This window comes from Physcomitrium patens, chromosome 3 (assembly GCF_059467195.1).
Source record: "Physcomitrium patens ecotype Gransden chromosome 3, ASM5946719v1, whole genome shotgun sequence".
NCBI lineage: Eukaryota > Viridiplantae > Streptophyta > Bryopsida > Funariales > Funariaceae > Physcomitrium > Physcomitrium patens.
In genome coordinates this window covers 17,035,910-17,107,998 of record NC_143412.1, presented here as the reverse complement: position 1 = coordinate 17,107,998, position 72,089 = coordinate 17,035,910, and the positions used below count along the sequence as shown (strand labels likewise).

Genomic DNA, 72,089 nt, shown 5'->3' with positions numbered 1-72,089 from the left:
TTTTCTTTCGATCATGGGACCTACTTCAGAATTTATTCTTATTGAAAAATAACTTCGTCGAAGGGATGCAAACCTTGCTGCTTTATTGGTCTTGTCTCGAGATTACACTTGATGCCGAGTTTTAGGATTTCGAGACTGGTTTATGGCTGTGGTTGTAGTCAAGGCATGGACTACGCGAGTCACATAGATCCACTGGTAGCAGTATGAATGATGTTATTTGCAGCAATCTGAAATTAGGTTAGTGTTTTTGTGCCTATTTTTGCTGCAAAGTGCATGATTGTTCAGTGTTACATGTGGTTCAGGTCGATTTTAGGGAATTCAAGTCCCCTTGATTTGCTTATCTTTCGGCCAGTAGTGCTATTTTTTGTATCTTTGTGCCAGGATAGGACCAAGTTGTTTTTCTCCATTTGCTCTGCGTTCTTTCTTTCTGTAATCCACGATGTAACTTGGTAGTAGGGATTTTTTTAATTCAGTGCGTGGGGGTGTTTTGGCGTTTACAGCCAAGATGTGCTCTCAAGACGATTGTCACGTTTACCACACCTTTTACTTTTGTATTTGTTGAGGGATCTGATATTGACGTAATCATTATGACTTCAGATGATGTTGATAAGTGTTCTGACTGTTATTCGTATTCTTGTTGCATGGTTGCAGTCTTTTCACGATTAGTTGGAAAGTTGTTAGGGAGACCATATAATTCTTTGTGCAACGCGACATTACGCGGAGACAGCTTTAAAGATCGTAAAAATCAGAGAAAAGACCCCTGATTGAAGCTCGCTTAACCTATGGTTTAAGTGGAATTGTTTCTAGTCTTCCGCTAATTTAAGCACTCCTTCTCTTGAAGCCTACTGCCAAAGGCCGACATGGTTCACATCACTGAAATGCGAGTTCTCCTTCCGATGACAGGTGCGTAATGTTGGTTTCAAATTTTCTTCTTTCCAGCAATTAGCTCTATTTCTGTCTTTCATTTCTCGACACCTGTCTGTACTGCCTGATAAGGTTAGATTTTCGTGCGTCTGCAAGGTTCAATATTTCCTTTTTGTATCTTAAATTCTCACTGAACTGACATGAACCTACTAAAGCTACATTTGCTGTGCTGACTCGCACTGAATTGGGATGAATTACACGGTAACCAGTGAACGAATTCAAGAGGGGTCAACGTTTTTCCAACTTCAAGACAAATGAACTGAACACCTCGGAGGGTCAAGGAGGACAGGTGTGTCCTCGCTGCATCAATCTCCAACAATTTGCTCATGTGGTTACGCAAAAGTTGAATGTGCAGCTCGTAACTTCTTGTTTTAACATTTTGGTAATTGTTTGCAGCTTCTCTCAACGTTGCCGTATGAGAACGAGATATGGGGCGAAGGAATCTATACACACAGCCTATATCGTCTTGGAGATCGATTGCCTGACTGGGTAATTCTTCGAGGCGTACACCATATTGTCGTAGGAGTTCTGATAGTTGTACTATTGGAACTTTCTTCGTATTGGGCGTAGCCGTTACAGGGTTTCAGTATTTGCTTCTATCTTTAAACATACACTTGCACGCGCGCGTAACGCAGAAGTTTCACGTGCGCCGTGTTTCAAGTTTGTGGGGTATATGTTTGTTTATTGCCCGTATAGGTGTATTGTATGTTTATCTAGCGGAATATTGAAAGGGAACCAACTGATTTCGGAGACTCCGTCGATCAATTAGCAGCATGTGAAATTGTACCAACTGCTATTGATGTTTGGAGACATGTTGTGATGGCAGGTGACAAGGTTGGTACCTTCAAATGCTTTGATCATTGATGAGAAGACATGGATGGCATTTCCTTATGTGCGAACAACCATTTCAATTCCATTCTTCAATAAGGTTAGTTCTACTGTCTCTAATGATAGTAATTTTTGAATAGCAGTTATTTCGATTGATGTATGGTGGGAAGAGTTCAAAGATTTAATGGAAAATTGGATTCTGATTTTTGTTCCAGCTGAAAATAGAAATGGTTAGCATGCATGCAAACGACAATGGCTCCACGGAGAACATTCACAATCTTACAGAAGCTGAACTTGCCATCCGCAAGGTCGATATGATCGACATTGCTTTTGATGATGTAAGTGACCCCTCTTGTCTTGTTATTTTCAAGGTCATTCGAAAATACGAATAAATTTTATTGAGGTTTTGATGTGGAAATACTGATTCATTATCTTCAACAATTGCGTTGGAAATTGAGGGCATGATTGAGTTAGCGAAACGCATGGTTGTTGTTTGTACTTCGGGTTTTGCCGCATGAAGAAGAGTAATAGTTCTGTGATCTTATTAATCTGATGCTGCCTCTTATTGGAGAGAAATTAGGGGAACTGGATGCTCAAAGAAAGGAGTCTAAAGATATAGCACATATTTCTTTGTCGATATTTCCCACAAGTTTACACATCCTTTCACAGAATGTAATTTACTGCAGAGTATTTCTCTTACTATCTATTTTTGTTTCAGAGAGTGCACGGGTTTTTGGAGAAGGCAGGATCATGCAGTTGAGGATGGATATGTGTTCTGGACTAATGGTCTGATATTAAACTTGACGCAGATTCCAAACCGAGATTACCGAGCAGAATTGGATCCTAAGCTTTATGTTTCTAAGAAAACTGGGTAAGTTTCTCTTTGTACGTAGTAAGTATGTAAACAGTATTTACAATCCCTCAAGCTGAGAGGAAGGAAGTTCAACACCAATAGAAACTCTTTCAACATGACAATTAGGTGTGTTCATAGGAGTTTCAGGGCTAATGAAGAGTTGCTTAACGGACAGTATCTACTTGATTGAAATAGGCGAGGACCTCTAAGGAAGGGATGGCTTGGTAACACGGTACCGACGATGTGTGCGTACAAATTGGTGAAAGTGGAAGCCAAGTAGGTAACAGCTCCTGCCCCCCCTTGTTTACAAGGATGTGGCCAGCAGCGAGTCCCACTTTGTAAGCTTTCGTAGACGCGCTATAGACGCGTGTATTTAGTCAATTTTTCGAAAACCTGCCACTTATAGAATTAGTTGCACATAAATTAAGTATACAAGATGCACTGCTCCTAGCTCAAACAGAGGATGTGGTTATGTGCATACGTCTACATTCAGGTTTTATTGTTGATTATCTGTGAATGTTTTTTCCTGGCCATGTTTCAAATGCCAGCTAATTATAGAACCTGACATTTGCTACATGTATCTTCTGTGCTAGCCGTCGTGAGCTTTTAGTGCAAATGTATCCTTGATCGACTTATCCAGTTTGTATGCTCTCCGCAGTTATTGGGGTGTCCAGAGCCGGGCTGAGAAACTCATGACCAATGGAATTCGTCAGGTGCACCACGAAACTCAGATTTTCTGAAAACAGTAAATGAAAGAAAGTATGAATATCTTGAAATAGGACCAGGGGATGGGAGGTTTGTAATTAAAATTCTACTGGTTTCCGTAATGATTATTCTCCTCGGAAGAGTTCTGTGAATTAACCTGACGTGTTTCGGCCAATTTCGCTCTAACTATTATAGGGGTTTAATATAACTTTTCTTGTGCTGCATACTGTCGTCAGCCATTTTCTCATGCATGCTTGCTCCTTGCATATCCAGATCGTGCTCCTCACTCATCGAAATGCATTCTGTTGGTTGGATGAATGGTTTGATCTTACCTTTGAGGAGGTATTAATTCTCGTCCTCTAAAGTACTAGTTCGAGAGATTGTCATCATATAGTGCTACAATCTCTATCAGTATTAAAATTAAATGATGCTTTTCTTTCCTGCCTTTGATGATCTTCAAACTGAAAATAGCACAGAAAAAAAAGTCACAAACTTTTGTAGTGATTATTGTCGGACTTATGTGCAGATTTGTGCCCGGGAATCTCTTGGGCGCGAGAGGTTAAAAGCTACTGTGAAACAACCTCCTGTTATTGATCCTAGGACAGGGCAGGAAGTAATTCTTGAACCTGAAGGACCTTCTCAGGATACTACTGATGATAGTGATGAGACCAGTGACATTGAAGCTGAATATTTTGAGGCTGAGGTGGGTGATGGCTAATTAATGTGTGACTTTACGCAGTATGGAAGTTTGTGTTATCTGTTTTCCCCATTAATACCAGTAAGTGTGTCTCTGAAAATACTTTTCCGATCTGATGAAACTTGTCCACTCATCTGGGACCCGATTGTTGAAGTTAGTTGATTCAATATTCTGTTGATGTCTTGAGATGTGATACAGAATCTATTTGTTTTGTTCTTTCTAAAGATTTAATTGTACCGAACAGATATCTCCATTTTCATTATATATCCACTGTAAATGTGAACCTTAAATGTTTTTTGTGTGACATCTGTTGGACTAATAGGTGTCCCAACATGGCTTAATGTAGATGGAGTTGGGTAATCTTAATGCTGGACAGCTCGTGACGAAGCGAATACCAGGTGTGCAGAATTTAATTATTTGAATACTATGTTAGTAGAAAATTTCTGAGGTGTACAGCTGTCTCTCTACTGTACGCTTGGTGGATCTACTTGAATCTCTCAGCTTTGCGTCTTTGTAATTGTTACAAATACAGTATCCGTTTGTCACCTTGTCGAAGAAGGTGTGTGCTTTCTGAGACCGCTGCTTCGCACAGCTTTGCAAACTGCTAGGCGAATTATGCACCTGTTTGTTGTCATTCAAGCTCGACATTGACACGTGAGGATGGCTAAAGCAGGGAATGACACAGTGATTACCCAACCTTCAGATGTTCCTGACAGGTACAGTGACAGATACTTTTACGTCATAATTGTCTAGGAATCCCAGTTAATGGTAATGCTGATAGGTTCTATCCTAGCTCACACCAGCATTGTGGCGGTTGATGAAAGAGACCTTATAATCTGCATAATGACTCTAGAATTGTGTGTAGATGTGCAGTATGTGCTACACGTGACATCTCGGACTCTCCTCCATCTTTATTTTGCACTACTTGCCAGGAATACTTCTGTCAGCGTTGTTTTACTGAGGTAAGTTTACATGCAGATGTGACATACAACATGATTGATGATTAGAGTGTTTTTTAGATTGCAAGTGCAACGCCTCTGCATGGATATTACTTGCGCACTTCAGTTTTTGTAGTTGGTTAGTGTCTTCGTTCGGCATCAGTTGGACAGTCATATCAGTAAATACGAGTCACGAACATTCAACAGTTGATTCATTTCCGCTATCGTTAAGTTGCAAGTCCTTCGAAAGCATGCAAAACACCTTACAGATTTTTCTCATGATTTGATGAATATTTTCAGTTTTCTCTGACATTAGTCTGCTCCACACGAGGTTCTTCTCATATGCCTCTTAGCAACGTGTGGTATTCTCGAAGATGGGGAAGGATAGTGAAGGAATACTTGGTTGTTGCCTGATCGAAGAATTTCTGCCAAATAATAGATGCAGTTTACACACATTGCTACAATTTTTTCTGAAACTTTATTTTGTTTCTTGCAGTTCCATGTCACAACGCGACTGAAGGCACATACCATACAGCACCTTTTGAATAGCTTCGTTTCGCTAGACTCCAGAAAAATTGTACCAGTGGATAAGGAGAATGCAAAGAAAGACGCAGGTCTGCCTCCGGTGCGTGTAGTACTTCAGAAGTCTACAAGTGACATGTCTCAATTCAAACGTACTCTTAACAATGGCCACAGCATTGATAGCCCCGCGAGGGAGTTGGGAGCACAGGATCACACTTGGATTAGTCGAGCAACATCCAAGTTGCGGCGCATCAAAAGCGGATTTTCTGTCCTCAATGAGATCCAGTGTACTGATGGCGTGTTACTTCAGGTCTGTGGTACTTGCCTCTTGTTACTATGCTGTATTGTAAAACTGGAGGAAGGGATCGACCATAGTTATTTTCTTTTGATTTGCAGCGATTACGTGAGACTTAAGCTGGAACTGACAGATTCAAACCATTACTCAGGATAACTCACAGCCAGATGTACCACCTATGAGGGCTGCTACTTCCAATTCAGATGCTAATCAACTTAGTTACCGCCCAAATGAATTATCTGAAGAGCTTGTGCGAACAGTTGCCTCACTTCATCAACGTGCAGCTGAGTCATGCTCACTCTCTGCGTTGGCACGCTCGACTTCGCAAGCGTTTGCCTCCTCCAAGCGAAACTTTGGTCGGCGACCTTCTCAAGTAAGCTCCGCCATCAAGTAGCTCTCTTAAGATTCATCAAAAATTTAACTGAAGAATAGGTGAATGACACTCAGTTGTATTGACTTACTTGTCTTAATTATGTATTAATGGTAAAATAATCCCTCAAGTCGACACTCTGGATGTGCACCAGTTTAAGCCTTTGGAATTGCGAACCTCAAGTGGTAATGAACGATCGGAGCTATAGCTAATGGCTTCTAAATCCTCCATGCAGGACTTGACAGATGGAGATATTATGGTTGATCATAAAGGCGAGCGTCTAGCAATTGATCCATATGATGTGAAAGAAGGCTGTACCGCTCGGGATATTGGGGTTTACGCGAACAGTTTGGATGTTACTGTGCTTCCTACGGAGTCTCAGATCAAAGCTTTCGTTGCTCTCTATCAACGGTTGCAGTAAGAGTTTCTACAGCTCTCGCTGTTAAATTTTTATGTTTTGTGACATTAGCACAGATCATAGTTAATTTTGATCATCCTCCTATCACTGAACCTCTTCTGTGGAATGAATCAGTGACCTTCTGGAACTCCTGAAGCTTGTAAAGCCAGAAAACATGCATCACAAGGAGCGCTTGTCGTTTTGGATCAACATTTATAATACACTTGTGCTTCATGTGATTTCTCACCTCTTCATTCTTCATCAATGAATTGTCGTGTTTTAGTAGTGTTGCAATACTCTCTTTTTTAGGTAATGTTGCTTATAGATAAGATTTAACGTAAGCCTTCCTATCATGTTTGATTGTTGTACAAATTATTTTCTACAGCAAAGTCTATGAGATATTCTTGCAAGTCACTGTTATCTTTCTGAGGCCGTGGCTTGCACATGGCTCCTCCTTTGTCATGTGTATAGTTCTTTTGGGTTAGTTGAGATAGTTTTCTTGACTGGAGTTTACTCGATGTGGTTTACCAGGCATTTCTGACATATGGAGCGCCAAAGAATCATTACAAGAGGGTCAGCCTTATGGATAAGGTTTGCCGCATTTCTCGTGCTTTGACATTCTTATATTTAACGTATTATCTTCAGTTTCATCTACTATGAACCTTATGATGCCGTTGAACGTTATTTTGGCAGGTGGCATATATCGTTGGTGCACATAAATACAGCCCACCTATGATTGAACACTCAATATTGCGATCTAATTCGTATCGACCTGCATTAGTAATGATCATCACCTCCGTAGTGTCAAGTCTTCTCGATTTTACTTATCGTTTAAGTCGTGGTCGCGTCTATTCAATGTTTCCGTGTAGGTAGTGCTGTTGAATGCTGTGTCTCTTTATTGGATCTATTCTCTAGCAAGTAATCTATGAATACTTATTTGTGAGAAAAGAAAGTTTTCCTGTTGCATATAGTTTGTAATGCTCGTGTTGTTATGCCAGGCTATCGTATGCAGACAAAATGATGTCTTCATTTCCTTCTCCCGTATGTTCAACGTGCAGGGCCTGAAAGATGAATCTCACACGAATCTAACACATGATTGCAATTGTGACGGTGAATGCTGCCAGGCAAGTCTGTTTCCCATTATAAGAGTTAAGAAGCCTGATGAGCACGTAGGACCATCCCTTGACCGACCAGAGCCCCTTGTCAGTTTTGCGCTTTGCTGTGGAAGCAGATCTAGTCCTGTGGTACGCGTTTCGTAACCATTTTCTCACATATTTAAAACTGAGCTCTTTACTGATATCCAGAGCGTGATATGAGGGTCGTACCGTTAGTAGCGGATGATATATAGCCCGTAGATTGTATTAGCTGCATGTTGAAAATTTAACTTTATCAATCTTATTCAACTGGATAAATTGCCCTTGTGAATATATCTCTGCAGATGCGTGTGTACACAGCCACGAACATCGATATCGAATTAGAAGAAGCGTGCCGAGACTTTTTAATGGCGGCTGTTAGTGTGCACAAGAAGAAAACTGTTGTTCTACCAAAGCTCCTTCATTTGTATGTCCAGGACTTCTCGCATGATGCTGAGTCTTTAATAGAGTGGATCGCTGCTAAACTGCCGCACGAGAAGCGATTGGCTTTTGACGAATGCAAAAAGAAGCGATCTTCGAAAGGAATCAGGCATCGTGTATCTGTGCAGCCCTACGACTGGACTTTTCGTTATCTTTATGATCCAAGTCTGTTGCGAAATTGAGCAGCTTTCATGACATTGTAGATACAGTCGCCACCCAATTCATCTGCACCTGCCTCCGCATTTTAGTAAACTTTCCCGAAATGGACACGAATTATCCATTCATTTATCAATAAGAAATGCAAGGAATTTTAGAAAGAGTAGATAGATTAGACCTGGTTAATAGGTAACTTAATGGTAGTTTGTAAATATTTGTGTGTTTCTCTCTATCGCTGGAACTGAAGGTTAAACCTCCGCTCTGCATATACTCACATATTTGGTAATTTTGGTGTAAGTACTTCTTGGTACTAGGTTTTATTTGATGTTTGATCACATTCCAAGCTAAAACTAAATGTATGTGTACGTAATGTGGTTGTATGTGTGCTGAAGTCTGTGCCTCATTAACTTTCAATTTGAATTAGGCTATTTTCTCAAGCCTTGATGTTGAAACCTATTAGTTTCTATTCTTATATCGTCAGAATCGAACGATATTAGAATAAAGAATATTCATTACATGTACTGAGTGTGCAGTATTCTAATGAGCAATGTATTATCTCCACTGTCTTCCACATTTGCTAAGATAAGCTGAGGAAACTTGAATGGCTCTCTTTCATTAATTTACGAACATCTTCTAAGTTTCATACTTACTTATTTAGCTTCAATTCAAGCAAGGAATTGTTACACTCAAAGGAATGACTAGTAATGAATTGAGCAATGCAGAAGCTCTCGACGTCAAACGTAACCTACCACAAGGCATTTCATGATTGATGAATCTCCCGGATGCAATAGTTGAAATCGATGCAATTGTGCTGCTTAGTAAAGGCAACAGAGGGAGCGTGAAGTGGGTCGAGGATTAACTGGAAGGTTGTCGAGGAGTCCGTTCAAGGAATTTGTTATCTGAGTATTTTTCTATCGAGGATTGTCGTTTTCTTGACTTCTAGAATGATTCCACACAACTGGTCCCAGTAGACCCAGCTACCATTTTGCACCGATTTTCCACCCTAAAGGGTCAAAAAAGTTTACAATCCAAAGTTGCACAAATGTACTAGTAAGACCACAACTTATTTTGGTATTGGTTCTTGTTGATAATGTTTAAAAGAGAGAAGAGTAGCTAGAAGTAATGTCCAAGTATAAGAGTGAGTATATTAATATGATTATATTGATATGATTATCTCTTATATAAAAAGAGAAGGAAAGAAGATAAATAATTTTTCTCTGCTACATTCCAAACATAGACTACAATAAATAGTGTGGAGAGTACCAACTACATTTAATGTTGTCAACACTCCTCCTTACTTGTCATAATATTTATATGCATAGAATTATGATCTATATTTTTTTGTAATCTCACAAGATCAACAACTATTGCTTCATTAAAACCTTATCTATAAAAACCTTATTGTATTTGAAGGCAAAACTATAGATGAAAGAAAAAGAGTACAACATTATTTCAAGAATTCATTAACTTGTTCAAAGAAAGCAAGTCGCTGCATGTCAATGCCATAAGTAAGCCAGCGATGGTTGTACAAAAGAAGAGCTTTCATGAAGAGATCAGCAAGATTATTTGCAGATTCAATTTTCTTAATCTTAAGTACTTGATCAGTAATCAAGTCATGGATATAGCTAAAATACCTTGGATTAATATGCTTTATCTCATTGCGTTTAATGAAACCAACTTGCATCTATGCAATACAAGCGCTATTGTCTTCATACAAGATAATTAGAGAATCATCATATAAAAGTCCACAAGTTGATTGAATGAGTTTATTAATAAATTGCAACCAAATATATTTTCAAGATACTTCATGTAAGACAATAATTTTTGCATGATTGGATGAAGTTGCAATTATAGTTTGTTTCACTGATTTCTATGATATTACAGCTCTATGTCTTAAGAATACATAACCTATTTGAGATTTAGCTATTGTAATATCAAATTTATATCTTATATCAAAATATCCAATTAATTTTGGATCTGCAGATAGTGTATAGTATAATCTCAAATCTTCAATGTCTTTTAAACATCATAACAAATATTTGATGCTACTACAATATCATAGTATTGAATGTGTATTATATCATGTAAGAACATTAATTGCAAATATAATATTTGGTCTTGTAGATATTACTAAATATAAAAGTGCTCCAATTGTTGTGATGTATGGATATTACTTTCTCAATATTTCCTCTTTTTCTTCTTCTTCACATGAACAGTATGAAATATGACCATCACAACCACATCCAACTATTGGAATCGACAATGGATAAGAATCAATCATATTAAATTTCTATAAGATTTGTTTAATATACATTAATTGATAGAAAAAAAATACTACCATCTGTGAGATGCATAATCTGAAGACTAATACAAAAAGTTATTTTTCTTAACATTTTCATCTCAAATTCACAGATAAATAGGTTAGTAGCTACAATGCATGTAGATTTAATATCTGCTAGATTAAAAACATCAATATATACAAAAATGATTATAAAATCAATTTTATTTCATTTAAACAAATAAAGAATTAGTAGATCACTTATAAACTTATTGATGATTAAATAATCTTAGAGAGGTTGATACTACATGCATCCAAATTATTTTAGATTATATAGGATCTTTTGTAATTTAATACCATGATATTGTCCTAGAGTAGGTACATTTGGAGTTCCTATTTTCAAACCAAGTGGAGCTTTCATATAAATATTTACATCAAGAGAACCAGACATATATGCAGTTACTACATCGATAAGATGTATGTCAAGGATAACATGAACTGCCATTCCAATAATATATTAGAATGTAATTGAATCCATGATTAGAGAATATGTGGATTCATAATCAATGCCAAACTATTGGATAAATCCTTAAGCAAGAAAATAAGCTTTGTAGCCAGTTACTTGATCCTTAGTAACTTTCTTGCATATTAATACCATCTTATATCCCATAAGGCAAGAAGTAAGAATGTGCACAATTCAACCAAAGACTTTCCTCTTTGTCTAGGACATGAATCTCAAAAAAAGAGAATCCTCAATATACACTTCTATCATTGAAGAGAACTAAAAAGTCTCTCAAAAGGTGATGTAATATTAACTAGAATGGCTATTGCCAAAATCAAGAAGACTAAAAAATCTTGAAACAAGATTAAGACTAGAAAGGTATTGTCAAGAGTAAAAAAAGCTTTATTCTTGCTTCCATGTATACTATCTAACTAAGAGCTATGTGGCAATGTCCTATAGGACCTCCAACATGTGTTGACTTTGATAGCTACATGTCTTATCTTACAAGGCAAGTTATCTATGTATGCGCCACATAGTTGGCTTGTTCTATCAGCTATTATATAGAGATAACTTGTTCGATAAGCTACTACACGAAGATAACTTGTTCTACAAGCTACCAATACTTAGTTAGCTTTTTGGCCAAGTTTATAACCTACAAACACATCTAAAGCCAAAATCACATCTATGAAGCTTCTAGGAAGCTTTTCTAGAAGACTTTATGAAATTATTTTATATTTATCTACTTCTACTTAATCATACAAGTAACTATTGAGGTAAATATATATGTCGGTGACACTCTTACGCAAAGAAGCATACTCTTTCTCAATGGTACTTTTTTATTTTAACTAATTAAAGCGACGCATTGCTTTTTAGATGGTTCGAGGTTCAAGATCCTTTTTCTCATAAGAAAGAGCTTTTGCAATCATGAATGTAAATAATTTATCTATTATAATAGATGGTCTATTCTAAATTTCATTTGTAGCACAATATAAAACAAATAATTTTGAATTCAATTTGATTTTATTCCTCCTAATTTTTAAGATTTTTTATTGTATGAGGTGAAGATATAATTTGTATGGACATATTATCATTAATTGATCGTCTCATAGGTTTAATAGGAACTTCTATAGAAATAATACCGAAATCACCACATATTATATATATATTTTTTGTGGTTACTTATTTGGTTTACGAGTCATTTTAATTTTTGATGTTTTAATCTAAGGTATATTAGTTAGTCATATTACAATCTAAGTAGGTTTATTTTGAGCCTCATTAATTAGAATTCTTGTAGTCCAAGGGACATCATTAAAGCCATCAGGTATTTCATCTGCAATCCGTTTTATATACAAAATTTTAGCAACTTTAGTTTTAGCCAAAGTTGTTTTAGGATCAAGATTCATTGTAAACGTTTTTGGTACTCCAAATATAAGTATTGTAATTTTTTGTTGATTAAATACTCCTTCTCAAAGAGATGGAAATATATTTTCTTTAAAATGATAATTTTGAAAACGTACACATAATAATATGATAGTTGATGGGTCAATTATATAAATAATGCTTAATGAATTAAAACTAACATATATGCCATCTTTTTAAAGAACTTCAATGGTATATCATTAAAGTTCTAGTATGAAAACTCAAATATAGCAATCAAATATTTTTAAGTGAGATATATTTGAAACATGACTTGAAATGAGCTCTTCTAATATAATAATTTCAAGAAAAGAAGGACGGAGGCATATTAATGCTACAACATATAAAATTGCATGATCCCACATAGATGCAAGTAAATTTTCTTGAAAGAGTGTCTGAATAATGAGTTGTATACACTTTATAAATGACTTTGTAAGTCCATTTTGAACATGTTCTTATGAAATATAATATATCAACTCAATCCTTGTTGTAGTATAATAGTCTTCAAAAGACTTTGATGCAAATTCTTTTGCATTGTCCATGTGCAATATTTTGATAGGATAATCAAGAAAATGTACTTAGAAACAAAATATAGATATAAGATTGGCAAACATCATATTTTGAGTTGATAATAGTGAAGCATGTGATTGTTTGCTTGATGCATCAACAAGGACCAAAAAATAATAAAATGGTCAAGATATTCAATTAATGGAACTACTCAATCTTTTAAATAATAGTGATAATTCTTGTGGAAGTTTCAAAATTGAATACTAAGCTATTATCTTGTCTTACACACACGCACGACATAATTCCATAAAATCTATATTTGCAGGTTTTAAATTATGCTCAATAAGACATGGAATTATCTTTCAAAATAATTTGGATTCTAGATGCCACAACTATCTATGCTAGAGAGAAACGCAACTCTTTGTGATAGATGATGCAAAGTTAAATATAATAAGAAGCCACATTGCAATCTAATTTAAATCATTTGTTATGAGAAAGATTTTTTTTTACATGTCTATGGTTTGTGCAAGAATCAAAATCTCTCGCTTATTCAAAATTGTGATTAAGAGGTGATAACCATTGGCACACATATCTCAATAGTTGATCAGACTTTAAGGTGCTAAAGATATAAATATCGTATGTTTACATTTGATGATGGAGCACACAAAAAATTTTACCATCATTATTCTCTTTTGAAAGCAAAATATATTTGTTCCAACTATAATGATCAAATTTTTAGTTTCTTAAGTTGAAGATTTTTCAATAAAAAATTATCTATCTCGTAAGATAATATATGTTGTTGCAAAATCAATGAGTGCATCATTTGATTCATTATTAGAGTTTTTATTTTTTATTTTTTATTTTTTATTTTATTTATATAAGCTTCTAAATCATCAACATCAATTGAATCCATGGATGAATCCATGATATGAACTTCATGAGCATCAGCTTAAAGTTTCTTATTTTTTTGGAACATTTAATCAAAGTATTATGAAATATGGAGCGCATGTGTCAAATGTCCAATTATTCCACATTTATGGTAAAAATGCATCTTTGATTTTTATTTTTCACTATAACTAATTGTAAAATATTTATTCTTTATATGTAGGCAGAAATGGTCATGATCATGATTGACTTGGTGCTTATGAGCACTTTTTTCATGTTTGTATAATTTTTTTTTAGACTTTGAAATATTAAGTGCATGAGATTTTGGAACCATACTTCCAATAAGACAAGTATTATGCAAGAGTAGCTCATTTTGTTCCTCTCCAAGAAATAAATAAGACGTGAGAACATGCTGACTCTAAAATTTCATGATCCTATATTATTGTACAAGCACAATAGATGTCAGAGGAAATATAAAGAGAGTTTTCTAAATCATTTCATCTTTAGAAATGCTTTATTCACATAATCATAGTTGTAAAATAATATGATAGATTTCACCATAAAAAATATTTAAATTTTAAAAATCTAAGACAAATAAATTTATCTAATCATGATATGCACGTGGAAGAAAAATAATCTTTTGATGAAAACTTTTGATGAGAGTTGTTCTCTAAATAAATTTACTTTTGTCATTTTTATCCACAATAGATAATTATTTCTATAAAAAACCAATAGTAGAAATAGAAGAACTTGAAATCTTAGAATTCAGTGATATTAGTTGAAAACATAGTAAAGATACTTAAACATATTGAAGCTTTCATTATAAATAAATTTGTAAATAAAATTACAAGATCAAGTAGAAAAAATTGAATAAAATGATAAAGTTGAAACTTCAAATAAAAAATATTAAAAATTTGATGAGTTTTTTTTTTTTTTTTTTCTACAAAAATAAGGATTTACAATAGATTGTAGCAGGGCACAGGAACATAGCAGTAAAGTATAGCAGTTAATAACAAGATGCGACAAACAGTAATAATGTACAATAGTTTGAAAGTAATATGTGATAATACATTAATAATACAATAGCATAGTAGTAGTAGCAAGAACTCAATAGGAATTTACCACAATAGTAATAATACAACATAATACAATAACAACAATAACAATACAATAATATAGTAAGAAGACAATACATCAGTAGTAACAATAAAAACTCAACGTAGCAACAACTCAACAAAATAGTAGTAGCAACATAATACACTGGTAGAAGCAATAGCGACAATTCAACATATTAGCAACAAGATCGGAAAAAAATTAAAGATAAACAAAAGATAAAGTGCACACAAGTTTTTAAGAACCAAGACTAGTGCACAAGAGCAATTGTGTTGATAATATGTTAAAAATATTTTAGAAAGAGAGAGAGAAGAATAATTAGAAGTAATGTGCACTTACAAGAATGAATATATTAATATGATTATCTTTCATATTCAAAGAAAATTAGAGAAGATAAATAATTTTTCTTCACTACATTCCAAACATTATAGTTACAGTATTTATTATAGATTATGGTAAATAACATAGAAAAATCAAGCTATATTTAATGCTTTCAATAGTTCTATAGCTTATCCTTGTCATAAATGTCATTTAAAATCTTATTATTAATTTTTCTGTTGAAAAATTAATATTTAATAGGACTAAATCAACACAATGGTATGACAAGATCTATTCTAGTAAAAGCACAAGTCTTACAATTGTTCAAGATCAGGACTATCGAGAAAGTCTATGAAAATTTGAAGGTCTTCAGCTTTATACTTTTTATAGCGAAGTATGAACCAAGGATTTTTTGATGCTAAAGTGAAGTCCAAGGCATTATAACAACACAATAGTTGGAAAGGCCATCTTTTTCATCTTACATGGAGGTGTCAAATAAATTGAGAAATATTTTAATTTCCACATATTTCGAATGCCTAAGTGGTGCATGAGTCACATGCCTTGTGCATTTCAAAGAACAGAGTAATTTAGATAGGATAGGAAGTGACTTGAGAGATAAAAAACATCCTCTCAATTAATTCTTGATGAGCGACACTAAATTGGTGATTTGATATCATGCAAAGGAATAAACTCGAGATGACAACATATCCCTTCTAAAAGATAAAATGTGGTACTATATGCGTTATGGCAATTAATGATCATAATACAACACAAAACAATATTACATCGTAAGATTGTATTAAGTGTTAAGACTTTGGCCTAATATAGTTTGATACTTGTATAGGTTCAAAAATTTATGGGGCTTATTAAGTTCTTGTTTATAATATTTTTATGTGAATAATATTGCCTTTATGGAATTTTTAAGTAATTAAAGGTACTATGCGATGAAGTAATGTTATGTGTGGTATTAGAGGTTGCAAGACCAAAATTAACAAGAAGTATGTAGAATAGTTTTTTGATCATACTTAAGTGACCGAAATTAAAAGAGATAGAAAAGAAAGCCAGGAAGGCTTTGACTCAATGGGTGGAAGATGAAAGGATCCTCAAAGCTATTTTGTAAATTACGTAAGAAGATAAAGAATCTAAACCAAAACAAAAGTTAGTTAAAAAAAAATCTGTGCTCAAAGAAAGAGATCCAAATTTCTTATAAGAAAGGGGGGAAGAAACTCAATGAGACTTAGAGGTGCTTGCAAATACACTTGTAGACAAAAAAGAAACTTTGAACACTTGCAAGAAGAAAAAAAGAAAACCAACCATGAATAGAAGAATCTTAGGTCACAATGACAAAGTACTTTCAAGATATCTAATGATTCAATAGATTTATATTTGAAAAAAGAAGATATTGTTTCTTTCTATGAAGTAGAGAAGATGATAACAAAGATGATAGAAGGGAAGAATTGAGGATAGAGGTGAACCAATTTTTGATAGTCTCTTTCATACACAAGAACATGAAGAAGGAAGCTTTGTTAAAAAGTTAAATGAACAAATCAAGTTCTTATCATGCTAAGATAGATCAACCGTTGTCGTGTTATAACATGACTATATGATGAAAGATGATAATATAGATCTTATTATAGAAGAACCAAATTTAAAAAAAAAGTAGAAAAATATGAATAAAAGATAGGAAGGTAGTAAAACCTTTCATAGTAATGCTATCTTTTTTAAAAAAAATAGCTTCTACTTACTTTGTAGGACCAAAAATAAGGCAAAATAAGATAGATTGAAAAAATAAATGATTTAAATATTTTTAGAAAAAAGTTAAGAGTAAATTATAATAAAAATTATCCAAAAAAATTAGATATTGGTATCCAAGGAGGGCTGGTTATCAACTTGGATTGAAATCAAACCCTAAGGCACAAAGCCAAATACCTACGGCAACTCGGGGACTCATTGGCAGATCGGAAAGTGGAATTTGATAGAAGATTGGATAAGATTTGTACAGTCATTAGGTTTGGGTGGTGTGGATCTGTATTGACTTTATAAGAGCTTTGCAAAGTCAAGGTTTGTTTTAGATGACTTGAGTTTTGTGAAATAAAATAGGATTTATATTTTGGATGATTTGAGGAATTTTGTGATGGATCTATGGGTGAAATTTTGTAGGTTAATGGTTATAGTTGTGTTCAATATATGTTGTGAATTTGAGCCCGATCTAATTATTGAATTGAGGATTATTAAGGTTTCAATGAGTCAAGGTTTCAATGAGTCAAGGTTTCAAAAAGTAGAATTTTAGGTCTAGTAAGGATTTTTAAGTTTTCTTACAATCTACTAGTTGGATTGAAGTAAAATTTATGTGAAAGGATAATAAACTTGTTTTTCTATGTATATGAAAATTTTAAAATCAATCGAATGATGAAAAAAAGAGATATTGGCTTTGGGAGATTGGCATCAAAGTTGGAGAAGGAAGCCAACCAATACCTGAGCATATTTTTGAGGTTATCGTCTATTTGATAATGTTGATCCTTTCCAAATATTTTGTGCTTGTTTTCAACTTAGTTTTTAAGAAGTATGCAAAATTTGAGCTAAGATCAACAGTTCATATATTAGTTATTGAGGTTTAATTCTGTTATAAAAATTACTAGGGTATGTTTAGGATTTGGGTAGGGTTTGGTTTAGGATTTAGGGTTTAGGATTTGGTTAGGGTTTGGTTTAGGATTTGGATAGAATTTGGTTTAAGATTTGGTTAGGTTTTGATTTAGAATTTAGGGTTTGGTTTAGGATTTAGGATTTGATTTAGGATTTAGGATTTTATTAGGATTTGTTTAGGATTTAAGTTTTAATTAGTTTTGGCCTAAAGTTTTAATGAAGTCTAATAGGATTTTAATTAGGATTAAATTATGATTGAATTGAGATGTATTTGAGATAAATTTGTGATCATTCTAATATTTTTTTAAGATATCTTATTGTTTCTTTGAAATTTTTTTGAAGTTTTTTTGAATTTGATTAAAGCTTGCTTAGAATTATTATGGTCTAATTAGATTTTAGTTTATATTCTATTAGAGTTAGGATTTTATTGTTGCAATTTCCATTTTACCTTCCATAGCCAGGTGCCCGGAGCATCCTTAAGCAAGACTTCAAGTATTACAACATCGAGAAAATAAAAATATACAAAGTACAAGAAAACTATAAAGAGGTTTTTTAAGAAAGAAGAACAATAATATTTAAATAATAATATTAAAAATATTATAGATAAAATCATAATCTTATCAACTCTATTGAAAGGAAGTATGTTGGATTGATTTGATGGAGAAATTAAAGCCAATTCAAACTAAGTTAAAAAAACCACTAGAATCAAAGTTTGAGAGAGGATTATAGGAAGATTTAAGAACAAGTGGCAAAGTTTTATTGAAAGGTTGCAATTGTTCAAACTCATGTAAGCAATAGGTAAAACTCTCTCTTTTAATATATTGGTGACTTTCAAAATCAATTAGCGTATACCTTACTAGATTATAAAAAATATTTATTATTTTTCTTCTACAATGGATTAATTGGAACAATTACAAAGAAGCATTGGAAAAAAAATCATCCCAACTAATATAAACGATACCTTTGCTTTAGTATCACAATTAAAGATAGAAGAATAAGTGATTGATTAAAAAAAATTGAATGTAATAATCAAATCTTGAGAAGAAAAATCCAATTTTTAAAAGAGAGCAAAGTCCTTCCACAACAACAAATAAACTTTTTTCTTCAAAAAAAAAAATTGAAGAAGTGAGTCATCAATTTTTCAAGGCCATAGTACAAAAAAGTCAAAGGAGTAGTATGAAGAGGTAAAAATAAATATGGTGGTGACTTATTTTAGATACCAATAAAAAAGATATTATGCCTACGATCACAAGTATGAAGAGATTGTTAAAAAAATAAATAAAATTTTGAACATTTTATTGTCATGCGAGATTTGGATCACTCAAAGCTTCTGAGTTATGAGTCTTAAGATACAAATTCTAAAAAAAGATGGTGGTTTCAAAGAGAGACTTATCTTTATCAATTTGAACAAAAAACTTATCTACTTGAGTTCTAAAATTAAGAACATTGAAGTCTTAATGTTGATTAATACAAAGGCAATCAACTCATTGATGAGTCCAAAATATACTTAAAAATTTGATCTAACTCAAGAATCAAGTAAAAAAAAAGGATATTATTTGCTTAGAAAGAAAAGATAACATGCTTAATTATAAAAAATTTGAAATTTCAGATTAGAAATATGAGGTTTCTAGAGGACTTTACGATATGTAGCCTCAATGGAATAGATGTAATATTAAAAAATACTTTCTTGGGATTTAATGAAGTAGAATTACAATGGAAATCTAAGACAAGAGAAGTTATAATGGAAAAGAATAAAAAAGTAGTACATTTATCCTTCATAAATTGCCTAATGTTACACAAATCAAAGATTATTATAATTGCTCAATGTAAATTAAGAGGATAATTCTTCTTGCACTTAAGAAATAACAACTTTGATTATAAGTTTTTAAATGATGATCTTACCAATATGAAAGAGTGAAAAATGACTACTTTGCATTCTATGAAGCTTGTGCAAAACATCATGTTGAAATTTGGTGATGTCTTGATGACTAAACTATAAAAAAAATTACTATCAAATGTAGTAGAAGATCATAAGATTGACATAATTTTAGATTTGTAATCCCCAAGTGTCATGGACATACTCATGTAAGCCAATAATTATATATATAAATAAGTAGAAGTAAATAAATGTAAGTAAAAGTAAGTTAATTCTATAGTATTTGATATGAAAGTTTTCTAGAAGCTTTATGGATGCTGCTTTGACTTCATAGGTATCTTTAATTGACTTTTTGGATTAGAAACGTGGTCAACAAGTTAGCCATGTGCCACACATGCTGTTAGCTTGAAGATCAAATTAACTATGTGGCCCACACATGGAAAAACTTGCCTTGTAAGTCAAGGCATGTGTCCTACAAAGTCAACACATATTGGAGGTCCTGTAGAACGTCGCCACGTAGCTCCTAGTAAGATAGTATATATAGAGACAAAGGTGAAGCCTTCTTCACTCTTATCAATTCTTTTGTTGTTTCCAGTCTAGTTTCAAGGGTCTCTAGTTTTCTTGTCTTTTGGCAATAGCCATTCTAGTTTCTCTTTCAATATACATACTTATTTATTTATATTATTTTATCTTTCTTTGAATGAAGGCTCAATTATTTGAATTGCTTTTTCATTGAGTTCTTGTCCTTGACACCAAGTAAAGAACCTTATTAATCTAATTAGCTCAAGTTAAATGAATTTAAGCAATGACTTAATAAGTTATTAAAAAAAAAAAAACATCAAACAAAGAATATTTCAATTTGCAATCATAGTTCTTTTTGTAAGTAAAAAAGATAGAAAAATAAGAATGTATATTGATTATAGGACCTTGAATAAGATTACCATGAAAAAAAACTACTTACTATCATGAATTGATGATTTGCTAGACAAATCGAGAAGTAATAAGTGTTTTAGTCTAATTGATTTCAAGAACAATTACTATTAGATAAAGATTGTTTAGAAGGATATAAAAAAGATAGCTTGCAAAACTAGGTATAATTCTTATGACTTCATGGTTACACTTTTTGAGTTGTGCAACTCTCAAGAAACATTCACTATGTTGATGAACTTAATTTTTCACAAAAAAATCAACAAATTTATTGTGCTATATATTAATAATATTTTAGTATTCTTTAAGAGTAAAAAAGATCATAAAGTACATTTAGAGATTGATTTAAAGAAGCTGTGTGAAAACCAACTTTATACTATCAGAGAGAAGAGTGTCTTCAACTTGGAAGAATTGAAGTTTCTAGTACATGTTATTAAGGGCAAGGGACTCAAAATAGATCCAAAAAAGATACAAGCAACTAAAATTTGAAATGTGCCCAAGACTCAAAAAGACATGAAATCTTAAAAATGATATATTATTGTCGTATTACTTGAAGCTTTGCTTGAGAATGGACTAAGCATATGGATGTAGAAGATAGAAAGAAAATTACAACAATAAAATTCTAACTCTAACAGAATCCTAAAAATTCTAATTAAATCTTAGTAATACTAATTAAGCTTTAATCAAATTTTAAAAAATCTTAAAAAATTTATAAAAGAAGCATGAAAAAAACTTTAAAATATTCAAAAGAAGTATTAAAATAAAATCTTAAATATATCTTAAATAAATTTTAATTAAATATTTCTTTAATCTAAATTAAAATCCTAATAGTCTTTAATTAAATCCTAAATAAACCTAAATCCTAAACAAATCCTAAATCTTAACTAATTTTTAAACTCTAAATCAAATCCTAATCAAATTAATTTAATCCTAAAGTAGTTTAGAACTTCAATATCTATCAATTAAATCATTGATCTTGCTTAAGATTTTACACACTTCTCAATAATTAAATTGGCAACAAAGACACAAAATTATCTATTCTATATTGTACTATAAATAATATTTGGAATAGACAATCTATTATAATAGATGAATCATTTACATACATAATTATAATAGTTTTTTTTAGAAAAAAGAGGATCTTGAACCTCAAACCATCAAAGAAGCAATGCATCGCTTTGATTGGTTAAGATGAAAAACTGCCATCAAGGAAGAATAAGCTCATTTGTATAAAAAAAAAGTCTTTGATTCAATTATAAATACTATTAAATCTTATCTTGTGGAATATAAGATGGTATTAATATGCAAGTGAGATACTTAAGGTCATATAATCTACTATATAACTGGCTTTATTGCATAAGGATTTACTCAACAATTTGGTATTGATTATAAATTCACATATTTTTTAATCACAGATTCAATTATATTTTGATGTATTATTGAAATAGCAGTTCATGCCAACTGTTGTTCTCGTTGTGTTCAAGCTTCAATATACCAAAGCAATCGAACTAATAGAGAAGGATTCGAACACGAGAAAAGACTAGTTATATGAATTGAGTATGTTAGTGTTACAATTGACTGTACTCTAACTATCTGAAATAAATTATCAAACTACAAAACACCAAGGCTTACTACTTCCATCTTAATTCAATACATAATCCATTCTACGACTATCAATTCAATAATACTTCCATATTCTTATTAGTTCATCTTCCACTTACTCTCTTTATGGTTTATATATATTCAATTACTGATCTCCAGCTTACTTATTATATTTAGTTTCTCAATTCATCACACAAAATTCAATATCTTCACTTAACACAACATAATTCGATAATCTCAATTCTCAAGGTCACAGATTTTCTCCAAAACGGTCAGTTCAAAGTCATATTCCACAATATTTTAATCACAATTTCAATAGTACTTCTGTCAATTACAATTCTTCATAAGCAAATAATAAAAGCAAAGAAAACAAAGAAGTGGCACTAAGCTTACTCCGGCTTACGATTCTCACCATCTAGCCCTGATCTCTCTTTTTTCAACCTCTTTATCCTACCAAAAGATGGACCGTCGGCGAGTAAATTCCAAAGGTTATGAACCTTTGAATTCTTAACCATTTGTTCCACTAACAACCTACTATTACCAACTAAGCTGCCTAATCGTAAGTCTAATTCTCAAGGTTGTCAATAACCAACCAGTAACTTTCTACAAAATTTATTTACATATTCTACACTAACCTTAAAATGTATCTCATAGATATAATAATTCTATATCTATATAGATTTCTTAATATAGATATTTATATAAAAGTTCTATTTGATTTAGAAACAAAAATTCCAAATACACTTGTTTTAAAAAAATATTATAATATTAAATTATATAATGCCATGTATGTTCTAAAATAATTTGGATGTATGTAGTATCAATATTTTTGAAATTATTTAATTACAAATAAATTTGTTAATGATCTATTAATTCCTTGTTTGTTTATCAAATGAAATAAAATTAGTTTTGTGATCATTGTTGTATATATTGATGATCTTAATCTAGTGGATACTAGATTTCTATGCATTGTAGCTACTAATCTATTTATCTATAAGTTTAAGATAAAAATATTAGAAAAAATAATTTTTTGCATTGGTCTTCAAATTATGCATCTCACAAATAGTAGCATTTTTTTCTATCAACTAGTGTATATTAAAAATATCTTACAAAAATTTAATATGATTGATGCTTATCCATTGTCAACACCAATGCTTGGATGTGGTTGTCATGGTGATGATCTATACTATCTATGTAAAGAAGAGGAAGAAATATTGGAAGATTAATATTCATACCTCATGGAAGTTGGATCACTTTCATATTTAGCCACATCTACAAGACTAGATATTACATTTATAATTAATTTTCTTTCAAGATATAGTACATGTTGTTGTAATGTAATATGACTAATAGGTGAAAAGGTTAAAGAAATTAATATATTATCTTATTTCAAATATTTTAGCAAATTATCTTAGAATTTTAATGAAACCAACTTACATCTATGTAATATAAGCATTATTGTCTTCATACAAGATAGTTGGAGAATCATCATATGAAAGCCTAGAAGTTTTTTTAATAAATTTATCAATTGAGCACAATCAAATACATTCCTAAAATACTTCATATAAGGTAATAATTTTTATATGATTGGATGAAGTTGTAATTATAGTTTGTTTTATTGATTTCGATGATATTGTAGTTTTATGTCTTAAGAATACATAGCTTGTTTGAAATTTAGCTATTGCAATATCAGATTTATATCTTACATTACAATATTAAATCAATTTTGAATTTATAAATCATATATAATATAATCTGAAGTCTTGAATCTCTTTTAAATAATGTAATAAATATTCGATACTATTTTAATGTTGTAGTATTAGGCATTGTCGTATAATATAAAGTCTTACTCAAGAATGCACTAGGCACTTAGTTGTGGAAGGTAGGATAAAAATTGCAACAATAAAATCCTAACTCTAATAGAATATTAAATAAACTTTAATTAAATTTTAACAATATCAAACAAGCTTTAATCAAATTCAAAAGAAATCTTAAAGAAATTACATAAAAAATAATTAAAAATATTAAATAAATCTTAAATAAATCTTAAATAAATTTTAATTAAATATTACTTTAATTCCAATTAAAATCCTAATAGCTTTTAATTAAATCCTACACCAAGCCTTATACAAATCTTAAATCCTAAAACAAATCCTAGACAAATCTTAAATCCTAAACCAAGCCCTAGACATATCTTAAATCTTAAATCAAATACTTGACAAATCCTAAATCCTAATCTAATCTTAATTCTAAATCCTAATCTAATCTTAATCCTAAATCAAATTTTAACCAAAACCTAACCAACTTGACTTAAACCTAATACAGTTTAAAACCTCAATATCAATTGATTAAACAATTGATCTTGCTTAAAATTTTATACTTCTCAAAAATTAAGTTGGCAATAAGTACACAAAATTTGAAGAAAATCGAAATCAATAAATAGAAGAAAAATATCAAAATCCACTTAAATATCAATTGACCTCCTTTTTCAATCTTAATGCTGGTCTTATAGTACCAATATCTCCTTTTCACACCATTCAATTGTTCACAAAATTTATATATGTATACCAAATCAAGTATATTATCTTTATACATAAATTTTACTTCAATCTAATTAATAAATTATTGAAGATCTTAGAAATCCTAAGTGTCCCTAAAAATCCAATTTTTGAGACTTGAATTTCAATAACCTACTTGAATTTCAATAACCTTTAATTCAACCATTTGATGAAGTTGAAACTTACATCATATACATCAAACAATTATTTTTATAAGTCTTCAAAATTTGAATCATAGATCTACTACCAAACTCACAAAATTTTCCAAAACATAATACCCTTTTTATTTCACAAATTCTAGAGTCATTCACAATAATTATAACTTTGCAAAGCTTTTACAAAATCATTATACACTTAAATCAATCAAAATCAATTCTTAAAGAAACCTTATCAAGTTTTCTATCAAATACCACTTTTGAAGCTAGAAAATGCCCTAAAGTTGTTATAGGTGCTTAGTTTTGTGCCTTGGAATTTGATTTCGACCTAGGTTGATAACCTTTCTCTCTAGTTTGTAAATTTTGTCTTTTTGACTTAATTTTTATTAAAAAAAACTCCTAACTTCTTCTTATATGTGCTTATATATATATATATATATATATATATATATATATATTTAATCTACCTTATTTTGCCTTATTTATGGCCTTACAAAGTATAAAGAAGCTTACTTTGCAAAAATGTAGCATTTACATCTTTAGTTTTATTTTCTTTTGGACTATTGTCTGTAATAAAATTAAATTTGAAAATAACCTTGCTAATCTCTTCACTAAAGTTTTTCTCTTGTATAACCATTGTCAACTTACTTATGGCATTGACATGTAGCAACTTGCTTTTTTTGAGCAAGAAAGTTAATGAAATCTTTAAATAATTAAAAAAAAATGATGTTCTATTCTTTTTCTTTCATCTATGGTTTTGTCCTTGAATATAATAAGATTTTTTCAAATAAGGTTTTAATAAGACAAAAACTATTGATCATGTGAGATTATAGAAAAATATAGATCATAATTCTATATAAATTTTATATTATATAAATATTATGACGAGTGAGGAAGGATGTTGAAAGTATTAAATATAACTAATATTTTCTATAATATTTATTATATTTTACAATAAGTACTATAGCCATAGTTTTTACAATATAAAAAGAAGAAATTGTTTATCTTCTTTCCTTCTCTACAATAAAAAATTATATCAATACACTCTTGTTTTTATATATGTGTGTGTAAATATTACTTCTAACTATTCTTGTATCTCTCTAAACATTCTCAATAATGACAAAGTTGATAAAACAATGAATAAACCTAGAAGAGTGCAAAAAGAAATATACACAAAATAGAAAAATAATACTAAAGGTACAACATTATTTTGATCCAAGTTATAGATCATATAATGATTGACATTAGGCATGTCAAAGGAAGCAATTAAAGATTAAAATAATATATTTGAGAATGAATAATGTATAGAGAATTTATATGGAGTAGGAATAATAATATATATAGTATAGAATAATTAGAGAATATATATAGTATTTTCTTCTTCAAAGATGAAAAATAATTCTTTAAAATCAAGAGAATGTAGACCATATATGATAGTCATATCTATAGTAACATACAGCATAAAATTTGCCACATTGAGGTTTTACTATTAAAAACACTAATTTTGATATTAAAAAGGTCCATATAAGTGTGGATATGAATAGATGAAGGAATTTGGATACTCTATTATCTTTCTTATTAAAAATAATTTGATAAAATAATGTTAAAGAAAATAATAAATAAATAAATGTTGTGAAAAAATGTAGTCATAAATTTAAAAATATGAAAAATATTGGCTTTTAAAGAATAATGATTTTTTATTCAAGTTCATTTCATTTACAACTTGAAATGTATATAATATTCTTTCTAACATTCTCATCTTAAATAAAAAATTGGCCATAAAAAATATTTTTTGATATTTTTGAATAAAAATAAAAATCTTAAAATTGGCAAATATTACAAATTTTAAAGTTTTATAAATATTTTACAAAAATATGCAACATAAGAATAGATTCTGCGTTTTGATCTAGTTTTTATATTTTCATCCTCAAATTAAGTTGAATGATCTATTTAGATTATCCTAAGAAATATATTGACAAACTTAGAATAATCAATAAGATAATATAAAATAAAATTTATATATTATTAGGTGAATAATTTTAATAATATTTATTCCAAATTTTTGCATTATTATTGAATTTTAAGGAAGATTGTAACCTTCATATTATAATTTTAATCTTATAAAAAAATAAAGAGATTAATTTCAAGAACTAAAACTTTTTATTAGATTTTATTTTAAAATATGTTATTCTATTTGTATATTTATTTTTATAATATAATATATAATAGATTATAATTCGTTTTTTAAAATAAATTAATTCAATATATATTTTATATTAAGTTAAATAATAATAAAAAAAGCCAAAGTATCAAAGACAAAAGACAAAAATATAATTGGCCAAATTTAAAATCTGCAATAATCTAGACCTACAACTGATGGTCCATGCATATTTATTTATTTATTATATTTTGCTAAGTAGATAAGAACTTTTTCTAAGTAATTTGTATTAGAACATTCTTCAAAGATTTCCAATTTATTTTAGAAAAGTTGCAATTTGGTCTAGATTTTAATTGATTATTATTTAAAATTCAATTTCTTGATTTCATTAATTTCTTTTAAGTTTTTCATTTATATATGGCCAAAAAACTTGAATACTTCATGATTTTCTTTATTGAACTTTAATAATATTATAAAAATATAATAAAAATAATAATCAGATTCTTTATAAGTAAATAAATAAATAAATAAATATTTTAATAAAAATATTCTAACTGATTAGAAATCTTTTTATTTACATATATATATATATATATATATATATAGATATACATATATTTAATGTTTCTTACGTAGATTTAGAAAACGTCATTGACATAAGACTCCTGAGTAAATATAAGGATCATATAATTTTTTACCACTATTATTCTAAACTTAAAATATTCGTAAATTTTACAATAATGATAAATATCAATTTATTATAAAAACATTGCATAATTAATTCTATATAGAAGATGTTATATGTAAATTTTATTGATAACAATATCAAATGTTTATAATTTATTAATTTAACAGGTTTTTGAAGATATATCTTTTATTATAAAAATATAGTTTTGAATTAAATTTTAATAATTAGAAATCAGAAAAGTTATTTTTTTAATAAAGTAAAAGAATTTTTTAGTTTTAAAAAATTTTAGGTTTTTTTATTTTTATACATACAAATATATATATATAAACGATATTTGTAAATGCATATAGAATCTATCTACAAATCTTGTTAATGTGCTTCTTAACAACATCTTGTTAGATCAAATACCAAGCTTAAATTAAAATAGTAAGGTGTTACTATTATATATATATATATATATATATATATATATAATTTTCTAAATTTATAATATTATAATTATAATTTAAAAAATACTAAAACCAGTAATTTTTTAATTTAATGTTCAAAATTACTATTTGTGAAACTACTATATAATCCACAATGATTGTTAAAACCTTTTATATTGTAAAAAATAACTTAATTATTAATAAGAAGAGAGTTAAATACAAAGCATTTGATTTAACAATCTTGAAAGATATTCTTGGTACTTTGTAAATATTTTGGGAGCAAAAACTAAAATTGATGGTGTCCCAAATATTTTAATTAAGTATATTCATAAAAGAAAAAATTATTAATAAATAATTAGATAGCTTCTTACATAGATATGTAACATTATTAATAAGAAAAAGATAAAATTAACTACCTTTATAAAAATACATAATTCAAACTTCATAAGTAAATTTAATTAATATGTTTTGGACTTCTTTGATATAAAGATTTTTTTTAAAAAAATTATATATTTTTACTAAGTCTAAATAGAAGAAGAATAGGTCGTATTAACAAAGTAATATTATTAAATATATAAATATAAATATAAATAAATAACCCAGATTAATCATATTTTCTTTGTAAAATATTTTAGATTTTTTAGATATATTTATATTATAAAATTATCTTTTAATTCTCTAAATGTATTATAAAAAATAACTAAAAATATTTATCTTAAAAAATATACTATTAAATTTTTATATAACTAAAAAAATATGTCTAACAAGAATTATTATCCTTAAAAAGATTATAATATTTTTTATAAACTAATATATATAAATTTAATTTAAAAATAAATCTTATATATATATTAATATATCTATATATATTATTTTTATCTTAAGATTTTTTAATCTGTTCGTGTTTTAAATTAGAAATTTTGATATCTTATTAGTCAGAAACTATATATATTATGATATTTTAAAGCTTTAGATTAATAGATTAATATATAATTATATAAAAATATTTAAATGATAAAAGCTTATAATTAATAATTTTGAATGCAATAAAAATTATGACAGCTAATGCAATAACAATGTAATATTTTTACTTTATATCTAAAGATACTTCATTTTAGTTGAATTATTTTTTCTAATGACTAATGCTCCTATGCTTAGATTTGGGCCCTTCAATCCTCTTATGAGCTTCAAAAATCTATGACACATTTATATATTTTTTTGCCTAAATAAGAAATTTGACCTTTATTTCTTCTAAAGATTCATAAAAAAATTATTTTATATAATCAAAAGAATAAAATATGCTTGTAATACAAAAAAATTCTATATTTTGTAAAAAATCCTAATTATACTTATAAAAGTCTATCATACAAAGAGATTATGCTTCCTTCTAGTCTTAGTAAAGTATTGTTTATTTGTGTTATATTGTACTTTGCTAAACCTCATTTCTTTTTTGTGTCTTTTCTTGTATATTACAAAAAATATTGAGATCTAACAAAATAAAATTGTAATTATTCTAACCTAATATCTAAAATTATATTTTAATCTTTTTCTACTTAAATCCATTGACTGAAGTTAACAATATTGGCTTAGATTATTTTTGTGTTTAGTAGAGCACTTGTATCTTTTTAAAACGTCCATAGGATGGTCATATAATACACTTTAAAATCTTATTGTATTTTTATTTATAAAAATGTATCTTTTATAAGCTAACTTATTATAATTTATCTATAATAAAATATAATAAATAAATAACATATCTATAATATAGCATGTAATCTTTTTTGATCCAAAAGCTCTTAGAAGTCAATTGAAATATCCAAATTTATTAGATCAAGTTTTACAAATGATTTTTTTTAAATTATTAAATTTACTTTTGGATTTAAAATGTATAAAAGAACTTAGTTAGAATAGATATTTTGGCCGAAATTGATTGTACCTGCAAGCTTTATTATATATTGCAACCTATTTTTTAAAATTTTTATAATATTTGAAAGTTAATATGAGTAGTTTTATTTTCTTGATTAGAATGTAGAATTGAGATTTTTTGAAACCTCTTTAGCTAAAAAATTTAATCTAAAAGATACAATTAAATTAGTTAAAATGGTAATATTGACCAAAAGTCAATTATACATCTAAGCTTTAATATATACTATAGATTTTGTTTTAGATAAAAGAAGCACTTCTACGTAAATCAAATTACCTTTACTACCTCAATTTAGTTGTATATCCAAGGATTTTGTATCAATTAATATTATATTTTTGAAGTTAGAAATAATCAAATAATTCACAAGAGTACTAACTTTATAATGTTACAACTCTAGACAATTAGAAGGTAATATCCTTAAACCTAAGAGCTGCTCTAGAATATATTCAAGTAACTATACAACCTGGATTTGATTGCACTACAAAGTGCATATAAATAACACATCTATAAAGCCATGGAATTTAAAATTAAAAACATACTACTAGAATAATATCTAATTATTCAATTGAGGTTCAATATGAAATAAACATAGTTTCAATTGAGAGCCAATAGAAGATATCAATGTCTTTATGGATTTTATTATTTACTAATTTATTTGTTATAAAATTATTAATATTTTACATGAATAGGAAGTTTGGATGCACCTTTATCTCTTTTGGATCCTAGTTTGCTTGTTTAGATCACACCATTTTTATTTATTTATTTATTTATAATTATTGCATTACTGCCCTTATTCTCTCTTTGTTTATTTTTTTAGATTTCAAAATTTCTCTCAACACTCTCCACTATTTTTAGCTTGTCCTATCTCATCTGTATTTTATTTTATTGCTTTTTAATTTCCATACATTATATATATATATATATATATATATATATTGCAATATCTATTTTTTTTCCTTCTTCTTCATTGATGTGTTGCATAGATATCCTCTTTAATTTTATACCATTTTATTATTTTACTACTTCTCTCTTCTTTTGCCATCCATGGCTTTTGTTTGTTTGTTTGTTTGTTTTTTGCCTCATGTGGGTTTATTTCAAGGTTCATAAAAAAGAAAAGAAAAAAAGTATATGCAAATATTTTATAGAAATACATGCTGTGCAAACTAAAATTGCAACAAAGATTTGACAATTGATTAAGTACAAGAGAGTTTACTATCTCAGGAGTTGAAGGCACTTAAGAAACGATCACTTAGCATGTAAATCTAATATTTAGATTTCCATGTTAGATTTACCAAGTGTAAGTTCGATGGAAAATAGACGCCAACCAACATTAATTCAACAGCCACTATAACAGAGTTTTCTGTGCCTAAATGGAAGTTTTACTCAAAGAAAAGAAGTAAATCCTTTTTTCTGTTTCACTTAAACAAACTAATAAATGAATGGTCTAAACCCCATCCAGGTGGTATGATCCCCTAGTTTTCCCGTCCGCAGCTTTGGTAGCCATTCCTCAGCCACATGGGCCTGGGAATGGGCCGTATCCTCTGCTTGCAGCTCTGCTTTTATAACCTAAAATCGTCATCGCTATTCTCTCCGACTTTCTGTTTACTGCCGTGTTCGTGGAATTCACTTCGTGAGAGATTTGTGTGGCGAATTCATTCCAAGGTGCTTATTTTGAGCATAACGTCGACGACTCCGGTCCAGGAGCGTGTTGCTTCTTGTCTTTTCGTGGAGGCACAGCAGGAGCTTTGATGGTTTCTAGCATTTGGCTTCCAGGATGCAATGTGGTGGAACCGTGAGGAGCTGATCCGATCTTTATCGTGGAATTCTCAGTCAGTAGGTCAGAAAAATTGGGCCTTTAAGGTAGCTGGATGTTTTGCTGAGATGCTCTTGTGATGCATGGGTGTTGGGTGGGTTAGTTCTAGTTGTTGGGTTCTGATGTTTTGCGGTCATTGATATTTAGAGACGGAAAATTCTTGATAGTTGGACTTGATTTACAGATAATTGAAAGTGTACAAGTGCGTGACCAGGAATATGGTGAAACTGTACCGGTGAATGCATGTTGGAAACAAAAGAATCCGCAGGGTTTTGTTGTTGGGAGAGGATGTCTAAGCGCATTCTCTGGGAATAAGTTTGAAACAGAGCTGTACATGTGGATGCAAGGAACTTCATAAAGTATGAGGATCGAAGATGGAATAGCGACCTACATGAGGCGGTCTCAAATAATCCTGGTTGCTATCTAGGTGAAGTAGAATCAAAGAGCGAACTCAGTACCTGGAACATGACGTCGCAATGTGCTCAAACTCGTTTATCGACAAATTTTAGCTTTCTTGTGACTCCCAAGGTATTGGCATCATGTCAGAAGTTGACACGGACTGGGTTACAAAATGGTACCATTTCCTTACGAGGGCGCTGCTCGCGTCACTGCGAGAGTGACGTGAGCTGGGAACCGAGACACCTAAACAGTCGAATTGCGTGTATGCGAGCTGGGGAACCAAGCATACCTAAGCCCACATGGGTAGAGATGACTGCGATCACACGTGAAGATCAGTTCGATGAAGCTCTCGAGTCGGGAAACCCTATCATCATTGACTGGTGCTCTCTTTCTCCCCCATCCGCTTGTACTCATTGACTCGTTGCCTTCACGCCCTGATGCGTGTTAAAAATGTATCGTTGCCGTTGTAAAGAATCATACATGCTCCATAACTTCAGTGATGTAATGTGCATGCTGATGGTGTGCAGTTCTGGTAATGTGAATGCGCTTTTGTTCCATATACAATCACTACGCGCACCGATTCTAAGCGGGAACGCAAAGGACAGCGTTATTTGTGTGGGTTGATAAAGAGAAAGACTGAGGGGGTACGTTTGTGGAGTTTCTTTCTTTAGGATGGCAACCTGGTGCAGAAAATGCGTCTATTTGAAGCCAAAGCTGGAAAAACTTGCCGCTGAATACCACCCTGAGTACGTGAAATCCTCCTGTGATAATATTGCGGTTTTCACACTCATTTTTGTTGAAACTGTAAATTTCAGTATCCTCATGGATCTATTATACATCTTTGAACCTGATATCACACAAGTTTTGTTGTTTGTTATGCGGGTTCGCGTCTCGTATTCCACTAGAATTTCAGATTGACCATCACAAGAATAAGTAGCAATGTGGAGGGCAACTAGTCTGAACATTGTACGATTGTAACCTCCATCATGAACAGTAAGAGTTGCTGTTTGTGGCTGGTGATATTGTCATTGGACCTCAATAGTGTTTTCGCGCCCTTGCAGCGTTAAGTTTTATGTCGTGGACGTCAATATTGTGCCAGCAACACTGGTGACCCGCGCTGGAGTGACGGTGGGTTTTCTCGAGTTGCTACAGCCTCCATTTTTCTCTCTTCCTGATTACAGTTCACATGTGATCCAGAGATCCTCTTTGGTTAGATCTCCTCTTAACATTGTCCAATAAAACTGAAGCAAACTATTCAACTGTAATTTGGGCCCAACTTGAAACATTGAACTGATTGCCTTTTTTGTGTGATTATGACATACTATGTGATGTTTGGGGAACTCGGTTGAGAGCTTTCAGAAAATGCCAACGATTCAGGTGAGCAAAAATATGTCCTTAAGCAAAGAAAATTTTGCCATTCTGACGATTCTGATGTGGAAAACTCTGTCCTTGCATCCCCCCCCAGATAGTTAGGTGAGGCAGGTGAAGCCCGGAGGAAATTGTTGAATTTCGCGACGAGTTTGATATAGATCTTGAAGTTAACTTTCTTGACGGTTTCAAGATATCACATTAATAAATTCATTTATGTGCTTTGCAAATGTAGTTATGGAAAAACAAGGAGAAGGCAGGGGAGATTGTTGGTGGTGATCAAGGTTCACTGGTGATGGATAAAGTTCGGGAAATGCTGATTCATAGAAAGTAGCTTGTTGTGGGCATTAGCATTGGGCAGACTAGCTCGTCCTACACTCAACCTAGAATATGGTAATCTTATGACCCCATTTTCATCATTTGTTTTAAACCTTAACGCTTATTTAAGGAGCCGTTAAGAATGAGTTGACATCCATATTTAGTGTTTTATGATATTTTGATTATAAGAGATAGTGCTGTGTTTTCACTTTGACTATCAGTGTGGGCGTCGATTCTTCACGTCCTTTTGCATGTGCTGGCTAATCCTAATGAAGAACTGGATGTGGATCGATGTGCATTTGTCACTTTTACATAAAAATAAATAACGCTTTTGTTTAATTGTTTATTCAATTTGATTCAGCTCCGTTTATAAGTTAGCATGTGAAGGCTTTATATCAATTCTTTTTTGTTTCACAAAAGTACAAACAAAAAGGTTTCTCATATTTCAAAATTAATTTTGATGATTCTTTTTTTTTGTAGTTCAGTGACGCATTGTTGGTGCACTAAGTTTATGTTGCTTGCAATTTTAATATGGGCGTTAGTTTGTATTAACCATGTTCAAGGTTGACATGCGCATAATTGTTTTTCAACCAACATCACACGCAAAAAGAAAATCTATTCTAAATTGATAATAGTAGCAAACCTCGATTCCTAGTTTTAATAGCGTAAGTCCTGTGGGTTAATGTTGCAGACTTCCTACTGGAAATACACCTATAAGAAATATGAACACCAGAGTCCAAATCACGTGAATACTTGCCCTGCTAATTCCACATCCTAGTTTTGAAAAAATAGAAAAAATAACCCACCACGACCACGACAAACGATAAATAAACAAGCGAACGGGCCAACGAACGAGAAAGGACGTATCCAGGCGGAGGGAGGGGGAGCTGGAGGGGACAATCGTCAACAGAACGACGGAGAGTGTTTAAAAAGACCAGCTTTATCCAAACGAAGTGCAGGATAGGGATGTCCATTGGCTCATGCTGGCTCGCTCGTCTGTCCACGCTCGACGCGCTTTTCGGAGATGGTACCCAGATACTTTGTCTAGTTGCTGATGCTCATCAGCCAGGTTGCGCAATTAGCGATCCGCCACTGGCCCAGGCTACACCAGAATCATCATTTATTGCGACAAGTTTGCAAGTCCCATCCTTCACTTTGTCGTTGGTTTACCGGAAAAAAAAGTTCAGCTTCGTGGGGGTGAAGATGTAGAGTTCTCACTAAAGAGCTGAAAGCTGGTATATCTGGGATTGCGGCAGCGTGAAATTTGAGAGTATGTTTGTTGTATAGTGGATCGTGGGTGGTGTACAGCAGGACATGAATTTTGAGTAGGTATTTCGGGGGGTTTTGTTTATTTTGTCGTCGTTGTTGTTTGAAGGATTTAGAGAAGGGCTGTGGAGAGAAGTAGAAGTTTGACGTGGGTCGAGGGAGCGATGGCGCTCTCTTTGCCTCGGTGTGCTCCCCCTCACCCCCCACACCAGCTTGCCAGCATCCGGCAACAAAGGCTGTCCACGCACCGGGTAAGGTTTTTCTTCCCCCTCCTTCATGTTCCTTTTCAATCAGACATCTGTATCTCCCCACTCTACTACTCCCTCTCCGTCACCTGTTTCTTCCTTGAGCTGGGAGGTTTCCTTTCTACTGTAGAACTGCTCTCTCCTGAACCCGTGCAGCTCTTGCGCTTCGTAAACAATTCTCAGGTTGGATCTGACAACAGCTTTGCGTGTGTCGATCCTTCAGTCTGTTAACCGACCTTATGCACAATTGACAGTTATTGTACTTCGGAGTATGATTATTTCCCAGCCGTTCTATCCCGCGTTGTCACAATATTGTGAGGCTGAAAAAACTACACCTTCTATTTATCATTCTAGCTGCTTCTTCCAGTTCCCACTGATTTATTCTCTTCTTCTTCTCCTTCTCCTACGCATTCCATTCTCTTGATCGCCTTCAAGCAGCCATAACTATGGTAAGCAGTTACGGGAGGTCTCCAAATATCTTGCCTGTTATGATTTCTGGTCAGCATCGAAGAAATGCATGGACATGGTATTCAAGTATGTTTGTTATGTTTGTACAAAGCTACGTCATTTTAACTGGCTCTTAGAGATTTCTTTTCTTATGAGACACAAATATTGAAGGAATTGAAACTGTTTATTTCAACGTAAACTTTGCGATTGACACACATGTTGCTGCAGTTGCGAAGAGCAGCTCGTGCCAAGCACGGTTCAACAGAGAGCAGTTCAACGGTGCAAGTGGCTTCAACTGATCATATCAAATTCCCGAGTACGGAGCCATGTTGTCAAATTGCTTCGTTAGTCATGGTACCAAGGATGCCTGCGCGGCGGCCATCTCGGCTGCGAGTCAAGAAGGGTAGGGAAGACAAGATAGACTCGACAGACATGGAGGCAGCGGAGTGGGTGAGTAGGACTCTACCCAACAATGGAGTGGTAGAAGTTGATCCGCTGACAATATCAGAGCAGATTAGGCTCGCTGATAGAACCGGGTCCACGAGCGCTCAAAATCTTGTGGCAGAACCCACTACTACCTCTTCAGAGATCTCTGGATATTATACTCCCACTGGTGGATTTCTTAGGGTGCCTTTCGGAGTTCCCCTAGCTGCAGGTAACAAATTTACGTGGTGTACATGATCTTGCTTACTCTATTGCGAATTTGACTTCGTTGGCGAAGACCATGGAGATGGATTTCTATCTACGTTTAGGGTGAAGTTATTGATAACCCCTGATGGATACAGGTTCTGCTATTGTTTTGGCTGCTATGGCGGTTTTGGTTCATTCTTTAAGCAGACAAAATTCTGGAGCCGGTGCCACCTCGAACCAGTCTGAGTTGGAAGGCAAGCTCTCGAGTGGCAGCTTTGCCGGTGAATCCATTAAACCTTTTACTGGACATCCCGCTACTGACGATCAATCCAGAGGTTCTCGTGCTCTCAAGGCACCACATTCTCTGACGGAAGATATGAAACTACCAGCGGAGGTGTTGGCAAACACAGCAGGATTGTCAGCTGGAGCGGCAATTGTAACAACCTTCGACCTGCAACCCGGATCGGTAAGGAGAAAGCTTAATCACTCCTCAATGCCTTTGCCCCCGAGCCTTTCGAATGCGGGGCCAAAACATGATACGGAGCGCCGTAGTGAACAATCTCAGGCCTCAGTCTGGGCAGCTGCTACTCCTTTCTTTCCTCCAACCAACTCTCAAGTCCCTTCTTCAACTCCGAATCCTGTCTCGAGTTGGCCAGAAGCAAAATACAAGTCAGTTATCCCGTTTTTTCCTTCAGATCGGGTAGCAACAACATCCAGACACCAGAATAGATCTTCACTGGAGAGCGTCGCTCCTTTCTTTCCTGATGAGGACGGCAATAAACGGAGAAATAGAAGTTCTTCGACAAATGCTACCCCTTTTGATCCGAAGGAGCAGAGCAATGAGAGTCATGACCGCGGTTTGTTGGAAAATATTACTCCATTCTTTGCCGACGAGCAGCACAGCAATCGCGAGAGTATACCTGCCATGGAGGCTGTTACTCCGTTCTTCCCAGATGAGCGGGTTGATGAACATCGGAATAATTCTATGTTGGAAACTGTCACTCCTTTCTTTGCCTATGAACATGGCGGAGCTTCAGCAGGCTCACCACATTCAAAGACCAGTTTCAAGTATGAAAATGTAACACCATTTTTCCCGGACGATAGAGTTGAAAGATCAAGCAATATCGAGCAGCCGTCTAGCAGGCCTCATTACAGTGGGTCAAAAACTTCACAATTCAAGGAAGGATTTGGCAGCTGGGATGGAGAAAGCAATGGGGAATCGAGAGATTCTTTGGCTGAGGCTATGTCGCCTGACTCAGTTTCAAATGGTGGTTCTATTTCGTCTGAGGGTAAACAAGTATTGGCTGAAATGGCGAACAGGGTATGGGCTGACGACAGACACAGAGAATTCATCGAAGGCACAATGAAGAGGTCAGCCTCAGAGAGGAGCGACGATGTTGTGTCACTGGAAGGAGAAGAAGCCCTTTCCTTGGAACAGGGGTTCGTTCCAGAAGTCAAGGTGGAAATTAAGTTGTCACCTGAGGAGCTCGCAATTTTAGAGGAGAGGAAGGTCAGAATTCAACTTTTTAAACGCTTTAGGCTCATGAACCAACCACCGGAATCTTTCGTTGATGAGTACATAAGTTTCTGCGGTCGTAAAATATGTTCTTTCTAAATAGTAAGTTGGATACTGCCACTGACTTTTTATTGTGCCTATTTCAGGCTGAAGAAGAGAGGGAGAATGCAAAGTATCGAGCACTGCAGGCTGCCATCCCAGCTGTTGCCATCGGAGCGGGTGCTTTAGGTTCTCTTGCTGGAGGTAGCAAACATTTCTGACCTTCCAGAGCTGTCTCATCTTTCAGAATCTTAGCTCGACTACGTTCGTCTTAATCCATGGCTTACACGGGAGTGATTGATTTCTTTGTTATTGATGTGGTGCAGTGGATGGAGCGTTTCAAATGGTGGGTCTCACCGCGACTGCCAGCTTCATCTCATATGATTTAATATGGGCAAACAAAAGGTTTGGTCTTAAATCTCTTCGTTTCATTTCAGAATCATGCACGCTGCTTCGGACTGACCTAACTGAAGAAGGTGCAATTGTGTGTCCACATGATCTGTTGATGTGAAAGGCAATCCAATTTTTTGGCTTCCCATCTCGTTTTTCTAACAAGAGTGCATGTGGCTTGTTTTCAAACGCTATTCGCAAGTCGTTGGGAAAACATGTAATTCACGTCAGGATCAGGCTATTCATTGTCACTCAATCATGTGTTGATTTCCATCTGCAGGAAAGTGCTTCTGGAGGAGCTGTCTAGGATCACCGACCACAAAGGATTCCTGAGATGGCTTCAAAAGCGGAAGATTGTGAAGACCAATTGCTGAAACACTGACCATGCCAAGAGAAAGCGTTTCCCTGCAACACCTTTTACGAAACAGGAATTTTTGGATTACGTATCAAAAAATGTGGCTGATTACTAAACCTTGGTTTGAAATGATGCATCTGGTTTTAGTTTGCAGAAAGAGTGTATATTACAGAGGTCAACCATGCAACCACAGAGGTGTAATAGAGAGTATTGATTTTGTTTTGCGCTGAGAATTTCTGAAAGCTGGGAAGTGTGCTACAGTAAATGTGAAACTTGAGTCGAGACCCAGTTGGAGTGTAGTCCCAACTTGGGTGGAATTTCTGAGGCAACGGCCATGTATTATACTGTGTGATTTACGATCTGGTACGAATATAATGGATTGTGGAATTCAAAGCATAAACGTTTTGGTGCAGGTTGTTGGATTCAAAGTTGGAAGATGTATACATTGCAAATAAGTTTCCTGTGCCTGTCTGTTCAATCTCAGGAATCAGCATATTCATATCACGTCTGTAACAAATCACCAGGTGTTCATTCTCTGGAGATGTGAGATCACTCGGAAGGGTTCGACATCTTTTGCCAAGTCCGGGAGCACAGATTCGTCTAGAGTTGTAACTTTCGGTGTATCCATTGGTATGTTAGACTACCTGATGTATTTAACCTTGTGTGGCTTGGATCTAGAATCACTTGAAATTACCAAAGGATACTAATTTGCACCAAAAGATCCCAGACTAGAATTATTGTTTATTTATATATTTGTTAAAAATGACTTCAAATTTTAAATAAATTTGTAGTTACTTTATTTATTCAAATTTTAAATAACTTAAAAATTTAAATATCTATTTATAACAGATACTTGATTATAAAGTTTGTATTCTAATTTACACCTCTTAATGCCCCTTAAGAATGTCCTACTCATCTATTTGTACCTCTTAAAATTTGAAATTGAGCTTTATAAAATATAATTAAATATACTATTTTTTTTTTTTTTTTATTATTATTATTATTATTATTTTATTTTGTTTACATGCAACTTAAGTTGATCTTCTTCTTTTGGTCTCAAGTTTGTTTATATTTGACTTTTAATGTAATTAACTTGTAATTAACATGCATCATTAAAAAAAAGATCTGTGCACATAAATAGAATTTATAAAACAAAATAATTTTATTTATCTACTTATTTATAATAACATACACTTTGTTATGTTTACGTGCAATACAATTGTATAGGTTATAAAGTGATTTGGATTACAAAAGTTGTAGAAACTTAGAATCTGAACATATTTTATAATTAAAAATCAAACATATTTATGCACAATTTATCCATGTATGTTTTTGAGCCAAAATTAATTTTTAGAAGAATCTATTTTACTCATATATTTCTTTAATATAAACTCAAAATTATAATTAAAAACCACTAAATATGCAAAAAAAGGAAAAAAATGTAATAATATGATTAGATTTTCTTGTGTATTTAACAAAAAAAATCTTTATTTCACAATTTTTTAAATGTTATTTTAGAATTTCTCAAGTTTTATAATACAATAATAATTCTAAAATTGATAAAATATAGAATTTAAAATATTAGATTGTTAAAAGAGATGTTTTATAAAATATTTATGTTACTGTTACAGTAATTCAAAATTCCACTAAAGTAGCATATAATATTGTCAACACCTTAGATGACAACAACAATCTTCAGCGAATACCGCAACATGGAAGGATGATAATATAATAAGAAGATAGGATAGAAATGCAACTAGTCATAGCACAATCACAAAGTTAGGATAGAATTAGTGATTAAAAAATATTTTAGGCATTATAAGAACCAATAAAGGAACACTTTACTCTCTCTTTCACTTTAAAAATTGGACGTTTAGCTGTGAGTGAAAACAACAAGACCATTTGTTGCATTTTTGGAAGTTGTGACTAGGCCAAATGTTGTAACACTTTGTACTTGAATGAATAAAAAAAAAAGCGTGGTTTCAATGTCTTTGAGATACTCAATAGTGTAGCAATGTAGCAAAGAAATGTCATACCAAAGGAAGCATTTATGTTTTGGGTGCCTTGTTATATTGCAGTTACGGTTCCATGGCACTCCATTGACCAACAAAACCTCAGGCTAACAAATATCCTGGACATAGTTGTAAAGACAATCTTTGGTGTGAAGGAGATTTATCTTCTTTTACATATTGAAGATTACTAACTTGTAGATAATGATTTTACAAATCTAAGTTTTAAAATTTGAATAGCAAAGTATTGAACAACATTAATAATTTTGATATCAATAGCCTCAATTTTGGTTTTGATTTTTTTTTGGATATTTTATTTTATTTTGGTTTACTTTATTTTTTAAAAATATTTTTAAATAGGTAATTCTTAAATTTCATTATATTAATGGCATGAATATGATTTTGATAATGTTTTTTATTAAAAAATAATAGTTTTAATATATTAATTTTTATTATCAAAAAAATAATTTATAATAATTTCTCAATTGATTCTAAGTTGTATATAGAAACTTCAAGTTTTGCAAGTGCTAAATTAATATTGATTTTTTATAGAAAAAAATTAAGTGCACTCTTTTTTGTGTCTTATATTTATTTATTTCTAGAAATTTCAAAAATATATATAACTATAAATTTTAAATTCTAACTTTTAAATCATTACCACATATGTTTTCTATTAAAATCGTTGTAAATAAAATGAAATAAATTTTTGTATATTTATGTTGGAGATTTACATTAAAAAATTAAAAAAATAATAAAAATTCTTAATTTTATTTTAAATAATACTGAAATTAATTATTTATTAAAAACATGTATTTTTTATTAAAATTAATATTATTTTAAAAACAGGACGATTAGATATTTATTTATTCTATTTTTAATAAAACTATTTTTAAATTTGACTTTATTTGAAGTAATATTTTACTTATACGATTACATAATTTAATCTTATAATTTGATTTTTTGAGTGTTTTAAAAATATTGTACTGTTACAAGCATTACAGGTTTTTGATCATGTTGATTTTAGTAAAATCATTCACTCTACTAGCATCTAAATATGATAATAAGTATTTTCTAAGTCATGTATAAATGGTTATAAAAATTGCTAACATATGTAATTAACAAATATTCTAAATATTAAAGTTTAAAATAAAAGACGAAGGCATATCATATACATAGAAGATATCTTCAAAATATTTTTTTATAAAAATATTATTTTTTAATAAATATTTAATATTTATGTACTACTATCTTTATTTAAGATGAATTCCTAAAATTTTACATGTTATGCATTAATGCCATTCAAGGTTTCATTAGATCTAAGATGATTGTGGAATATTTTGAAAAGCCTGTAATAAATTGTTTTATTTTATCTTATTTTTACAATAAAATTATTTTTACATTATTATGTTTTTTCATTACTTTTTATTATTCTTTGTATTACCTATATTATTAAAATCACTTTTGAATATTTTTTTTTAAATATTTTTTTTGCAGCTTTTGATTGATTCTTAATAGAAAATAAATATTAAGTCTTGGATTGTATTTTTTTAAATAATGTAATATAAGACATCCATTGTTTTTTGTGTAAGATACTTTATCCTAATTCTAAGATAATAAGAATAATCTAAATAAAATAAAAAATTTGTTGCCGCTATTAAAAATTATAGAGAAATTTGATTATTTATCACCAATAAAGCAATAAATATATATTAGTCCTATTAGTTGTCAGCTTTGGACATTAAGCTTTGGATTCTATATAATGATAATACATCTGCTTCTACTGTAAGTTTCTTTATTGTAAGGACCAATCTTAGAGTGGTAGATGTACTTTTGGGTTTAAAAGTAGGAACAAGTGTTCTACTACCCAACAAAGAAAATAAAGAATACTAAGAAATTTAATGATGTAAGAGTTAAATTTTGTAGAAGGTAGCTACTAATATTTTTAGATCATTTAATATATTATGGTATAATTTGTAGTTCTTTATATTATCATAGTATATCATTTCATTATAGCACCTATGCATTAGCACTTATGTGTAAGAAATTTTGCACTTTTGTAATATTATATAAATTCATTTGCACTATATAATTTCAAATAGTTCTTTATTGAAAAAATAGTTCAAAAGTTTAAAATTTGAAAATAGAAGACATTATAGAATATTTTTTTACACATTTCTAACTACAATATTTTTTTACACATTTCTAACTACAATATTTTTTTATAAAACCCCCTTTGACTTCATAGCTTTATATCATGCAATAATTTCTTTCTTGTTCCTTTAATCTTTTTCTTTTCTTTTCAATGACATAATAAAGAAACCCAAGAGATTCTAACAAGAACCTAGGCTAGTAGCTAAAATAATTTATAATACATTTTTGTCAATAAAAGAAAATTCCATATAATGGTTTCTAAGTGATTCTTAAATACCCCTTAGTACTCTTTGTTTTTCAAAAAAATCACTTAAAGTGCAAGAGGCTTTGAATAAAAATATAATATTGTTAAATCCTTATTCTTTAAAAAGACATGTCTTTTGTAAGGCACAATATAAAAATTCTCTTAATTTTTACAAAATCTAATAATTGGAGTGCCAAATAAAATTAAAAATTAAATCTATGTAAAAAGAATTAATTAAACACACATGAATTGTAGGTCTTGGTCTCATAAGCCATGCAAATGATTACTTTTCAATCAGCTATTGTTTTCTTGAGAAAACATTCTATCAAATGATTGGCATAAATCATACCAAACAAAAACTACTCTAAACTTTTTTTCTTATGGATGGTCAACAACAAACTATGGATATGAGCTAAATTCATAAAAGTAAAATACCTTAAATCTGTTCACAAATGCAAATATTACCAGAATATTTTCCTTACACAGTTGCACTACGTCATGTCTTGGTCGATATTTCAACAGAATTTCATTTAGGATGTTTTGAAATCCTTAGTTTGATAGGTTTTATCTTAATAAAATTGCGTTTCTATCCTATATTCTTATTGTATTATCATCCATCTTAATAGGTTTCAGAAACTATCTTAATGAAATTGAGGAATTTTCTTCTAGTTTCGAATTTGGGTGTTCCTCTGAGTTGATCTTTAACCCCAATATTGATTTCAAGAGCCTTCACACGTATGTATCAAATGATTTGTAGTTCAGTTATAGCAGCTACAACACTAATTGTATTATAAAAATGTACATATCCCAGAATGATTTGCCTCGGGAGCAACTACCCATTAATTTGGAAGGCCAATTTCTTATTTTTAAGCCAACTCGGGGAAGTGATTGTCTCCGCATCCTGCTGGCTTGACAACCTTCACTAATCAGTATAGTGGTCAAAATATCTTTAAAAAAATCCTCCACCTATTCCAAGAATCCAATCCTTCATACATAACTAAAGCATTTACACTCGAAACCTTATGCACAGGAATCTTTGATTGCAGGTCCTCTTGTCAATCTAGTCCATCTAGAGGCTGATGAAGATCTGCATAACTTCACAAGTTAGTCCCCGTGGGCATAGATTTCACACAATAAGTTCAAAACCAAGCGAGAATCAGATGTGTAGTTACGAAGTTTATAACCGAGCAATTTTAAGAAACACAAAGTTTCTGTGCCCTGAAACTAAAATTTCTGACGCTGCATAGTTATGAATGTGGATGAGCTGCACAGCTTCAAAGTAGTGGTGAAAACCCTCGCTGTGTAAAAGAGCAGGAAAAATGACTGCGCTATATAAAAAGTAGTAGATTTATGATATTTTTTTATCCTCACCTGTTCAGAGGTTGACATCACATAATCCTGCAGATGAAGGTACCAGCTACTACAGATCCAATGGTTTCATCAGCCCAGCAGTGGATCCCAAAAAACTATATCTCTATTTCTATTTCAAACGAAACAGAGGCATCAGTTCAATAGTGCAAAGTACAGAAGTCAAAAAATGCACAGGAAAGAGCTATTCCGTACACTCTAGAAGCTAATCGAGAGATAGTCCTGTCTAGGGCTTTGTTCCCTCAGCTGCAAAAAATATTTAAAGTAGCCATGTCAATAGAGTGTACACTACAAGTGACGATGATGGAACAATCAAATTTACCTCTGCTTGATGCATATTAAAAGGAAACACCAGTCAAAATGATCCAAGCAAGTGATTCACAACAGGATGTCTCGTGTCGTGTGCGACAAAACTGGTGAGCTGTAATCCAACCCATGTGCTGCCACCTTCAAAAGTCAAGCAAAAAATTATTTATAACGGTAGAACCAGACAGAAGAAGGGATTACAATTGACCACTACTAAGATATGTGGAGGTTCCAGTCAAACCGCAGTAAAGTTAGGATGTACCATATCAGTAAGGGCAGCATATCGTTCGTGGCTAAGAAACAATGGCTTGCCTCTACGTAACTCAAGGTCCTGTCATGCGAAATAGAAAGTCAATATCAACTGGAATATTGTTTAAAAATATAAATCACTTGATAGGTATATACAAAAAAAGCATTTTAAACGAAACGAAGCTCAAGTATAGTGGCAAACATAAGAGAAAGCAATGGACCGTTCCATACTGAATGGCATCACTGTTGACAAACGCAGTTAAGTATTCTTATGGAATAGGACAGTACACACCTCTTCTCCAAAAGCATCTAGATAGGGTGATGGCCACATAGCTTGCCGTCCACATCGTTGCAATAGAATATTGGTCCTCTGCAGTAATAATTCGTCTCTTTCAGGAATAAGCTATTGCAGCTAATTAAGTGCACTTGATTGTTGACATATATGAATTAACGCTTATTAAAAATAGACGAATGTCAATGTATTAAATCCAGTGTTCATCTGTTTGTGTGTATATAAGAACTAGTTTGTTTATGCGGTCGAAATTTGTGAGGTTCATTTCAATAAGTTGACTGCAATCCCTCCAACTAAAACCCGAAAATTAATAAAGTGTAACTGTCGGCTGACAGCATGCAACAAGCCACACTATAACATTATGACTATTTCAGAGATTTTAAGTAGCACAAACACACAAACATACGGCACTAAGGATTACCCGTAGCATCAAAAAAATACCAATGCCTGCTCCGCATTTAATTGAATGCCTGGTACATTCCCCTTGCCTGTTCACACTGTCAATAAACATGGCTATAAAATCAGCTCTGTACTTTAAATAGTAATGAAAAAGAAGCATTATCACAAGCATTCATACTCTGCAATGTGTGGTGTGACAAATATTAATCTCTGCCTAAAAGTTCCTTGAAGACATTAGCAATCTAAAAATGAAAGGAATGAAACCAATTTAAGTCGATTACTGTTAAGATAAAAAAACAAAGGCTGATGGAGAACCAACAGGACATGATTGCCTTCGCGATTCCAACAAACATCCTATCTGATAACAACGAAATGTGGTTAACACGAACGAGATACACAAGCATCTTCGTTAAGCGACATATCCTAAACTCCATTCAAAAGTTCCTTCGAAGCATACACAAGGAGGTAGCAAGACTCACCTGCAACAGAGACGTGAACTAACTGCACAACAAAGAGCTCCACACAATAAGCATATAGCAGGCTTATCAGGAACTGTCTTACAGAGAGGACAACGCTCTTTCACATACCTGCACATAAAACTCCTGATAATCACTATACCTAAGAACAAACGAAATCAACTAAAAGAGCTTCTATTAATAAGCTGGTAGGAGCTGAGCTTATCATACCAATGTAAAGAGCATCACAATGTTTCCCAGGGTAAATTACAAGAAGGAAACCTTCTGAGATGCTAAAAACATGTTAGCAAATTATGATAACTCCAAACAACTCCATGCAACAAACTTATTCCACTCATCCACTCTTGGATAGAAAGATGCATACCGTTGCATAAGATCCTGAAACAAATGTGGCAATTGCATCAATCTAAAAGGAGATGCTGTGGTTACTCGTGGACTATATTGGATTCCTCGAGGTTCACTATCTGACTTAACATGCTTGCACCATACTTGAACAAGCTGCTGAACTGTATCCTGCTCAAAAATCTTTCCCAACGAAGGAATTAAAAAGATCTTTTCCAGCTGATCCAACTGCTCAATCTCCAGAAGCACCTGTTCCCCTGCATATTTAGTGTCCCCAGAAACCGATCCGGCTCCTGTTGATTGTCTCTGACTCTGAGAAAGCTCCCATTGATGAGCTGTAGCAACCGGGAGGACTTGTGTGTTACCAGACATCAGGTTTTGTAAAAGATAGCATCGGCGTAGGAAAGGCAAAGTACAGCGCCGAATATAAACCAGAATAGACCCTGGAGGAACATTACTGTCCCCTGAAGAGTGCTCAAGAACCGTTCCTGTCAGCCCTCTCTGTACTGCTGTAATTAAGGAACGCGCTGATGGTGTCAATTCAGTACTCGACGCTGCAAACGATCCCAGCTGCGCTACAATCTGTGCAAGGAATAAGCTTGAAGTCATAAAAACTTTATGTGAAAGTAGTGGTTAGGGTGTGTTATGATACACAGCGATAATACTGACAGCGTTATGAGCATCAGTAAAGCCAAATTTAAGTAGTGGTCATTAGAAAGGAGAAAGAGATATCAATAAACTTAGCATATGAAAACTACATAACCATGCACCTGTTAAAGAACAAGTACCTGAATGATAGTCACTAAATAGAAGAGATGAACAAGTGCGGAAAACGGTGCACCATTTGCAGGAAATGGCAGGGGCAGACAGAAAAGCAGCCATGTGAAGGATGAAAAGGCGTCATGGACTAAAATTGGATCAGCCAATCTCTTCCATAGCTGCACGTCTACAGAATCATTGTCCTTTTCTAAATATTGCAAAAGAGAAGAATAATTGCCTGCGAACAAACGACCAATTGAGGTTACTCACAGCAATAACTGAAACCTAAGATATTCAAAGACTTCCTATGTATCCACGTTCGAATAAAACGCGAGGCTACTTTTCAAGTAGGTTCTCGCCAACAAAGCAATCAAAACCTAGTTTCAAACTAGTAACTTCTAAGTCACCATGCCAAAACCTCGAAATATCCGGAATAGTTAGCTTACCAAGCAAACCAGTTGGAACGCCGTTTGAGTGCATATCTCTAGACACACCGTTAACAATAGTATCCAATGATAGTTGCATTCCACGAGCCCGAAGTAAAACCGCTTGTCGACTCTGACTTTGTGTCGCTTTCGCAGCATGAAGTAAAAGAGGCAACACAGACCCGTGTGACGACTCACCCATTTCCACTAATGCGATCAAACTATTGCCAGTACCCTCCAAAAACTTCTGGCTACGAGCAGCCAACTCTGCAGAAATGAGGGAGTATTTAAAGACATTCCAAAGAAGTAACCCTTGATGTACATGACCCTGAACAGAGCTTGGTGATATGAAGAGGCCCTTCTCGGCATAAAACAATCCATAAAGTCGTTTTGCAAGATCCTCCAAAACCACATTAACATTCTGAGGAAGCTGTGGATCAGCCACTTTGCGAAATTCCGACCTGGAAACCAATTCTTCAGCCTTAACAAGCAGTCGCAATGCATGGTCCACCTGTAGTATCGCAGAACTAGAAGAAACACTAGGCGAAAGCTGAGCGACGCTTGGAGCTTTGAAAGAACTGCTTAACCCTGTTTGACCAGGCAAAACTGGCAGAATTGCGTTCGCTAGTCGACGACAAACTGGGCAGAGAAACTCCCCCTGTAATACCAAATTGAAAGGTTACGTAAATTTGTTCGAAACGAAGGAAATAGGCATATTAAAATAGACTAGATATAAAAACAGATCAAAAGCAGTAATCCTGAACTATGACAATGAATATCAGTAGAAGAATAATAACGAATATCAATAATATGTCAACAAGCCACGAACCATGTCAAGGTCCACTATCTGAACTCCTTCAAACAAAGCTCTGCTGTAGGATCTGCAAGAGAGCAACGTGTAGGTAAAAATAATGAAATAACAACGGTTAAATACTACCAAACTAAAAACAAGAGAAGAAAAAACAAATCACTACACAGAACAGGGTTCATAATTTAGCCTACACTATTTTGCCATAGATCTGTACAGGGTGAATATTTTGGCATATAATGTGAGGCACTATAGTACCCTTATTCAAAGTAGACTTTCACAAATACCTGCTTCAATAACATGCATGACATAACCTTTGAAATTTTTAGCACATACTGTGAACTTAAGTGAACATTGTGTACCTCTGCAAAAGAGAGGAAAAGTAGCGGTCACAACACTCTTGATGCATAGCATGTCCACAAGCAGACATATGGATACCCACGGTGTCATTGCTTTTGTAGCGTGTAGCTTCAGACATTGCCAAAGAAATCCGAGAAGGTCCTCTCCTGCTTCGGGTAACACCTTCTCTTCCTATTTCTGGAACTGCATGCCTAGGAAACTCGTTTCTTCCATAACGAGTCCGTTCCTGAGGTCGAGACTGTCCTCGACAGAAAGCTGTAGCCACATATTCTGCTAGAACAGTTGCCATGGCCTTGTCTCTGTTTGTGCTACTCTCCCCTTGATCAGCCTTACTGTAATTGTCCTCCCACCAATTCACATCCATACTTCCTGTAACGTGCAAAACCTTGTAATTGATCAATAATATGATTTCATCTCTCGCAGCTCAAGAGGATTGGGGTGGATTCAAAATGTTCCATTCCCACACATTCCACACCTACTGAGTTCTTTCCTGAACTGTTTGTATTTGCACATCAGCTGCAAGGCATTTTTAATCATAGTTTTGTGACATGAGCTATGCTACAAGTCGGTTTAAACGAGTTGAGAGAGTGCACAAACCAAAAAAAATACAATGCAGTATTGAACATCATGTTTTCAGAGCATAGACACAATAACATCTCAACTAATAACAAAGATAATGACCACATACAGAAGTTGATTCCACAAACCTGTTGCTTCATTGGTTCCAACTTCATTACTGTTTTCAGTGCAAATTATCTCACTACCAGATTTGATTTCTTCCAATTCAGTGTCTGCCGGTATCGCAGTTACATCCCAGTTCAGTAAAAACTCGGGAGTCACACGAAGAGGGTTACGGATACCAGGCCCATTTCGGATAAGTTCCAGTAAGTCCTCACCATCGAGCAGGCGAGTGCGGGTTTGAGTATCCCCAATAGCATCTTGAATCCATCGCAAAAGCTCTGCTGTGCTATGAAAATATCTTGTATCATCCGGGCCTAACCCCGCAGCAGTGTTTACTCCATCAGATGCTTCAGATTCTCTCTCTACATGTTCTGCCAGTGTAACTATGCTATGCTTCCAGGATGGAGTAGGTTTTTCAGCAACTGCGAGCAGTTTTGATCTCTGTCAAGATGGAAGGCAGACAATGATTAGCGTGAGCTGAGCATTAGACTCCGTGAAAAGATGTTAAAATGGCATGCATAAAGGCAGAGCTCATGGGAACACGTTGACAGTACGGCAGATAATGAGGGAACAAGCTGACGTGTATGAGGTAGACCTCTAATTTCGAAGCAAGCTACAAAAACTTTACTAAAACCAAATTACATGAAAGTTGGAAATCTCTGTAAAACATAAGTATGTAGAAATGAAATGTGAAGAGCACGGAATACCTGAATAAGGACCATGAAACATAAGGGACTATTACTCGCTGCATCTCGGCAAAGTGCACAATGAGTAACTTGTATATCCTCACTTGACTCATCACTCCCACCCCCGGACTCCTTAGGACGTTTTGCTTCTGTTTCATCACCCTTCCCTGAACAGTTGCTCTCCTCTGTTGTCTTATAATTGATCACAAACATATCTTGCGCAGCTTTCATTTTTGCCTAGGACAGTATACATATCACGAGTTTGTTAATGAAGACTATTATCCTTGAACAAAGACTTTTGCGCTACACAGACCATGAACACTAAGCATAAAATTATCAAACTTTCATAACTCAGGTACATCTTCAAGTGATAAAACAAACCCATGCATTTGAACTGAACTTCCACACCGACAATAGGATACTAGTAAACGCAGAAAGACCGATCTTACCATAGCAGCAGCCTGGCGTTCTCGTGCGATAGCTCTTCGTCTATCGGACTCAGACACGGAGATATCGTCTTTGAAATTTATTTCTCCAGCTCTACCAATCTTGAGTGTGGCGCTAACAGACACACGATGAAGGATCTCCGGATCAAGAGATTCTATCTCGTACATGCACGCCCTGTTCAATTCTGCAAAACTTCTCAACAGTTTCTTTATTAAATCTCCAAAACCGTAAGATCCCGCTTCACCCGCTCCATCGCGATCGCGTTTTCGCAGAAGCAACACCAGTAAAGATAGCATACTCTGGTGCTCTGGCATAATAGAAAGATCGGCTCTTCCTACAGCTACTCTTTCAATGCTGCGAAGCAATAGTGGCGGAAGATTTTCAACATGGTTACTACTTGAGGTGTTCAAATCACGCAGAGAAAAGTCGATATCCGCTTTACTTTCGCCACCAACTTTGATTTGAGATTTACAGACATCGAGAGCTAGGGCAAGTAGATGAAGAGCGTGCAGAAGGAGCTCTTCTGGAGCACGCGAATTGGATGGGTCTTCAGTGTAGACTGCATGGAAGAAAATACAACGCAACATATCATGAACCGAAGGAGAAGTAATCAACTGTCCCAAACCCCGTAAAGCTGCCAATGGCTGCGACCAGTGAGGTAATTGCAGAAACACAGCAGGTGCTCTGCATGCCCTCAAATAACGCTCCTCTGCTAATTGAAGCTCCCGGGGACTCCATCGTGGATGATAGAGGTCCAACTCACGCCAGCAGTCTTCCCTCAATACATACTTACCCTGTATGTCCAAGAATGAGAACTGATTAAACCACAGATCAACCGCCACGTAGGCAATATCGACGCATGAGTTAATTCACAGTAAGACTTCACTACATTAAAAAAACAGGCAGATACCAACGCAGTTCTGATAATCCGCTGTAAAGCAACATGATTTGTAGGATATTATCCTGAATTAATTTAATTTTAGGAGCTTAAATTTAATCAATGATAAATAACTAAACACAGCCTCACCTGCTGCATTCCAGAAGGATTGCGATATGTTGCTACTGCATTTAAACATTCTTGCAAGTGCTTGCTATCTTGTAACCGTGGAGGTAGAGCTTTCAGTAGGTAGCTGCGAGTAGCATCCCCAACAGCTAACCGTTGTACTAACTCCCGTCGTAAAGACTGTTTCTCGGTCAATCCACAGAAACCTCGCTCAGAAACTATCCTGATCAACAGAATAAGTAGTTCCTGCGCCAGAGTAACCTGGTATCTGTATGCAGCGGACAAATAATCAATCTTTGTGGCAGAAGGCTATCACAAACAAGAACCCTCGAGATCTATAAAACTACATTCTACAAGTTAAGTAGGATTCGCCACACTTTACTGACAGCAATAATCAGAGTTCAACGCAAGGGATTTGAGCGTATTTTTCCTTTCCCCGCATCAACGTCACGAACTCTGTAAAGATGTATCAACTACACATCTGGCAAAGCATAAATTGGCAATTGATACAGAATTAAAGTTCTCGAGTAACGTAGAAGACAGCTTCCACAATTTCTAGCACAACTCCTAGTTGATGCTGCGTACTGAAACACATACAGCTTAAAGACAAACAATTACTAGTGAGCCACCGTTCACACCATACCCCCATGCTTGCTCAAACTTATTATAATAGTTCTGGAATCTAGCTATAAAAGCAAAGCATTTGGGGCACATTCGACACACGTGCTCAATAGGCTATCATTCAACAACCAGCAGTTCCCAAATGTAGCTTCGAGATATTAGACTCGTGCTAAATTTGAGACACAGGTAAGGGAGTAGGTCATACTCATTGAGACGATAAACTGAAAGGGTGAAGTAGTCAGAAAGCGAGAATCGAGCTACAATACGCTCCACAAAGGCTTCACAAGGTGCAAGGACAGCGCAACATTGGAGTAGGAACACGTCAAGCTCCAGACTATCTTCACACCTGTAAACAGTAGTGGTTTCTCGTAACATGAACCAACTGACACTATATATATATATATTCAAAGACAATCCAAATGGTCTGAAGAACACTATTTAGTACTGTTTATCACCGTATGAAATAATTAGCAAATATAAAGAGTCAGTTAATATTATAATGGCATGCTACAGTGGCATACACATAAACTTCATTGACACACTTGCATAATCCCAACCACCTGATACCAGGTATGAGTTAAGATGGAAAATATAACTTACCAATGAACAGTATGGTAGAGGTCACATAATGCACTAGTTGCATGGCCATTCCGTCGCCACATGCCAACCTGAACTTGAGCACACAAAACTTGCAAACGAAGAGGATGCTCCATCACAACGGCAGCGAATCCTGGCACACGAAACTTTGGTGGAAGAACTTGTTCCAAGAATAACCTCCCGTCATCAACAGAGCCAAAATTGGGCATTATTCTTTCTTTGCTAGAAGGTGTATCCTGTTTGGCTGAATAAAACTCAAGTGTTTTATGAAGTAAGAGTGCCAGCATACGATGTAACGGGATGTGAAAAGATACATCCTGCCTACTAACATCGAACTCTATTGTTGGCCATTCGTCATCCTCGACAAGCTGGCCTATAGTTGATGAGGTTGATGCTTCAGGTCCCATCCACCACTCTGCAGCTCTATTATCCCAGCCTTCACGGGGAATCTGTGGGACAAACACCTCAAGGATTTAAGAAAATAATTCTTATTAGAACCCAAAAAGTTTATTATCAAAATTTTAAAATTAATCAAGACGAATGAACTTTGTCTGTGAGGAACCAGAGAGAAAGAAAGTTAAAGTTAAAGTAGGCCCATCCCACCTGTATTTCGACATCCATATCAGAAACTTGAATTCCAGAATTGGTGCCCATTGCAGCTTGCTCTGGAGCAACCTCTGGCCACACTCGTGGTTCAAGAGGAAGTCGTCGGCTGCGTCGCAACCATTCCCGAATTTGACCACCAGTAGTCTGAGTAGGAGAATCCCTAATTCCTCTACCCCCTCTACCTCGCCATCTAGTGCTTCTTCGAATTCCTGCAACCTGACTAGCATCAGTAGCCAACTGCCCTGACTTTACTGATTCCCTCGAGGCGTCTACACCAAGCCAGATGTCAAGTACTTGAGTACACTCAGCAATAAGCCACAGCAAAGAATGTGGTACTTGCATTTCTGCAATGAAGGCTTTTCCAGACTCCTTTTTTCCTCTCTGCTGCAGAATGAGTTCCGTTACACTATCAGTGGGATCAAGAGTAGGTGTAGCATCATACATGTCTACGTCCGCAACCCATGTTCCTGTATAACTAGCTCCTACATTAGAATATTGCAAACTGCCTACACCATTAACGATCCTGTTAGAAGAAATGCCTCCCTTCGGATTGTACGTAGCTACCTGGGGGTAACTCTGAGAATCGCACATCAAATCATCCTTCGAGCGTGCATCGGAGTAGCTGGATGCTGCAGCTCCTGCAACAAATAGGGGATGAATGCACGCCATTTGAAACTCCAATGAGTAGGCTGAGCCCCAGTCTTCAGTCTCTTCTTCGACGTGAATACTCGTGATTCGCCTATGTGGAAACATGCCTTGAATGAACGCAAGCAAGTGCAACCACGCTCTTGCAAGCTCAGGCCGCTTCTGTGTAACATATTGTGATACCTCCAAATGGGTCATGACGTATCTTATATCCTCTATAATACGAAAATAAAGCCGTTTCACGACAGGGCCTTTACTTACCTGCACACCAAAAACTAGAGTAGCTCAATAAATATCATATCAATAACCAAGCACACATGCATACCAAAGAAACCTACCGAGTTTGCACATACACTACAAAAGTCAATACGATCCCCTGCACAGAAAGGAAACAAAACAGAAACAACTCTTTGCAACGAACAGAAAGACTCACTGGAAAATATAGACACTTGACATTTTCAGCTACAAGTTACTGCGGAAGAGTTCTTGGGTAACATGGTAGCCGATTAAAAATGCCACAAAAGTGGGCAACATACCGATATGCGCCCATAGTCCCCAACACAAGCACAGAAGAACTCCTTTAGTGTCTCAAGTAGCATGTCCAGAAGACCAGCTTCCATCACCAACTTGGGTGTGAGGGTCGGAACCGTGAAAATCTGTACAGAGAAGCTATTCACTACGGCAGGATCTCGGTGTTTGCTCCTCGAAGAAGTTCCAGCTGCTGCAGCGTCCTCTTTGATGGTCTCTCGTAAATAGAATGGATAGTGTAGAATGAAAGTCTGTGCAAAAGTGTGTTTGAAGTTGGTGTCTCCCAGAAGTTTGTATAACAGTTCGTGCAGGGAGTTCACACATCTCTTTGGTAAAAAGCATTCTGTGCTCATCAATGTATCCAAAAGACCTAAGCTTCTGTTACCCACGAGTTCTGCAGTGAAGGCAAGCATGGGTTCACCAAAACTGCAGAATTCCAGCAACATTTCAATATACACCACTGATAATTGGCATGCAACCTTTTCATCCTTCTGCTGAGAAGCCCACTTTCTTGCCCTGTTTTCTGCCACAAGTTCTGCAGCCTTTAACGTATGTACCCACTGAAATAAGAGAGCTTCGAGTACAGGTGCAGCAAATTCTACAAGAGAAGACGGCAGCAGTGGCACCTGTCCAGGACCACAATGCCTGGAGCAGAATCCTGATAGTTTCCAAGCAGTAACATCTCCGCAGTCACAGCAACCACCACCAGTACGAATCATGGAGTAGTCATGTGTAGCATGATTGCCATTTTGAAAGCATGGCACACAAATAGCGCAGGTAGGGTCGTGTTCACAGGTCCTACATCTGTAAGCGATATCGTTGCTACCCCATACTGCTCCACATACACCTCTTGTGCTTCCAGTTCCCTGTCCCGCAGCAGCTAAGACTGCCTGTGGTTCCCCCTGAAACATAGCCCACTGCACCCATTTGAGCGCATCCCTGCATTGGTTTAGAAACTCCTTGCGTGTTCCCGGTCCTTGAACTTCATCTGCTCCTGATAAAGAAGCCGCCTGAATTTCATCTGGTCCAGGCAATAACGCAGCGATGACCACTGGAATCTGACGCCTGTGTTCTTTCACATATTCTGCGACTCCTTCCTTACCCCTTCCCAGGTATTCTGAAGGCACTCCACACTTTATCAACCTCTGCAACCACATAACCGGACAGCACCCAACACCAAATTCTTAGGTCTAAAACAAAATCCAACGTTCTTCACTTAATGCATTCAGTACGATGAGAAGATATAGAACGTCACGACCAAATGAACTCTGCGAACAGAAACTCATCCCGCATTAGCGAAATAGGACTTTCCGCACGAGCTAATGGCCAACCTCACAATACTTTCAGAACTTTCATCCCTCTAAAACCTACGTCTCCACAACCAGATTGACGAGCACAAGTGCGTGACCTACAGATTAATTCTTAAAAATTGATCACGTGGTTGGTTTGAAATAGTTCCAAGTGAAGCAAATTTAATATAACACTTGATTGGTAACAGGATTACAGCTAGCCAAACCAACTACAAAACCTCTCGCAGAAGAATTGCTATAACAATGATCAACGAAGACAGAAGTTCAACGTCATCTTACTAATTTCAAACATTGCTCATTGTTGCGTTACACGATCGCCACAACCAATTCAGTAAAAATCGTAGCTGCACATTCAACAGCTCCGCGCCCAGACCATCGACCTCTACATTGGTTACTAAAAATTGGTTACTAGCTCAATTCTGCCCTAATTGTAACTTGACAAGATCGAATTTGAGTGACATTTAGTCTCCAGATTGATCAACCTGACCAAGCTCTTCGTAGCTACTCTAACTCAAGTACAGTGAAGGTCGAACATGTGTGCAACATGCGATTCATCACGCCCAAAGATACTGCTTGGATTTAGGAGCCTCCCCCTCACACAACTAGAGCAACTCATACGGACCATTCACTACTTAAGCATCCTGGCAAACTTAGCTAAATTGCACACCAGGCGCAGCTAAAGAATTGTGGCACAGGGGTAGCCTGTTTTATAAATTAATTAATTAATTAATAAATAAACAACAAAAAAACAAAATAGCGGAATCTTCAAACCACAAGCGGCAAGAAACATAAAAACATATATATTGCGATCTATGCCATTACAAGTATCTCACTCCTCTCACGCCGTCAATTCTCTTTCCCAAATCGATCGCCGCCAAGGTGATCGTCTCACTGAACATGAACAACGGCCTCAAATGTAACGAGAACCTACTTGCAAAATCGCAGCATCGCTGGAGATTGCCAGAATAGATGACGTGACACTGCTGGTAGAGGTTCCGCCTGTAGCGGTGCTGGCACTGGCGGAACTATTTCCCGAAAAGTTGAGGGTCGCATGTAAGTCCATCCCTACCACCACCGCCACATCCGACTTCTTTCCCTGCTCGCTTCATACATGCATCGCCATCACCAAATGCTCACCACAACCGCTCCAATTCATGTCCAGCGAGGGGCACCTCCCTCTGAACACTAATTCCTCTCACCTAACGCTTCTCGCCCCTGTTTTTTCTCCTCGCCCTCGCCCTCGCCCTCGTCTTCCAATCCGAGAAGTGCTCGTAGACCATAGACCACAATCCGGCAGCTGCAACACCGCAGATGGTGTGCCTTATCTAGGCCGGTTGAGGAGGGAACAATGGATGTCAGGGCTCGTTGCGGACCAAATTGCGAGCGGAATGCGGGGACGGTGTACGAAGGCCCGGCGAATGATAGCGAAGTCGGCCCTGCGATGGCGTAAAGATATCTGCGAAAGACAGTAATTCTCCGCACGATGAGTATCGCTATTCTAACCATGCACTCCTCACAAATTTGCCTGCCCCTGCCCCTGCCCCTGCCCGGCCCACCCTCTAATGCCAGTTGTGTCCCTCGCCACCCTACGTTTGGTCGGGTACTAGTTCTCTACCTCGACCTCAACCTCAACCTCGACAAATTCCTTCTCTGCTCCTACTCTCATGAAAACCTTTTATTCCTCTTCTGAAGCATCAGATGTTGGGCATGGCCCCAGAAGAGTTATGCAGCTAACATTCATTACCCTCTACGCCACTCCCCTTACCAATCATGTGCATCGACTTTTCAATAGGACTTTTTCAAATAAATAAATATATATATATATATATATATATAAAAAAAAATTGTAATTTCAAAAGTCATTTTAGTAAGTATCATCAAAAGTTATTAAAAAGAATATATTTATGAGTTTTCAAGGAGTGGATGTGACAAAAAAAAAAAAAATCAGTACATTTTGATAAAGATTAAAATGAATCATAAATTTATTAAATTCACAAAGTAACAAGTGTGTAAAGATAAAACCACTATTGAACTTCATAAGTGTTTTGATGTTGGTTTTATATCAAAGTATAAACAATAGCATATAGGTACATATATGAAAATAACTATAATTTTTAATAATAAAAACTAATAATTTATTTGAATTTAATAGAATAAAATATATGCATTATTTGTTATTTTTAAATACAAATTGACTTTCTCCTCTAATTTTTTTTTATTGTTGATTACTTGTATGAATGACCACACAAAGCTAAGAAAAAATATCCAATTTTTTTATTTTTTCAATATATATCATATTATTACAATTATATATAATTACCTAAATAAGTAGAATTAAGTAGAAGGTGTCAAGAACATAAATCTTGAAAAAAGAAATCTTTAATACATTCTTGTATCACTCAAAAGAACTAGAAAGTTACTCAAAAATGATATGGTATTAAACTAAAATGGCTATTGCTAAAGACAAGAAGATTAGAAAGTCTTGAAACAAGACTACAGACTAGAAAGACATTGACAAGAGTAAAGAAGGCTTCACTCTTGCCTCCATATATACTCTTAACTAGGAATTATGTAGCAATGTCTTATAGGACCTCCAAAATAAGTTGACTTTATAAGACACATATCTTAACTTATAAGACAAGTTTTTTATAGGTACACCACATAGTTAGCTTATTTTACAAGCTATCAATACATAGATAACTTATCGATCAAGTTTCTAACTTATTAATCAACTATAAACTTATGTAAAGTCAAAGCAGCATCTATGAAGCTTCTAAAAAGTTTTTCTAAAAAATATCATGAAATAAATCTATTTCTATTTATTTCTATTTAATCATATAAGTAAATATTAGAATAAATATGTATGTTTATAACATTATTCTTTCTTTTAAGCACAAGTTATATAAAGAGCAGTCTTCATATGTTGACAAAATCGAAGATGTGGCAAATTTTATTTGCCACATATTTTGATCTTTGTTCTCTTTGAAGATGGTTGATAAGCCCTCTCAACAATCAATAATGTTTCATATCAGGGTAGAAAGACTACTCTATTATTTGGTCGTTGTTAATAACTTTGTAATTTCTTTCAAATTAAACATTTAGAATACTAATAGGAGTTGTTTCTAACTCTAATAAAATTATCAAACATCAAGAGTGTATTCCAAGGTCGTGATACCAAACATGTCATACTTTACCATCTATTTGAGGTAGAATATGTCATTCTTAAAGATCTTTATCTCAATTACATTGTCTTAAAGGCTGTAACAATTGCAATATCTCCTTTGATAAGTTAGTAAATGAAAGCTCTTAAGTTAAATATATTGGTTGTTAATTCTCTATCTATTTAGCATCACAAATATACAAAAGCTATAAATAAGGATAGAAGATAGAATGTTATCTTCTTTGAATCTTATTTCTTTTTTAGTGAAGATTTATCATTCTTTATCTTGGTTTTCATGGATGTTATCAATAAAAGCTTCAATTTTCTTTATTGTATTTGTAAGATTCTTTGCTGGCTTTCATATGTATTTATCAATATTATATTCATGCTAATGAATAAGATATTCTAACCTATTTAGATGCCACTTTAAATCTAAGATTTCTTCCACCTCGAATTCTTGATTATTATCTATTTCTATAGAAAGAATTGACATTTGTCTTCTTCTTAAGATATTCACTATCTTATATGTCTAAAGAAGAGATATGTAAAATATAAGATGGATCTTCATAGACCTCGGTAGATGTAATCAATAAGCAATATGATTGACTTATTTACAAATAAGAAAAGATCCAAGTCTACAATAGTCCAACTTGTTATAAAGATGAATAAACTTGATATTATAATATAGTAACTATACCTTAACACTTACGTTGAATTATAGTTATCCATTACAATAGGCATTTATATTGATCTTTTGCTGCTCTTAAACTTCCTTTAATTACACATTTATTTTTGTATGTAATTCTAACAAACGATTTGTCAAATCTTCTACCGTAAGATTATTAACTTTTGAAAAGTCAAAAGTATCAAGTTGTAGACAATAACCATAATCAACAAAAAAAAGTGTTTTTTGAATAGTAGACTGTAATAAATTATTGTACGCAAACTCTACAAATTGAAAAAGAGTTATCCAATCATTTTGATGATAATTGATAGTATACCTCAAATACTGCTCCAAAACTTAATTCACCTATTTTGTTTATTGATCAGTCTGAGTACGAAAAGCTAAAGAAAGCTTTATATCTATTTTTGAATCTTGAAAAAGATTTTCTAAAATATAAATTAAATCCCCTATCTAATATAATATCCTTGGATAATCTATGATAGCAATAGATGTTATCAAAAAAAAACTTAGTTATTTCTTTACTTGTGATAAATTTTGTATATGATACAAATCATATAATCTTGGTAAAATGATCTACTATTACAAATATAGAATCTCAAGAACCTAAGATTAGAAGATCCATGATAAAATCCATAGAAATGGAACACCATAGTTGTTTTGAAATAAGTAATAGTTAAAGAAGTTTATAAAAATAATAAAAAAGAATTTTTAATTTAAAAAAAATATCACATGATTGTATAAATTCTTTGATTGATTTTTATATTTGAAGCTACCAAAAATCTTTCTATGTTAGCTCTAAAGTCTTATTGTATCTAAAATATCCAATTGCTCAAAAGTCATGACGAGCTTGAAGAATATGTAATTGTACTCCACCTTCTAGAATGTATAATTGTTCTTTAAAATAGAGTAGGTTGTTTTTGATCTCAAAATTGGAAGTATCATAATATTTAAAAGAATTATTTTTAATATTATATGTCACAAATATACAATTGAAGAAGAGTTAAGAATGTATTAGAAAGTTTTAGAAGGTTCTAAGAAGATTCTTATAGATCTTAGAAGATTCTAGAAGGTTCCAATAGGCTATAAGAAGATTCCAAAAGATTTTAGTAGATTCTAAGAAAGTTCTAAAAGGTTATAGGAGATCTTAGAAGGTTCTATGAGGCTTTTAATGATTTAAGAAGTTGCCAAAGAAGGATCTTAGACTTGCTTTGTTTCTAAGCCTCATAAAAACTTCTGAAGAAGTTTTTTAGGACCTAATATATATAGAAGTTGAGGTTGAGAGAATCGTTAGTCTCAACAACTCACTTCTTGTAGTCTAATCAAGACCTTCTTGTTTTGTATCCAATTATTGTTTTAATATCAATGTAATTCTATTTCTTGATCTTGAATCCTTGTCTTATATATAGTTTCTAATAATTTATCGAGACTACCATAAAATAATATTAGAAGCTTGGTCTTTTTTGATAAAGAGTAGATTATCCCTCTTCTTGGAAGTACTATAGCATTTTAGAGGTTGCGGATTATCCTCTCCTAAATTATTATTGTTCTTTTCTTAATATTCTTTTGGTTTTTTTTTTTTTATAACTTAAATCAAGTTTTTTTTTTCCTTTGAGTACATATATTTCTCTAATTTTTTATAAAAAAAGGTAAAAAAGTCAATATGATTGACTTTAAAGAAATCAAATTAGATTCTATTATTAATGCTCTTGAAGCATTGAAAATCAGGACAGAGACTTTTTTGAAGTAAAATAAAGAACTATATATGACCATAAATAATGGTCAACAAGCTCAAGTGCCTCAATCATCACATCAAATGGCAATAGAGGTTTCAAATTTTGAGATGACTATGCCTGCTTCAACAAAAATGGGAGGTAAATCCACTTAAGGTAATGATCTAATAACAATAACAACAAAAAAATCAAGGATCAGCCTTCAAAAAAAGTTCAATGATACCTGCTCAAATTTTTGTGGCTTTGTAAACCAAGTATGATTAATCACCTTGCTTCAACCTCAATGATATTCTACTGAAGCATCTCATATTGGTTTGGTTAGAATCTTGCTTTCAAGTCAAGTTTTATCTTATTTTGTTCTATTATTTGAAAAGAATTCTTGTATATTTCATAATTTTGAAGCATTTTTGAAAGCATTTGCGGAAGTATTTGGTGAACATGATAAGGTTTATTTTTTAACAACTAAAATTTGAAGCCTTCAAAAAAGAATGTGTTCTGCATCAACATATGCCTCAGATTTTTGACAATTAGTATGTGATATAAATTAGAGAGAAGATGCATTGATGAGCCAATTTCATAGGAAATTAACAATCAATATCAAGGACTTATTATTATCTATATCAGTTCCTCAAATACTCAATGAAGCCATTAGTTAAGCTATGAAGTACGATAATCATTTATTTCAATGACAATAAGATAAATGTTCTTTAATTATACTACATATATACACCAATTATTCTGCAGCTTCTTCACCGTCCAATTTTAATGAGTATTTGGAAGCAGAAGATATAGAAATTGATGCAATTTGCTTCAAACTTCTTTCTAAGCAACGAAAAAAGCATCAATGAAACTTGGCCTATGCTTATATTATAGAAAATCTAACCACAAGGTTAATAATTTTTTAGAGAAACGCTAGCGTATATATTGAATGAAGAGTGCAGCCACATCATCAAAAGTTTTGCAAGAAAACGAGGACATCCAGTCATAATAGGAAATGTGCAACTGGATTCTTTACCATTACAAACCAAAAAAAATCTTGTATTATCTACCAGCCCTTTCTATTGTTTTACTATACACGTACGATTAGGAGTCACAAAATTAGAGTGTCATGCATTACTTGACTTGAGAGTCTTTTCATGTTTTATTGATAAAGAATTTTTTAGATTATACAAAATCTGTACGGTCAAAAAATTCAAAGCCGTATATATAGAAGTAATAGATGGTCGACTTTTATCCTCTAGAGACATCATTCATGAAACTATTCTATTAGAAATAACCTTTGACAACCATAGCAACCAAGTAGTATTCAATGTCATTAAATCACCATTAAGTTCAATCATTTTAGGACTCTCATGGCTTAAAAAATACAATCCACAAATTAATTGGATATCTCAAAAGTTAAGATTTCTTCTAGTAGATCATAGAACCCCCAGATCTATGAAAAAGCTTTTAACACCCGACAAGCCAAAACTTAAATAACATTTATTTATTAGAGCTAGAGCATTTGTGAAGGTAGCCAAACAAGGTACTACGTTTGCTATCTACACAAATCTACAATTGGAACTTGTGGTTACTACAACAATAATTTCAGAGATGTGTAAAGATTTTGCAGATGTATTTGAAAAAAAAAATGTGAACATCATTTTAAAGCATCACCTTTATAATAGTGCAATTGACCTTCAAGAAGGTACTCAACTATCACTTGGATCGATCTATAAATTATTCCAAAATGAGCTTGTGATTTTAAAAGAATACATTGAGGAAAATTTGGCTAAGAATTTTATTCGACATTACAAATCGCTAGCTAGTGCTCCTACATTATTTGTGAAGAAAAAAGATAGATCTTTATGGATGTGTGTTGATTATTACAGTCTTAATAAAATCACAATAAAGAATTGATATCCATTACCATTGATATCTAGAATTTTTGATTAATTTAGCCAAGCAAAGATTGTTATGAAAATTAATCTATGAGGCACATACAACTTGGTACGTATTAAGGAGGGAGATGAATGGAAGGCAACATTTTGCACCAAGTATGGACATTTTGAATACAATGTCATATTTTTTGGACTTACCAATGGACCAATCATATTGTCACGGCCATAATCATGTAAGCTAATAATTACATATAGAAATAGGTAGAAGTAAGTAAAAGTAGATAAAAGTAAGTTAATTCTATAATATTTAATATAGAAGCTTCCTAGAAACTTCCTAGACGCTGCTTTGACTTCATAGGTGTCTTTAATTGACTTTTTGGATTAGAAACGTGGTTAACAAGTTGGCCATGTGCCACACATGTTGTTAGCTTGAAGATCAAGCTAACTATGTGGCCCACACGTAGAAAAACTTGCCTTGTAAGTCAAGGCATGTGTCCTACAAAGTCAACACATATTGGAGGTCCTATAGAACGTCGCCACGTAGCCCCTAGTTAGATAGTATATATAGAGACAAGAGTGAAGGCTTCTTCACTCTTGTCAACTCCTTTCTTGCTTCTAGTCCAGGTTCAAGAGTCTTTAGTTTCTTGTCTTGTGGCAATAGCCATTTCAGTTTCCTTTTAATATACCTACTTGTTTATATTTTGACTTATTATATCGAGATAGCCTTTTTGTATATTTTCCCTCATCGAGTCTTTGTCCTTGACACATATTCCAACACTTAATGAATGATATATTTTGTGAATATTTTGATGTCTTTGTTGTAATTTATTTGGATAAAATTCTAATATTTTCCAAGAATTTGAAAGACCACAAAAAATATGTATGCCTTATGTTGAAAAAGCTACAAAGTGTTGGGCTATATGCAAAATTAGGGAAGTGTGTATTTCATGCACCTCAAGTCGAATTTGTTGGATTTATTATTTCCAACAAAGGCCTTTATATGGATCCAAAGAAGGTACAAGCAATCATCGATTGAATAAAGCCAAAAACTATATGTGATGTGCAATACTTTTTTAGATTTGTAAAATTCTACAGGATTTTTATTAGGAATTATTCCAACATAGTTGTTCCACTTAAGCAATTGATATACAAAGACAAGCTGGACTGGGGCCCCGAAGTAGACAAAGTTTTTTAAAGCTTAAAAGATATTTTTATAATAGCTCCAATTTTGATATATCTATATTTCAATAAGCCTTATTTTATGGTGATTGATGCCTCAGACTTTACATTGAAAGCAGTCTTATCACAATATGGAAAAGATAGCAAACTTCATCCAATTGGATTCCATTCTACAAAATTCTCAGCAGTAGAAATTAACTATAAAATCGACAATAAAGAATTACTTGCTATTGTAGATTCTTTCCAAGAATAGTGCCACTTTCTTGAAGGCACCTCTCATGAAGTAACTATATATACAAATCACAAGAATCTTAAATATTTCATGTCAGTTTGAGCCTTGAATCATTGCCAAGTGCGTTGAAATATATTTTTATCACAAATTGACTTTTGCATCACGTATTGACCCGGTGACATGTTGTAACATGACTATATGGTGAAAATATAAATGAAAAAGATATTATTAATATTTAATAATCTTAGATGTTAGAAATAGTGGCCAATTCCAGTGCCAATATTCAGGGTCAATTAATGTCACCCCACCAGCATCATCAAACCAAGTACCCTCTATACCAACGAGACAACAAGGATTATTTTCCAACCCTACATGGAACAAGCCTAGTAGGTATATATCGAGGGAGAGACACAATATGCATGATGGGAATGCATGAAGACCACTTTGTTGTTTCTATGGCAGACAAGTTGGTCATTATGTCAGTGAATGTTCCAATGTCAAAGCCAATGATGATTTCATGTCAGTGTGAAGGAATTGCAAGCAGTCGAGGCATACTTATCAACAATGTAATGCTCCATCCAATTTCAATAAACGGGATCAACAGATCCAAAGCTAAGGAAAAATTGAAGAGATAAATCGAGGTCCTGAAGATTCTCTGATAAATTGGGTGGAATGAGTCTGAGTCGTTCTTACCAAGAGTCGACAAAAAGAAAAAGGACCAATTCAATATTTAAGTGAGTCTGATGTGAAGGGCCAATTTGTTCCAATTACGGAGACATCCAATCTAGGTCCTGGTATGGGCCTCTTACCTAATATGAGACCTGATTTGGTTGGGCAATCCAATGAGGTCTTGAATATGGATGCTTTGGTTCCATTTCAAGCTGTTCCGTTCTCTATGCCGTTTCGGGGGAAACATCATCTTTGTGGAAAGATTCTCTTAGAGACAGGAATTTTGGAGAAGCACCGTCAGTTGTTCCAATTCAGAGTCCAAGGCAAGAGAAGAGGGGACCACACGGAGTTAAAAGGGATGAGAGGATAAAGAAAGGAGCATTCGGAGATTAGGATTTTGGAGTCGGAGAGCTAGCTCCAAGCTCCTTCGAAAGGTGTAGAATTGGGTTTCATAGAGTTTGGGAGGACTTTGCAATTGTTGCTCAAAGTCAATGTTTGTATTGGTGAATTGGGTTCATAGGATTTGGGAGGACTTTGCAATTATTGCTCAAAGTCAGTGTTTGTATTGGTGAATTGGGTTCATATAGTTTGGAAGGACTTTGCAATCATTGCTCAAAGTCAGTACTTATATTGGTGAATTGGATTTTTTGCAATAAAGTAACAGCTGGTACTCTTGACTATTTTTTTTGAAATTGGAAAAACTTCTACGGTTGAAATTTAGAGGTGTCTCAAAAGTTGAGTATGCCGAGTGCATGCAAAAAATTGTGTTAATCTGACAGAACAGATAGAGGTTATTTGACTATTAGTATAAAGAGGTATCAGAAGTTAGAAGATTGGGGTTGTTTAGGGTTTTTGTAATATTTGGAGATCCATGAGTTAGAATAAGGTAACTCTTGGCGTAGTAAGTCGAAGACTTCTAGGCGGCAGTCAAGATACATTAGCGTGGATTAACGACGTTTTCTTGCAACTTATAAGTTAGATTGGATTGAAACTTCTTGAGCATTTAGAAGGCTTGCAAAGATACTAGTGGAAGAAGTTTACAAAAATTGGACGATCAAATTGAGAATTACAGCTTGTCAAAGCTTGCTATCTAGGATTAGGGTTAAAAATAAAATAAAATAAAAATAAAAATAATAAAATAAAAATAATAAAATAAAAATAAAAATAACAAAATAAAATAAAATAAAATAAAAAATAAAAAATTACAAAAGACTTTGTGCTTATAATATCTTGAAGTTATTAAAAATAGTATTTTTAAGCACTTTGTATTGGGATTAAGCTTTTACATTGAAATCCAAAATAGTTTGTATTTAGATGGTTGAAACCCACTAGCCTACCTGGATACTTACAAAACATTATTTCATCTTCCACAATCAGATGCCTAGTGTGTTTTCAAGCAAGATAGCACGTAATATGACACTGGGAGCCGACAAGGATTATTAAATGTATTATCAAGATGTTCTTAACTTGAACCAAAAGTAGGCGAGGCAACATATGATCAATAATGGATAACCTTATTAAAACTTGAGCAATTTCATCTTTGAGCAATTAATATAGCAATGCATGTGGATTTATCATTTTTTGATCACGTTTGTAAAGCCTCAACCATAGATCTTCTTGTTCTTAATATCAAGTAATTTACCAACAATTTTTCTGAAGAATCTTTTAAATTCAAGTATGAAGACAACCTCTTATTTTTTGAAGAATGTTTGTTCATTTCTATAAGGCCAACTTATCTATGCGTTCTTTACATATGCCATGACTTTCTTGTAGCTAGACATTTTGGATTCAACAAGACTTTAGAACTTCTATATAGAGACTTTTGATGGCCTAAAATATGAAAAGACATTAAAGAATTTGTATTATTATGTGATATTTATTCAAGGTCAAAGAATCCTTGACATCAGCTATATGGACTTCTTCAACTCCTTCCTATTCTAAGACAACTATGGTCATTTATCTCCATGGATTTCATTATAGATCTTCCACCATCAAGCTCATTTGACACTATTTTTGTAGTTGTTGATTAATTGAATACGATGGCACATTTTATACCTTATAAGAAGTCAATTACTAGTGAAGAGATGGCAAGACTCTTTATTGATAATATCTATTATTATCACAGATTGCTAAATAACATTGTGTCAGATCTTGGGCCACAATTTGTATCAAAGTTTTGGAAGGCACTCTTCAAAATTTTTAAGATTGACATCAATCTTTCTTCTACCTTCCACCCTCAAATTGATGGCCAAACGGAGTAGATCAACTAAATTCTTGAGCAATATTTGAGATGCACCATGAAATATCAACAAGATGATTGGACTTCTTACTTGTTGTTGGCGAAATTTATATATAACAACACAATCCATGCATCTACATAACAAATACCATTCTATTCAAACTACGGTCATCATCCCAAGTTGAATATGATAGAACCTTCAAAGTCAACAAATCTAGCAGTAGAGGAGTTTGCTACGAAGATGGCCAAACTTCAAGCAACCATGAAGAGTCACCTAGAAAGGACTCAACAATATTATAAGCTATTGGTACATGAATTGAGAAAGGAATATCTTCCATTCTAACTTGGTGACAAAGAGTGGCTTCTTTGATGCAATATAAAAACCAATAGGCCATGTAGTAAGTTGGACTATCAAAGGTTGGGACCATTTAAGATTTAGAAATAAATCAATAATGTAACTTATTACTTGGAATTACCTTCATCCATGAAGATTCATCTAATCTTTCATGTTTTACTTTTCAAAAGGTATAAAGAATTGAATATATCAAGTCAAAGATAACAATCACATCCTATAGTTGAAATCAATGATCATATTGAATTTCAAGTAGAAGAGATATTAAATTCAAGAATAAGACATAGAAGGCTTTAATATCTGGTCCATTAGTGTAAATATGATATCAACAATTACATATGGAAATCAATTGGCAATCTTATAAATACACAAATAAAAGTTCAAAAGTTCCATTAGTAACATCCATCTAGACTAAAAGCGATAAAATAAAGAACAGTAGCTTGGTAAGATGGCTTTACTATGAAGATTCTTAATTCTTGGTCTTATAAAGAAGAGGAAGAGACAACCTTTAAAGAGGTATTTTTTTCAAATGTTTAGAACAGTACAAGTCAATAGTTTGAGTTTACGGCCATAGCTTGTTTATATTCTTTTGATCTTGTCTACTTTATATGATATGGATAGTCAAAAGATAGATACCCTGTCAGTCATACCATTTCAATTAAGTAGCTTGCGGAGACAATGTCGAGATGAAGAGCCACCTCAATGCCAAAGATGTCAAAAGATATCAAGTAATAGGTCGTTGGTAATTATATTTGAGGTAGAACTTGCCCATAAAAGATGTCCAAAAAGTATGTTTGCAGGACAATTCCATAACTAAGATATCAAAGTTCATGCTTGCTCACAAATACAAGACTTGGAATACTGTCGATGGCTACAACGGCCTATGAACCATTTGCCTTATAAAAAAAAACTGAAATATATAACAAATATTATGCAACAAAACTTTGACTTCTTGCACATATACTAATTTGTAGCAATATTGCTTCTCGAAGACCTTAAAGCTAGAGGAGGACATGATGTCATTGACATACAATTGAAGAAGAGTCGAGAAGGTTCTAAGAGATTTTAGAAGGTTCTAAGAAGATTCTTATAGATCTTATAAGATTCTAAAAGATTCTAATAGGCTCTATGAAGGTTTTAAAAGGTTCCAATAGATTCTAAGAAAATTCTAGAATGTCATAAGAGATCCTAGAAGGTTCTAGGAAACTTTAGTTGATTTAAAAAGTTGCCAAAGAAGGATCTTAGGCTTGCTTTATTTTCAAGCCTCATGAAAATTTTTGAAGAAGCTTCCTAGAACCTAGTATATATAGGAGTTGAGGTTGAGGGAATCCTCAATCTTGACAACTCACTTCTTATGGTCTAACGAGGACCTTCTTGTCTTGTATCTAGTTATTATTTTAATGTTAAGCTTACTCCATTTTTTGATTTTGAATCCTTGTCTTGTATATGGTCTCTAACATTATAGTTAAGAGAATCAAAGGACATACTTGATTGAATTTGTTTGACAAAGATTGAATTAACAATCAATATTGATTTTATTACTTGAAGGTGAAAATACTTTGACTTTAAGAAAATCATTCTTTATTAATCAAAAGATGCATTTTTTTCTTTTAATACAAAACAAAAATATCTAAAAAGGCATTTATTAAATCTTTTTTTTTTTTGGATCAATAAGTAATCTTAAAATCAAATTTCAATAAAGACATGCTCCAATGAGCTTGGTGGCAATTTAAAATAGGTGTTGACATAAAATACTTAAGGTTCATATAATTTGTATACATAGTGACTGGATTCAAGGCACCTTTTAGATAATAATATCATTCTTGAAATGAATCTATAATTGCAAACAGTTCTTTTTTGTGGATCTCATAATTAATCACTACTATTGAAAAAAAATTAGAATAGAAAGTTATTAGATGGAATTTATTAACTGCTTTCATTTATGACAATATCACATCCAAAACAAAGTTTGATACATCTATTTCTATAAAAAAAATGCCTTAAAGAAGTCAATATAATATAAGATTGATATAAAAATAAATTCTTTTTTTAGAATATCAAATGATACTTTAACTTCTTTACTCTACTCAAGTTTGTCTTTATAAGTCAAATGTATAAGTAGAACTACAACTTGAGAAAAAATTGTAATGAAGATTTTATAGTAATTGGCAAAGTTCAAAAAATATTACACATCTCTTATTTTTTTTAGAATCTTCTAATCCATGATAGTCTAGACCTTCTTCGAATCCATTTTAAGTCTTTTATTAGAAATGATGTATCCTAGAAAGTCAACTTAAGTAGTATAAAATACAAATTTTTCTAACTTGGAATATAATCCTACATCTCTAAATTTTTGTAATATACAAAAAAGATGAACTTCAATCTTTTTTATATTCTTAAAATAGATTAAAATATTATCAAAATAATAAATAATAAAATCATCAAGAAATTCATAAAAGACATCATTCATTAGATGTTCAAAAGTAGTTGGTGCATTTGTGAGTCTAAAAGACATGACATTATATTCAAAATGTCTATACCTGGTTCAAAATATAGTTTTCCATTCATCTCTTTTTTTTAATGCATACTAAATTATATGTTCTTCATAGATATATTTTTATATAGATTTTTGTTTGATTGAATTGATCAAAAAGCCTTGAATTGAAAGGTAGAAGATACTTATTTTTGATGGTGATCTTATTGAATTTTTAATAATACACATATTTATAAAGATCCATTTTTTTTCTTCATAAATAAGATAAAAGCCCTAGTTGGAGATTTAGAAAGATATCGTATTACGTGCTTTCCTGCTCAAGAATGCACCGAGCATCTAGCTGTAGAAGGTAGTATGGAGATTCGCCAATAGTCAAGCAGTCTATCAGTTTTTGACTGTTGGAATATAAACGACTGAAAGAATACACCGTAAATATATACGGATGTCCTTCGACTGCTCGCCAAAGTCCTTTTTGTCCCAGCCGATAGGTCTCTAGACGTTACAGAGAACCCCAAACAACCCAAACTACTAATCTTCAATACCGCTTTATACTCACGATCTTGTATCCACTGACTGTCTCGTTAGATTAACTCAATAAATTTCATTCACTCCGCATACTCAATCCTATAGACACCCTTTTAATTCTTCATCACAGACGTAACTCGATTTCATAAAACAGTCAAGAGTAATCAAACCCACTTCATTAAAAATCCCGATTCACCATTACAACACTGACTTCAGCAACGATTCCCTCAGTTTTTCCAAAATCCTATGAAGAAAAAAACCCAATTCTCTGTCTTTTTTCCCCGTCCAAAGCATGAAGCTAGCTCTCCCCTCCTTCAAAACCTCCCCCAAAACTTATTCCCTCCCCTAACCTTCTCCTCTGAATTTCTTCAATCTTTCGTCTTGGATCCGAAATTGGCTCCCACCGTCAGAGCTTGGATCCAAAATTGACTCTTGCCGTTAGAGCTTTCTCCCGTGTTTTTACTTTTAAGAGATCTTTTTACCAAAAACAACGTTCCCTGAAACGGCACAGAGAACAGGACAGCCTGAAACAGAATCGAAACCCCGTAATCGGGACCACATTGAGTCGCCCGACCAATTCAGGTCTCATATTGGCTAAGAGTCCAATAG

General features: G+C 33.4%; 4 protein-coding genes across 20 annotated transcripts in view; 3 read left to right on the top strand and 1 right to left on the bottom strand.

The window, feature by feature from the left end:
- Window positions 1-8,584, top strand: part of LOC112279243 (uncharacterized) — a 10,287-nt gene extending 1,703 nt beyond the window's left edge. For 5 of the 7 annotated variants that reach the window (XM_090249047.1, XM_090249049.1, XM_090249048.1 and 2 more), the window contains 21 exons: window positions 652-903; window positions 1,134-1,213; window positions 1,321-1,413; window positions 1,751-1,852; window positions 1,968-2,090; window positions 2,562-2,623; window positions 2,801-2,881; window positions 3,264-3,318; window positions 3,584-3,652; window positions 3,837-4,013; window positions 4,354-4,405; window positions 4,681-4,723; window positions 4,873-4,969; window positions 5,442-5,777; window positions 5,914-6,135; window positions 6,368-6,549; window positions 6,665-6,764; window positions 7,061-7,120; window positions 7,223-7,309; window positions 7,654-7,773; window positions 7,968-8,584. In XM_090249047.1, coding sequence (XP_090105173.1) covers window positions 861-903; window positions 1,134-1,213; window positions 1,321-1,413; window positions 1,751-1,852; window positions 1,968-2,090; window positions 2,562-2,623; window positions 2,801-2,881; window positions 3,264-3,318; window positions 3,584-3,652; window positions 3,837-4,013; window positions 4,354-4,405; window positions 4,681-4,723; window positions 4,873-4,969; window positions 5,442-5,777; window positions 5,914-6,135; window positions 6,368-6,549; window positions 6,665-6,764; window positions 7,061-7,120; window positions 7,223-7,309; window positions 7,654-7,773; window positions 7,968-8,285 — 2,502 coding nt within the window. In that variant the 5' untranslated portion in view covers window positions 652-860 and the 3' untranslated portion in view covers window positions 8,286-8,584. Of the gene's footprint in view, window positions 1-651; window positions 904-1,133; window positions 1,214-1,320; window positions 1,414-1,750; window positions 1,853-1,967; window positions 2,091-2,561; window positions 2,624-2,800; window positions 2,882-3,263; window positions 3,319-3,583; window positions 3,653-3,836; window positions 4,014-4,353; window positions 4,406-4,677; window positions 4,724-4,872; window positions 4,970-5,441; window positions 5,778-5,913; window positions 6,136-6,367; window positions 6,550-6,664; window positions 6,765-7,060; window positions 7,121-7,222; window positions 7,310-7,653; window positions 7,774-7,967 lie in introns of all 7 variants that reach the window. The other 2 variants (XM_024513462.3, XM_090249046.1) reach the window with 1 other exon arrangement.
- Window positions 8,585-31,843: 23,259 nt separating this feature from the next.
- Window positions 31,844-34,349, top strand: LOC112279724 (thioredoxin-like 3-2, chloroplastic). 7 transcript variants are annotated; one of them, XM_090249037.1, is made up of 6 exons: window positions 31,844-32,029; window positions 32,235-32,829; window positions 33,121-33,195; window positions 33,511-33,577; window positions 33,809-33,826; window positions 34,053-34,349. In XM_090249037.1, the coding sequence occupies exons 2-6, from the start codon at window positions 32,516-32,518 to the stop codon at window positions 34,149-34,151; spliced, it is 573 nt and encodes a 190-aa protein (XP_090105163.1). In that variant the 5' UTR covers window positions 31,844-32,029; window positions 32,235-32,515; the 3' UTR covers window positions 34,152-34,349. The 7 variants fall into 7 exon arrangements, with proteins under 7 accessions (XP_090105163.1, XP_090105160.1, XP_024370164.1 ...); XM_090249034.1 differs by having other exon boundaries at window positions 31,844-32,074; window positions 32,265-32,829; XM_024514396.3 differs by having other exon boundaries at window positions 31,844-32,074.
- An 881-nt stretch (window positions 34,350-35,230) lies between these two features.
- Window positions 35,231-39,423, top strand: LOC112279723 (uncharacterized). Its single transcript, XM_073532811.2, has 7 exons — window positions 35,231-35,370; window positions 35,511-35,652; window positions 36,322-36,748; window positions 36,879-38,233; window positions 38,386-38,482; window positions 38,605-38,683; window positions 38,949-39,423. Exons 2-7 carry the CDS (start codon window positions 35,566-35,568, stop codon window positions 39,040-39,042), a joined length of 2,139 nt encoding a protein of 712 aa, XP_073388912.1. The 5' UTR covers window positions 35,231-35,370; window positions 35,511-35,565; the 3' UTR covers window positions 39,043-39,423.
- A 4,744-nt stretch (window positions 39,424-44,167) lies between these two features.
- LOC112280230 (E3 ubiquitin-protein ligase PRT6) lies at window positions 44,168-57,793 on the bottom strand. 5 transcript variants are annotated; one of them, XM_090249040.1, is made up of 21 exons: window positions 57,267-57,793; window positions 55,034-56,170; window positions 53,850-54,758; window positions 53,250-53,695; window positions 52,855-52,995; window positions 52,053-52,296; window positions 51,028-51,819; window positions 50,600-50,815; window positions 49,919-50,333; window positions 49,214-49,580; window positions 48,873-48,924; window positions 48,065-48,701; window positions 47,648-47,856; window positions 46,882-47,441; window positions 46,521-46,628; window positions 46,064-46,139; window positions 45,643-45,720; window positions 45,364-45,432; window positions 45,118-45,242; window positions 44,799-44,907; window positions 44,168-44,514 (listed from the first exon to the last, which is right to left on the bottom strand). In XM_090249040.1, the coding sequence occupies exons 1-19, from the start codon at window positions 57,396-57,398 to the stop codon at window positions 45,174-45,176; spliced, it is 6,657 nt and encodes a 2,218-aa protein (XP_090105166.1). In that variant the 5' UTR covers window positions 57,399-57,793; the 3' UTR covers window positions 44,168-44,514; window positions 44,799-44,907; window positions 45,118-45,173. The 5 variants fall into 5 exon arrangements, with proteins under 5 accessions (XP_090105166.1, XP_090105167.1, XP_090105168.1 ...); XM_090249041.1 differs by having other exon boundaries at window positions 44,799-44,847; XM_090249042.1 differs by having other exon boundaries at window positions 50,108-50,333; window positions 57,267-57,747.
- Between the last annotated feature and the right edge of the window lie 14,296 nt (window positions 57,794-72,089).

Bases quoted from the DNA above. Each gene is read 5' to 3' on its own strand.
- LOC112279724 (XM_090249037.1), top strand. From the start codon at position 32,516: ATGACGTCGCAATGTGCTCAAACTCGTTTATCGACAAATTTTAGCTTT. The intron at 32,830-33,120 runs GTGCTCTCTTTC...TTCTTTCTTTAG, and splicing joins AACCCTATCATCATTGACTG to GATGGCAACCTGGTGCAGAA. The intron at 33,196-33,510 runs GTACGTGAAATC...GCGCCCTTGCAG, and splicing joins GCCGCTGAATACCACCCTGA to CGTTAAGTTTTATGTCGTGG.
- LOC112279723 (XM_073532811.2), top strand. From the start codon at position 35,566: ATGGCGCTCTCTTTGCCTCGGTGTGCTCCCCCTCACCCCCCACACCAG. The intron at 35,653-36,321 runs GTAAGGTTTTTC...ATGTTGCTGCAG, and splicing joins AAAGGCTGTCCACGCACCGG to TTGCGAAGAGCAGCTCGTGC. The intron at 38,684-38,948 runs GTTTGGTCTTAA...TTCCATCTGCAG, and splicing joins TTAATATGGGCAAACAAAAG to GAAAGTGCTTCTGGAGGAGC.
- LOC112280230 (XM_090249040.1), bottom strand. From the start codon at position 57,398: ATGGACTTACATGCGACCCTCAACTTTTCGGGAAATAGTTCCGCCAGT. The intron at 56,171-57,266 runs GTAGGTTCTCGT...ATGTGGTTGCAG, and splicing joins GCGATGCTGCGATTTTGCAA to AGGTTGATAAAGTGTGGAGT. The intron at 48,925-49,213 runs GTACACAATGTT...GCTCTCTTGCAG, and splicing joins TTTTCCTCTCTTTTGCAGAG to ATCCTACAGCAGAGCTTTGT.